The 72,089-nt window shown below is 48.2% G+C and overlaps 7 non-coding genes across 7 annotated transcripts; 2 read left to right on the top strand and 5 right to left on the bottom strand.

The window, feature by feature from the left end:
* Positions 1-30,782: 30,782 nt before the first annotated feature.
* Positions 30,783-30,945, bottom strand: LOC146189230 (U1 spliceosomal RNA). The gene has a single exon (XR_014707735.1). It is a non-coding gene; the product is annotated as a U1 spliceosomal RNA (small nuclear RNA).
* A 4,235-nt stretch (positions 30,946-35,180) lies between these two features.
* LOC146189229 (U1 spliceosomal RNA) lies at positions 35,181-35,343 on the bottom strand. Its single transcript, XR_014707760.1, has one exon. It is a non-coding gene; the product is annotated as a U1 spliceosomal RNA (small nuclear RNA).
* A 6,594-nt stretch (positions 35,344-41,937) lies between these two features.
* Positions 41,938-42,100, bottom strand: LOC146189228 (U1 spliceosomal RNA). Its single transcript, XR_014707738.1, has one exon. It is a non-coding gene; the product is annotated as a U1 spliceosomal RNA (small nuclear RNA).
* A 3,845-nt stretch (positions 42,101-45,945) lies between these two features.
* Positions 45,946-46,108, bottom strand: LOC146189227 (U1 spliceosomal RNA). Its single transcript, XR_014707733.1, has one exon. It is a non-coding gene; the product is annotated as a U1 spliceosomal RNA (small nuclear RNA).
* A 13,549-nt stretch (positions 46,109-59,657) lies between these two features.
* Positions 59,658-59,820, bottom strand: LOC146189226 (U1 spliceosomal RNA). Its single transcript, XR_014707732.1, has one exon. It is a non-coding gene; the product is annotated as a U1 spliceosomal RNA (small nuclear RNA).
* Positions 59,821-64,667: 4,847 nt separating this feature from the next.
* LOC146189225 (U1 spliceosomal RNA) lies at positions 64,668-64,830 on the top strand. The gene has a single exon (XR_014707750.1). It is a non-coding gene; the product is annotated as a U1 spliceosomal RNA (small nuclear RNA).
* A 4,626-nt stretch (positions 64,831-69,456) lies between these two features.
* LOC146189224 (U1 spliceosomal RNA) lies at positions 69,457-69,619 on the top strand. Its single transcript, XR_014707739.1, has one exon. It is a non-coding gene; the product is annotated as a U1 spliceosomal RNA (small nuclear RNA).
* Positions 69,620-72,089: the final 2,470 nt, after the last annotated feature.

The raw sequence follows: 72,089 nt of genomic DNA, 5'->3' as shown, positions 1-72,089 counted from the left end.
GTACAAGACAAGGTTCACGAGAGCTTGCACATAGTGGCTGAGTTCAAGACCACTGCAGTCCGAAGTTCAAAAGGTTGATGCATTGTTCACTTACAAATAAGCGCAGTGACAAATAAATTGGTTCACGTATGATTTGAACACCCGATGTTTCTTGAAGCTAATGAAATGAAGCTTGCAAGCACTTACTTCAGTTCGGTGAACTTTTACTTTAACAAACGTTTTCCTAAGGTTCCTAGAAGTTCGTTCATGTGAAGTCTTTTCAAAGCAGTTTTCTGATTTCACGTAGTGCCGATGAGGTCGTTTTTAAGTACAGAGCTACCATTGTCATCCCGTAATAGCTTTTGAAAATATGAAACGCCATATCAAGGACGCAGTATTATTTAAAACACCGCAAAACATATCGCGATGAGACGTGGGAGGGCGACACGTAGGAAGACATGTAAACATAGTTTGCCGCATACGTTTTTCTCATTTCGCTGAGTGCAAGTAGAGGCTGTTGGTCATTAAAATCTGGCGAGAGCTCTGATTAACTACTTGACAAAGTATGCTACGTCATTCCAGAGGCAATTTCGTTTTAAAACACCGCTAAATATATGTATTGTGAAGCCTATACATACCGCCGACCGGCTCGTTTTCCACTGGCTTTTTCTCCTAAAATGCCCGAGCTTCTCACGTAGCCTGATGTGATGCCGACCGTACTAAATCCGCTTACTAATACTGATCGTTCAAAATATCAAAGTATGAAGTCTGCTACCTTCACAAATCACTTCTCAAACATCATGGCAAGGGAACGAAAGAGAACGGCTCTTGCAGCACACGGCGGGGCAGACGACGCTGTATTCGAATGCAGAAGACATCAGCGTCTGCAAACACGACTTGTTTAAGGAGACAGAGGGCTTTGCGCATGGTTCGTTTGTCGCGCTGAGTGAGAACTGTATGCAACGTGAATTCACAAGAGATAATGAATGGCAGCCTGCGAAACAGCCTGACGGACGTACACCACGAGAAGCTGTCGGGACAGAGAGTATCATTCTGCGGATAATGAGCATTTCAGGGGTGTGCCGGTCTTTCAATACAAATGTAGCGGAACATTTTAAAATACATTGACTTCATGATGATCAATCATATTGTGTCACATTATTTCTTCAACTACCTATTCCTGAACAATTTCTGTCGGCGCTCTGCGAAACTGGAAAGTTATTCTGGTAAATTTCCCTTGTATGTGTTTGGGTCGTGGTTCGGACTTCCACCCACTGCGTTACGCGGTGCATTAAATATACTCTGTCTCTGCAATAAGATTTCATATCTTGACAATCTGTTCTAAGATGTTCATGGTCACTTTACACTGAATGACGATATCACATGCGCACAGTGAAATCAGAAAACTACATTAAAATCTTTTGGTTGCATCTATTTCTATTGGCGCTCGGTGTTGGTCTGTACGCACGAATGTATGTATGTATGTACGTACGTACGTACGTATGTATGTATGTATGTATGTATGTATGTATGTATGTATGTATGTATGTATGTATGTATGTATGTATGTATGTATGTATGTATGTATGTATGTATGTATGTATGTATGTATGTATGTATGTATGTATGTATGTATGTATGTATGTATGTATGTGTATGTACGTATGTACGTATGTATGTATGTATGTATGTATGTATGTATGTATGTATGTATGTATGTATGTATGTATGTATGTATGTATGTATGTATGTATGTATGTATGTATGTATGTATGTATGTATGTATGTATGTATGTATGTATGTATGTATGTACGTACGCACGTATGTTAGGAGCGCCCCCTTTGAAATAGTATGGTGACCGTCACCTTCACACTTGGACGCTACTACATCAAGCTATAATTTGCCCTTTCCACTGTAACATCGCTGATGTGTGTGGTACTGTCTTAGGATGCCGGAGTGGTCTACAATAGAGGTCGAACGTATACGGTGGTCCTTAATTGTGCAGAACAGGGTTGATCGGTTATACAGTGTCCTAGGCTATGTTTCGCCGGACAAAAAATTACGAGGACGTTTTATCTTTGCCTCAACCGTAGACGCGACAGCGCCCTGAACATCACCTTCTCATTCAGCAAATACTTTTATATTCTTTTGTGTAAGTCGGGCTCACCGTCGCAATATGGTCCGCGCCTCGCGCGCTGGCCTAGCGCTGCTTCGCTGTCACGTAGAGGGTAAACGGTAAAGCCGCGCAGCTCATGATCCTTGAACTGCATGCGCCCTACAAGTTGATTTAAATGATGTCTTCTCTAAGATGACAGCCTTATTTGGCTCTTGGGACGAAATCTCGTGTAAAAGAGTTGTGCGCGGGATCTGTGTGTCGGATCTGTGCATCAGGTCTGTGCAGTGATGTGTCACTTGCCAATAAAGGATGTATGAGGAGAAAAATTAACAGTGATTACAATTGACGATGATTGGTAATGAATAGAAGTTATACTGCGAGACAGGACGAAACACTGGCATGTTAATTTTTCAATTGCCAGCTGAACCGACGCAGCAGCTACCAAACAAGCAGCTTACAACAGTGTCTACAATACGACAGAAATTGATACAGTTAATGAATAACAATAATGACTAAGAAAATGATCATGAAATGACTACGGAATGATCAATAGGTCAAAACGACAAATTCTAATGACCGCAACTGACTGGAAATGAGTAAACGTGCTTAGCTATGAGTGGTAATGACTACAATGACTAGGCATGACTCACCATGACTACGAAACGACCAGGATGCCAAACAATAACTTGTAATGACTGCAACTGATTGGAAATTAGCAAATATGTTTAACGATAAGTGGAAATCACTACAATTACTAGGCATGACTCAGCATGACTCATCATCACTACGAAACGGCGAATATGTCAAACGACGACTTGAAATTACCACAACTAACTGGAAAGGAAGGGCTGGGTTTGCAATAGAAGAGATATCTGGGCGAGTTGGCACGGTGACGTGATGAAAAAAACAGCGCTACAGACGTGGACGGAGGTGAAGAACAATCAGGACAGGACAGCGCCTCTCCCGTTTGTTCTTCACCTCCGTCCACGTCTGTAGCGCTGTTTTTTTTTCATCAGGCTGGGTTTCACCGTTCTCCTCTTAAGAGACGTCAAAGAGAGGCTGTAACACTAAATGCGCCGCTCGCGAAAAGTCAATGAAGTGCACGTAAACTTCACGAACATACCCCTAGTTAAAGTACCCCTAGTTAATGGTAGTTCGTTATTTTATTTTATTTTTTCAAATCAATTGGTAACCTCTCTGACTGACACTTTTTTTGCAATCGGAGCAGACCAGGACCTTATGAAATGAGAGGTATTAGGAGATGACATACTATGAGCCAACCCAATCGATAGCTATTCAATAAAAAGGTGGAAGAAACAAAGAAATGAGCGAGTGAAAAATCCTGTTCGCGTTCGTCCTTTGAAAAGATAGGCAGAGGGATCGGGTCTTTTCTTGCTTGCGCCTCCCGTACGCGAAGCCCTGGCGATGACAAACTGCCGGGCTTCTTGCCGGCTGCTCTCCCACTGGTTTTGAGCCGAACGCGAAAACACGATCAAATCTTTCGAAGACCTGTTACAAACAAGCGAGAACGAAGCGTACAAAACAACGATAGAACTCTCTTCGAAAGGCAGAGACGTTTAAAAAAAAAAACATGACAGACTGGCAAACTGCGTATAGCACAGAAACCTAAGTGAAGAAACGACTCCTGTTTGCAGAACATCTATATTACTCTTTCTGAGAAAGCTAACCGAAATAGACGCATTCCTCGGCCTAGGAAGACGCGAAATTGTCATGTGTTTACTGACGAAATATCCGCAGTGTTAGATGCACTGTGCCTGTGCATAAGAATGATGTTGAAGAAAGAACAACACAGGAGAGCGACGTATTCGAGTCTTTCCCTTCTTTGTGATCGTCGTTAGCACGAAAAAACCTTCGCACTTAGCAAGGCCAGGCAACCCGTTGTCATCACTGTTAACGATCCCCGTATTGTATCCATACTTAATTGCATGCACTGGAAATATGAAACGGGAGAACGCCTTATCAGCACCCAACCTGTAAATGTGAAAGTGAGACTTTTTAAGGCGAAAGCCTTTAATGGCTCATGTTGTCGTGGACAAAATGTGTCCCTGTTCTGATTGGCCAAGGCGGAATGACGTCATAGAGGTCTCGACCAATCACAGAGCACAACCACAGTATGCGCGAATGCGTGCCTTATATGGGCATATTTCAAACAATGATCAATTGCTAATTAAATAATGGAATTAATTGACAATTGATGACTAATAGAGGAATTCGTTATTTAACTATTCGAAGATTAATAATTGCTTAAGTAATTATTTACCTACTTAATTACTAATTAGTTGAATAACTAATCAATTAATTATTATTAGTTAGTGCCAGTTGCGTAGCAGAATGTGGCACTCAGGCTTTCGCCTTTCACTACTTTAGTCGTTAAAGTCGCTCGTAATGTTTTTGCTTCATTCTAATGGCCTTCCCTTAGACCACCAGCACAAACGACACTTTCTACCTGAATGCAGAAATAACCAGGAAACTCGCTGCGTCAAAATTGGACCATTCTTTCACGTCGCTTCAGAACACCCAGGCATGTTTACGGACATGTGGGTTGTGTTATGCCGATCCACCTGCACGCATGCATAAAGCGCTACGGCTGAGTGGCTATGCATGTTCTCCTCTGCAGACGACGGCGTTCGTACATCAACACCTGCTCTCCGGACGCTTTCGACAGGGGGTGCGAAGAACAAAAACCTTTCTCCCGTGCGAGAATGCAGATGCACACGAATCTACCTCAGGTAATAGAGAAAATTTACCGCATGCCTCCCCGATTACCGTTATCTCAAAACCCCGACCAAACAAACGCGCTCAGGCACGAACGCATGCATAGCGTCTAGCTTTTCTTCCTTGAGGGTGTCACAGCTTCCAGCTTGTGTTTTTGTCGCCCAGCTGGCTTTCTACGCGACACTCAATTTCTTATTATTATCTGTCTCAAGAGGGGCTTCCTTCGTTCCTTTCTACTTAAGTTGTCTCTTTTTTACGCTCTCGATATGAAGCGGCCGAAGCACACAAAATAACGTCCGAGATCCCGTTTCACGTGGTCCTTCCTGCTTCCAGGATCCTGTTACCCGGTAGAGAAATTTTTTGGTTTGCTTTTAGCTTTCAGCCTGGCCTCTTTCCCGACGCATGCCCGGCGGTGTTTGTTTGCCCTGGAGTTTGCGAGCAGCTTCCAAAGTCTGGGCGGAAGGAACTACCGCGTTTCGTCGTACGTAAGTCGCACAGCACTTTGGACTCAGTTGACGGGGAATCGCGGACACTTAACACGGCACTACGTTTTAGTGCTGATGGTTGTCGATGCGTGGTTGAAAACATGACATGTGCTTACGATGCGGAATTGATGGCATAATTCTCTGAAAGCCTAACGTAACATAGCAATCTTAGATGGACACCGCAAAGAAACTGCGCATAACTCAAAGCATTAAAATAGAAATGAATAGAAGAGGAATGAATATAATGAAGCATAAATCCAATATGAACAAAAGTGAACAGCGCTTCTGTCATACTTTTCCTTACAGAAGCTACTGTTTCAATTTTGTTTTCTGCACTCGCATTTCATGAGCAAACCTGTCTTTGTTATAATACCTTCATTTGTCCAAAAAACTTGCGGCTGGTATAAGAGATCTGTTTCTGAACCTAAAGACCCTGGCATACCTTTAAACAATTAGGGCCTTTATTGAGGGTGGTGATGGGCATACTGTGCCACAGCATAAAAAAAAAGGGCATTTGCCCTTGAAAAGTTCAAGTCTCTATTGAACGGGGCAGCTTTGAAACCAAAATTATTATTTTGTTAGTTTAGCAGCGTCCATTAGAGAAGCCTCAATGGGCCTTGAAGCCATAGTGATGAGGAACTTTCTTCTGTAAAGAGGGGTTTTACAAAGCAATGACCTATTATTTTGAAACCCCAGAGAAGCAATGCTCTCTACAGTGTCGAGGTCAATGACCTAGTGCTAAAATACGCGCTTGTTCAGACTCCGGCGTTTGCGAAACGATGGAAATCACGTTTAGCTCCATTAGGGCGTCTTTCCTGAAAACTGCTGCTTCAAAAATAAAAAAAAAAAATGCTTACCCGCTGCTGCACAACTTTAGCTGATGTCAAAAGAAATTAAAAAAAACAATATCTAGATATGCTCATTACAAACATCTCACTTAGCTTACCGGCGCGTCATGCATTAACAATCACTTATTTCGACGTAGACAGGCTCCTGGTAATCTTCAAAATGTGCGTCAGTTGTTAAACTCATTAGCTACGCACTTCGCGTGCGCGGCTGCGAGCTCGACATCGCAGCGATTAAAGAGAGCTAAATGCTTAATTACGCGCCCTCGCAACGTAGCGAATTGCGCAAAAAAAGCCTGATCGACGCGACGTCATGTAGCAATCGCTCTGTCTCAAACGAGATAAAAACCACCACCAACAACAACATAGTTTTAAAGTTGTCGCGACAGGCTTCTTGTTTTGTCTACCCGTTTTTGCCGTAACCGCCGTGGCGCGTGGCTTTCGGAAGCAGGTGCTCAATTATCGTTCTCAATCACTCACCGCACAAAGACCTCCGTCCGGTGACGAAACGCACACGCAGAGATGGAGCGAGACACAGCAAATGATTGAAACCGAAAAAAGTTTCGCGCACCTGCCCGTGTCATGGCGGCGGCTGCTGCGCCAGATGTTCGTCTGCTCCTCGTCGTGTGCCGGACGTCGTCTGCTACGTATCGGCGCGCCGAGCGCGCTCTCCCAGAGGGCCCGGCCCAGCCCGGACTCCTTCGTCTGCTTCTGTTCGTCTGCTTTGCCCCTTTGTGCTTTGCTCTTATTGTCTCGTCTTCGCTTTCGGCTTTGGATTTGTCTTGCTTCAATTCTCTTCTTCCGAGACCGCCGCTAGGGGTGTGGCTCGGAGCACGGCTGACACATCGTTCGTGACGTCACCGAAAGGGGAAAGCGGGGCTGATGTTCTGCCTTTTATGACCGCGCTCTTCTTTTTTTCCCTTTCTGACTGATAAATTAAAAGACGCGAGGGAGGAGTCTTGGTCCGACAAATTGCCGAGACTCACACGAGCTCTCTTGCTATGAAGCCGGTGCGGCGGGAGGTTATATATTTGGCTCCTCGTTTCCGTCGCTATAATCCTACCAGGATGGATAATTCAGCCCCGCGCGATATAATGCAGTGATAATTTTTGTTCTTCACGCAGCTTTCCCTCTTCATCATTCCACTAATACGTGAACTTGAGGCATCCAAAGTTACTCTTTCCTCTACTAAACATGTTTTGTTTTTTTCGAAATCTTATGATATTTGTTCAAAATGCGCTTCTAAAGTGCGTATGACTCACGAAACTCCTTCAAGTCACACGATCGTTCGTATTATAACAAGAAGAAAAGCATCCGCAATGAACGCTTGTTATGACCATAACGGGGAGAGATAGTTTATTTTCCCATTATGTCTTAATTTGGTCTTGCCGATCCTGTACAGGTTGACCGCTGAATTTTAATGGTGTCTCAGGGGTTAAAAATAGCCAGTGTATATTATGGTGCGTGTTTACTTGAAAAACGACTTTACAGGGTGGGTCGATCAATATTTAATTAGGTGTTTGCGTTTACTGAATAATTGGCTTGTTTTGGCGATAATACCAAACAAAGTAAATCCCATTATAACAGGTCATGTGTACCTCAATTTCTTAGAACTGTACAACATAAAAAAAGAGCTCCATTTTTTTGCAAACTGTTGAGTCTCGCATTGTTTTTCCCCTAAACATAGAGAAGTTTTGTGTACATAGCCAAAAAAAGCAAAAACCAAAAACTATTCACTTAAGAAAATGGAGTCTCCTGCGATTGCAGCACTTAAAGAAGATGAAGAGATTGATTTGCTTTTTCTCTCTGTTTTGTGTTCCAACCTGATGAAGACTGCAGACCTCGTGAAACTTGTGATAATAATAACAGCGAAAACATTTATTCGGTTGCTTTACATTTGGAAAAGCCATAGCCAGAGTCCTATCCAGTTAGCGAATGGTGCATTCAGGGGCGTTGATAGTTATGGGCGCATATTATCCCGTGGAAAACGTGGCGCCCGCTTAACGACGCGCGCATCCTCTCCTCTTCTGGTTGGCCGAAGAACTTTGTTCGTTCGCTTGGTAGTCTCCTTTTCGTCTTCGTGCTTGGAGCGTGAGCAAAGTTTGATCCGCTAATCGATACGTCTGGCTTCTTCTCTCCCCGGACCCTTTTTGTTTTCTTTCAAATCCTCTTTAGAGTCACTCCCCTTGCTCCCCCTCGTCCCCCCGCTGTTTTCACTTCTCTTTCTCTTTATCCTTCTCCGATATTTGTTGACTTTTCCCTCGTCGCGGACAAGGAGCACACAAACGCTCGGCACACACTCATGAATAATTGCCGAAGGGGGAGATACGCGAACGAGATTTGTCGTTGCTCCTTTCCTTCAGAGCGGTGTCCGCAGCAATGTCGTCGTTCGCGTGACAGATTTTGAAAGTCGCCTTCCACGGCAAAGCCCCTGGAATGCGGAGTACGCGACGAATTCGCATTCACTGTCACTCTAGAGCATCCTGGCCCGAGGGACGGGGCAGGGAAGAAGGTATGCGTACATAAACTAACCGAGCGTGGCGGAGTCACGTTCTCTACGTGATTATGCTCGTCGCCATGACGACAGCCGGAAAGCAAGGAACAAAGATTGAAAATGAAGCTGCATTTGCTTGAATGCGATTCGGGACGGCACTGTAAAGGTAACTATTGGGTAGTTGTGAAACTGGGGTCAATTGTTTTATCTTTTTTTGCGACCAACGGGTGATGCTTGATATAGCCGAGTGATGTCACAATGCGGAGAATTTTGTCAAAAATCGATCCTTTATTTATTGAATGCCCATGCCGTACGAGGGGGTATGGTTCGCGTCTTCTCGTACGGTTACGGCGCATATATGCAGATGCCACGCATTAATTCACCGGCGGGGATCTGAGTTATTCCCGCAAGTAAGCTGCTTGTGTTTGCCTTTTCTATATATTTTTCAAATCAACTGTCTACGTTTGTTTGACATCCTCCTCAACCTTTTTTTAATTTTCTTTTGAACAACGACAGCGAAAGGGCAGTTTTCAAACACCAGTTTTATTGTTCGGCCTTCCGTCAAATGGCTTTTGAGGAGACTGCACTGGAGTTGGTCAGGTTTAGAAGCTACATTCAGGATCGATTTTGTCGTAAGCTATTCAGCGAGAGAAATGCTCTTCGACGATGTATAAATATTGCCATCGTACCCTGTACGCTTCATCGAATGCAAGGAGTTTTGTCAATCTGTAGTTGTGTTTGTTAACTCATGAAGACCGGTTTATTGTACGTGTTATTCACGTAGCAAATTCTAACCACATTTCTGAGCCACAAAATGGAAATTGGCTTTCGTAAAAGTTAGCTAAGGAGTGAAGAAACCATTAAAACTGAGCCCATAGTCGAAGCCAGCGCTTGTGAATAGTTGACTCATGATTAACTTTTCGATACGCTAACAATAACTATACCTCCGAATGAATTATTGAATGATTGATTGGCTTAAAAAGTGAGTGAGCGAGTGAGTTGAGTTAAGTTGTGTGAGTGAGTGAGTGAGTGAATGAGTGAAAGTGTCTCTCACATTCAATTATCATTTTTGCACTACAGGCTCTAGCTTCGTGATGACGAGGCTGTTCTTCCACATCCCCTCGGCAGCCGTGAGCCGTAATGACCGTTACGTACAAAAACATTGCCACAGAAGCGCAAACGTCTCTCAAAGACATAAGAATGCGTCATCACACCGCTGCTCCAATCTCCAACCTCCTCTCTCACCTACACATTTTACCCTTTCTCGTAAATGGGGATAGGGATAGGCTCGGTCCTCATCAGAGTCGTCGCTCGTCTACTCGAACTTTCTTACTTTTTAACCCTTGCAACAATACCAGAGAGACATCAAGAAGTCGAAAGCAAAGAGCAAACACAGACGCTCGCAATAACGGGACGATTGAGCCGTCCGCTCTGCTGACGCGTATAGCCAGCGGAGTCCATCGCTGGCCCATAAGGCAGTGAGGGGCTAGTCTGTTCTCGGTGAAAAATATATGAACAGCCACCGACGCCGTTGCGGAGAAACTCGCCGTCGTAGCCAATCTTATTTAGTGGTTAGGGGAACCCATGCGCTGTATAGGCGCAGCAAAAGCGCGTTCCAACGTGATAGGTAAGTAGAGGGACCATTCCGCTCGATTTGTTAAATTTGTGTCCGAGCCACGAAGTCATGAAAAGGAAAGTGCATGGTGCTTCGTTCTTCCGCATTGCGGAGACGTAAGTGGCATCGACTGAGGCAAAGTGAAATCTCAACGAGGGCTACATCTGGCTTCGGCGGCAAAAAGTTGGCGTACCACCGCTTCGCTTCGTAAGCGATAGACTTCACCGAATTGATTCATCATTGAATGCCGCCTATAAACCAGTAAGCTAACCAATGACTTGCGTGCCTTGTAATTCCTGCCACTACTGACGCTACTTCTCACAAAAACCTTATTTTATTTGACAGCCTTTTACAATGCTCCTAAATATTCCCGCGAAACCTACGGTACATTTGTGTCAACAATGTCATATTCCGCGTCCCTCTTCTTTATAATCTATTTTTTTATTGAGCAAGTTTGCCCTTCGGCATAACGGTTTAAATATATTGGTACAGGCCTGTGGCAGCAATGAATGCCAGCAGCTCTCGGTGGTGTGGGCCATGTGTCCATACCCCTGTGTCGGGCGGTCTGGTAGGGTGGTAAGAGTGGCTTCTAAGGTGTGTTTTGCGGGCCACGCGAAGACCAGGACAAGTTGTTAGGAAGTGGTCTAGTGTGGCCTCCATAGCAGGGGCTGAGCAGAGAGTGCAGTTCATGGGAGCAGTCTGGCTGGTCCAGGCAACAGGCGTTAACGCAGCACCCACGCGTTACTTTTTATACACTTACACCCAGCTTTATACTCTTACACATGAACGTTGCCACTCCCGTTTATAATAATAGTGTAGCTGTAGTAGCAAGTAACACAATGTTCGCTCTGATCCTCCGTCTCCCATAGCCTGAGTTGCTTTGGGAAGTTAAACCCCACAAACCAAACCAAACCAAACCTCCAGTCACAACCAGTCCAGTCACAACGGGGGCGTTAACGTAGTGACGCGCGGGCCGTGGAATAACGTCAATCTAGCCTTAGCAGGAACACACGATGACAACGACTAGCATGAATGCGCTTTGATGGATCAAATGTGTAACACCGTCGACACCAATGAATTACTATAATAACGACGCGCTTGATATGCCTCACTGATTTTCACCACTGATCATCACCCGACTCTTGAAACTGTGCTATGACTGCGTGTAACTCAGTAGTGACGCGTGATCCCGCAACCCGGCCTGACGTCAAGCGACGGCAGCATACGGCCAATAGTCGCAGCGCCAGGACCTATACCTACCGGGTCTGAAATGGGTCATTAGCGTCCACACCTTCTGTTTCATCGTCATGGTTAACGTTAGCATCAAATGAAAGGTAGACCAAATGAATCTTTGCAGCTCATCCGAACTGCGTCGAATTTCTATCAGCGTTATTTTTCGGCGTTAAATTCTAGATGCATGTTTCTAAAGAAAGGGTTGGTTGGTTTGTGGAGTTTAACCTCCCAAAGCGATTGAGAAACGCCGTAGTTGAGGACTCCGGAAATTTCGACCACCTGGCTAAAGAAAGGGGGGAGGGAGGGGTGACTACCAAGGCGTTCCTGCTTACCCTACTAATTGGGACCTTTTTCTGGATTTCTCTGTCTGGGTTGAGCCCTACGTTTGCAAGGATCACCCTGCCCGTCTCGGTCATGCTTGGGCTCTATACCTGGGAGACTTGCACTGCCTCGATCAACTCTGCTGAAGTGTTGTGCACCCCGAGTTCGAGCAGTCGTTGACTCGAGGTGCCCATGGACGGTGCTAGCACCTTCTTAACTGATCTTCAGATCAGGCGGTGTAATTTCTCCTTTTCTCTGGCCTTGATGTCGAGGTAGGGCGCGGCGTAACTGATTCCGTTTATTACGTACGCTGTATTAGTTTTAGTAAGTTTCTCTCCTTGAGGCCTCTTTAGTGGCGACCCTCCTCAAGAGCCAGAGGGTTTGAATCGCGTAAATTTCTAATTTCTTCAGGACCTCTCCTTTATGGCCGTGAGATTGGATGACTATCCCCAGGATCCTCACCTGATCTATTTTGGCACTTGTTTGCCCTCTACCTGAATATGAAACGCCCCACTATTCTTGCAGCGGAGGTACTTTGGGTTATATATGAACAATTCCAATTTTATGCGGTGAGCACGAAAGTGCTCTTTCAGCCGCGTAATCGACAATGATGTCGGTCGCTGCCTGCAGGCATTCCTCCGTACTCGCATCGCTTCCCTGGGTATTCCAGAGGTTGATGTCGTCCGCATACATGCTAAAATTTAGCCTCTTGATTTGATTAAGTTTACCTGGGAGGCCCCTCATCGCCACGTTGAATAGGAAAGGCGATAGCACTGAGCCCTGCGGCGTGCCTCTGCTTGCTACCTCTATCATGGGAGATTCTAAAGTTTGATATCTCATGCAGGTTTTTCTTCCCGCTAAGAAGTTTTTTATGCAGTTGTACGTTCGCTCCCCTACTCTGAGCGCTTCAAGCCCTTCGGGGATAGCCTCATGTCTGGCATTGCCGATGGCATTGGTGAGGTCTAGGCCCAGGATCACTTTGGCATCTTTCGATCGCGAGTCTATGATATCATGTTTTAGTCGTAGTATTAAGTCGTGCGTGCACAAGTTTGGTCGGAAACCGACCATCGCGTGCAGCACAGGTTGTTTGGCTCCATGAAGCAGGTTAATCTCGTCTGAACTAAGTGCTCCAGCAACTTCTCTACGCATGAGGTTAGGGAAATTGGTCATAAATTTTCCAATTGCGGGGGTTCGCTTGGTTTGGGTATTAGTATTATGTTGGCTGTTTTCCAATGATCTGGCAACTGGCTCGTTCCCCAAACGTTTCCAATGAATTCAGTTAGAAGACTAATGGGGTCATTGTCCAGATTCTATAGCATTTTATTGGTGATCCCATCGGGGCCCGAGGCCGATTTAGTTTTCAGTCTTGCAATTTCTGCCGTTACCTCTGCCTCCGTGATGGAACGTCAAGTGCCTCTATGGGCGCCCCATCGTAGCTCGAGAGGGTGAAACGCTGGTTGTCCGCTACGTACATGTTTATTAACTTATTCATAAACGCCGCGTCGTCTCCTTCGAAGACGTATCTGACTTCTGCCAATCTTATTCCCGATTGAGTTTTTGAATTTGTGGGGTCCAGCAGATGCCGGAGCATGCCCCACGTCTTGGAGATATTCATGCCTCCCTCGATTTCGTCGCATCTTCTGAACAATTTCTGTTCGCAGAATTTGATCGGGTAACTTTCAATTTTCTTGTTATGCCTCGCGATCCGTCTTGTAAGATTTTTGTTCCACTTTTTCTTTTTCAGCCTGCATTCCAGACTTTGTTTAGCGTCCCACATGGAGAGCTGTCGGCGATCCGCTATACCAAGAGCATCGTCTCCTCCCAGCGTCTTGGTCGCCTCCACAACGTGGCGTTTGAGTGTGTTCTTCAATGTTTCCAATCCGTTTTAATTGCGCGTTTGCCTGATTTTTCTAAATTTATCCTATTCCTTCACGGCCGGTTGGCGCGCCCTGGATGTCGTAATGCCCTCTTTGAGGACCGAAATGAAGATGAAATTGTCGCAACCGAAATTTTCTTCCGAATTTCGCCGTTTTAAACCCTGTAAGTGTTTTGAAAACGTCAGGTATGGGGATGTGTCCGCGCATAGGCTGTTACCCGTCGTCGTTGAATGATCGGGATACGTATGGAGGGTGAGACCTAGCTCGTGGGTGTCCTCCCATAGTTGCCTGTCTTTGGTGTCCTGCATAGCGTTGCCCCATTCTCGATGTCTGGCGTTAAAGCCACCAACGATCATCAAGGGATTATTCCGGAGCGCCTTGATGGCTTTGCGCAACAGAGCCTTAAATCTAATTTTGTTTGGCTTGGAATTTAACGCCGAAAGGAGGACCAAACAAGCCGAAGCTCTAGAGCGGCGGTTCAAAAACATGAAAGCGAAGGAAGTAATCTATGTCAATGCAGCGAGTGGCAGAACAGGTGCGGCGGTAGCCTCGGTAGTCGATGGCCGAGCGAGGGGCGCCGGTATCCGCGGCATCCATCAGAGGCCGCAACATAGACACTGCGGAGGAAGTTGCGATAGTGACAGTTTGCGTAGGAACGGAAGCCAAGTTATAATTAGCGACAGCAAAGCTGCCATTCAAAATTTTGGAAAAGGGAGGATATCGCTGGAGGCAGCCAAAATCATCACCCAAAGAACGCCGAATAGGAAACTTCAGTTAATGTGGACACCCGCTCAAGCTGCCGTCCCTGGTAACGAGGCGGCTCACGAGCTAGCCGAGCTCTCTACTTCCGGGTAGCCGTCGAGCCCCGCGAACACTGGGCATACGACGAGTGTCTGCAAAATTACGGGAAAATCATCGACCATTATAAATTGGGACGTACGTAGACTGGTACCCCATCCCGAGGCGGCTACAAACTAATACCTTCATGAATCCGCTACCAGATCTTAGGGACAAGGATCAGTGGGATAGCACAAAATATAACAAGTAGAGAAGCCTGGGAAACCCTGCTACGAAGCGTGGACTCTGCGATCCTGCGACGCACCGTGCATCTGGCGGAAGAGGCCGCAACAAGCCAAGGGCTAGCTACCAGCCTCTAATCCGCGGGTGCACGACTCCCCGTCATCCTCGACATGCGTGCCGGGGGCGGGGAAGAGGACGCCCTTTTCCGGAGGAAATGAAAATCCAACCAACCAACCAAGCGTTGTTTTTTCGCCGAAGGTTGCTTCACCGCATGCCGACTCATAATGCGGCAAAGCCAATCTAAAGAGTGTAGCGGTGTAACTGCTGCATTAGTGTATGTTACCGCTGGTGGGCGGGCCCTTGAAGACTGCCAAAAGACTAGCAATCTGTCGGTAATAGTGAAACGAACATTTTAAAGTTACCGCACATGGTTAGTGTTAAATACAGAGAGTATTGTCATTTAGTGAGCAAGCATTACCTGTTAACTTAGATGAAAGTGGCACTTTCAGATAGACTCAACAGATACTAGAACCCCTTACCTTGCCTGAACAGCGACTCGGCGACAGTGGGCAGTGACGTATTCCTTGAGCCGATCACGATCACGGGCCGGCTGCGCTGAGAGAACAGAGATCCCCAGATGCCCGGATGGCCGCCCTGGCTACGGCGGCGACCTGTCCGGGAGCTTTGGAATACGTTGAAGCTGTCATGGAGGAACGTCATCGCCTGCACCAGCCAAGAATAGACAGACGAATGAAGGAAGCAAGGTTAGCTAATAAAGGTAACATTGATGGGTATAACAGAAGAAGAAGGAAAAGGGAATAGGAAAAATATGCAACGGAACGAAAGTTAAGAACTGAGGAAGGGAGGGAAGGACGCTTAAGAAAGAGGGGATGACATGAGCTAACGAAGGTTAAAATACAAAGTGAGGGTCCTAATAGAAAGGACAGGGAAGGAAAGAGGGAACGAAGCGAGGAGAAGAAAGGAAGGGAATTAAGGCAGGGAGGAGAGTTAATGGTTGGTTGGTTGGTTTATAGGAAGGGAAAGGCGCAGTATCTGTCACACTTGCTCTGTGGACACCTGAACCGCGCCGTAAGGGAAGGGATGAGGGTGGGACTGAAAGTGGATAGAGAGAAAGGGGGGCCGTAGTGGAGGGCTACGGAGTAATTTCGACCACCTGGGGATCTTTAACGTGCGCTGACATCGCACAGCACACGGACGCCACTTCGTTTCGCCTCCATCGAAACGCAGCCGCCGAGGCCGGGATTCGATCCCGGGAACTCCGGCACAGTAGTCGGGCGTCTTACCACTGCACCACCCCGGCGGGGCAAAGAGTTAATGCACAAATGCAAAATAGTGAACGGAAGGAGAAAGGCGCATGTTATAGCACGCATCAAACTGATGTCAGAAGCGTCGTTCTTTAGTACAGCACGCAGCTTGAACACGCAATTTGGAGGAGGTATCAGTGGGCTGTTTGTGCATGCATCGGTCTTTCGCCTTGTTCCCCGTAATTCATATATGCTGACACTTACTATGACGGCTGTGCAAGATGCGTATACTCTCTGGAAGCTTGCCCTACAATCTCGCTGGTACCATGCCGAGCACGTGGCAATGAAAAGCGTGATGTTAGCGTGCGAATGTTAGTATATTCTCGTACAGCGAGACAAAATCAGAACAGGAACGAACGCTTTAGCAGTTCACATTACGCCACGCAGGAATGGCATATTCATTATACCTGCCCGTCTCCTTACTTGGTTGCTTCCTCTGACCCTTCTCTCTCCATCCACTTCTTCAGCCTTAGAAAGTTACCGGTTGCCTGATGTGAATATCAAATGTGTACTCGTAGTGGTTACTCAGTGGTTATCCTGCTCATTTTCTGGGCACAAGAACACAGGGTGAAACGTCGGCTGGGTTAATGCCGGCCGTGGGCTGGGGTAATCATCGGCAACCTCCCGCCTGGCGAAGATGATGATGGTGATAGTCACGCTTATTGACAGGGGTACAATGACATATTCTACATTAATCCACCAACAACCTGCTGTGTCAGGTTCAGCACTAAGTTCATCCACTTTCTTAACTTTCTGCCGCCGCTACCAAGCTTCATTTCTCAGGGTATACAAGGACTTTCTCATAGAAATATCAGAAACTGAAGTGGGCGAGATGAAATGTAGAGGCCTTAATACGGCACTTAATTCCCTGTTTCTTGTTTTGCTCTGTCTTCCCCTGCTCCACACTGTACGGTTATCTGTTCACCGATAAGAAAGAGTTACTCGTCTTATCGTTTTTATAACTAATTTCTATTTCCCGTGTCCATTATTAGACCGCAAATGACCTCAGATTAGATCGGTTTTAGTCTGACGGTTTCTTCATAATGGACGGGCTAAGATTACGGACTCTTGCAATGGTTACGGAGCACTAAGGTACCATTCCTAAAATTGAATTTTAGGTTTTGGTTATAAAAGGCTGGATATGAGGAATTTATTCGGAAATAAATCTCAGCCTTTGTTGCGTAGAGTACTACGTACGTGACCCTGTCGCTGTAACGCCCTCCATTTAAATTGTTCCTCATATTTTGCGGTGAAACTTACCTTTATTATATAGTTCCCTGTCACTCTACGCCAAGTAGAAATAGGGAGATCGAGATGACAGCGTTTCAGTTGATACCACAAAACATTTTATCCATATTGATCGGCTGTGGTCAATATTTAAATGTGCGATATCCTCGTTTAGAACCCATTCCACCATGTAGGATTACTTTACTGATGCATTGTCACTAAGGTATTTTGGCACCTAACACCACCAACCCCGTTCGGGGAGCTGACATCGAAGCATTTCAATCGCCACCTTTTTCTGGTGCCACGTGTGTTACGTGCGCACTCTACACTGCACCAGTGCATCCGTATATTCACTGGATGCACCGGGGGCGCCTGTGCGTCATGCAGGGTCAGAGCGGTATTTTGTGTTAGGGAGCAAAAAATGTAGAAACATGTGGCCGTGTATATGTAATAAAAACAGTGAAGAAAAGAGCGAGAGAAAAATGGTATAGGGTAAAAAAATCCCTTCTCTAATGACTCGTTGGCAACAAAATTAAGAGTCGCAATTTCATAAGCGTCCGACGCATTTTTAGTGCACTGAATGTTGCTCCGCTGAAAACAGGAAGATTGTCTTGGTCTAACCGTTAGCGCCTTCGGCCTCACTTTGCTCGAAGTAATGACATTTAGTGGTCTTTTTAATCTTTCAACCTTTCGTTTGGCTGGAGTACATGTCTTACGTCGTCTGAACTATATTATCTAAACCGGCATCGTCTGGCATGGCCACAGATCCAAATAACAATCTACCACAGCAATGGTACCTGCCGCGCCATCTACAGCCTATTGGAGGAGAGAGCCTTTTTTTCGCGATTACTTCGATAAAGCACTCGTCCGTCTGTTTTAATATAGATGGAGCTACTTGTGCGGTGCTGTGAACGTTACCTCGTCGTTGCATCAGACGATGAGAAGTTACCGAATACTTCTACCCGTATGATCCATGTTGTACCCTACACAAGCGCAATTCAAAACAAAAATTACCAATAAATGACGCTTATTTAAAGTTCCAATCCGAAAAAGAAATCTCCAAAAGCCAGAGAATGTTTTCTGTTATGCTCTGAGCGACGTGACAAACAGTATTTTCTTTATATAATTCGAGGTTTGGATCGCTAATTTGCCGTGCTTTAGTCACCATCCTTTCATTTCAGTTTTGCATTCGTTTGGTATTCTTGCATTTGAAAAACGTGACTGTTCTCGCGGACAGCTATTCGTGGCTGTGCGGTGGAAGCTAGGCAAGAAAGGGAAGGAGACACGCCTTTGTCACCGTGCTGTGGCGTGTATATGGCGTGTATAGGGGTATGGTGAAGTGAAATGGGGAGGTCAATTTGGTAGAACTTGATTGTCTCTGGGACAGCGACAAAAGTCGTCACCTTCCCTTTCCTGCCTAGCATTCACTGTACAGCCACCAAAAGTAGTCTACGAGTACAGTACACCTCATAGGGACTTGACCCCTTGTCGGAGTAAGTCCCCTTGTCGAAACGTTTTCTTGTGAACTGAGAATCCCCGTAACCGGTTTTCGGTTTCTTTTCATGCTCGATTGGCCACATTCTTTTCCTCGTTCTACCCTTGTACACTAAATAAAACATGGGATCCACAAAGGGTCCCTTAGCCAAAATATAATGAGTTGCGTTAAGTAACAATTACCTAACACAAGTGCGCATCCTCTCCAAAGTCTGAAAACATGCTCGCAAATTAAAACAATGCTAAAAATAGAGTTAGAAGTCTGTATTGAGACAAATACACTCACGACAATCACCCTTTCATCCCTATGAAGCTGCCTTATTTTGGGCCAAAGTAACCCGCACAACTGCTGATGGTTCAACTGTCGGTAACACAGCTTTGAACTGCTCAGAATTAACCGCCCCCTGTCTTATTTTAAGAAACAAAAAAACAAAAAAGAAACAAAAGGCATGTTTGGGAAAAGAGCAGAGCAAAGAAACGTTGACAAAATTTGTTGTGCACTAACCCTTCAAATCCTGTACTTGCGTGTAGTTCAAATCGCAATCCTCGCGCAGCATCCGATGGCGACTTTGTTTCTGGCAGCGGTTATCACGAAGGGTACTACCTGGATGTCTTTCACTTGCAGGTACCGTGCAGACTTCTCTTTATTGGTGGTGCTCCAAACCTGTCTAAGGAACAACTTTCAGATGACTCTTAACAACGCACGGTCCGTTATTGTTCACATTGTGCGCACGTGAACGAGACAGCACTGCAGTACAGACCTGGCCCTACTATCGCCGAAAACACCACGACTGCTTCCAAGTCATTACGAACCAAGGAAGGATTAACGATCACCATGGCGATATTAGTGAGCTGAAAGGAAATTATTGAGTTCCGGCTCGTAGACACAACCTGCGAATTCCGATGGTAAGCGGACGACGAAGCCGTTACTGTGCCCTCCACGAACCCGCCGGCGTTCGCTGACGGCACGCACACCAGACGACACTATCGATTACATCTTCAACGGCCTTACTGAACCACTCGTCGGAAACGCGCTAAATGAGCCAGCCACGCTACTGCTTGGCTGGGAGCAAAAAAGTATTTCCGACCACTTCCGGTCGCTTGCCTTACTGCAGCCCATCGTCCGTCCGTTTGACTGTCCTCGAGAAAGTCCCCTTCCAAGCACCGTCCACAAACTGTCCCCATTCTTACGTCGCTGACTCGTTGCTACAATTGTCACTGCGTACAAAACGTCGCCGGATTCGAAGCGATCTTCTGTCTTGCCCAAAGTATCAGTACAATATCGAGGTAAAAAAGATCGCTGCAATAGTGTGCCAACCCTGATGGTACTCTCAATGTCCTCTAGAGAGCGTACGAAGGGCTGTCAAGATGAGTCTCATTTTGTGCAGCTGTTAGCGGCAGCGTTTGCACATCGTTATTCCTTCCATACGCGTGGTACGATGATGAGAGGATGGCGTCAGCGTCGACCTACGATAGCCACAGCGCGGCACTAGCGTCGAACACTGAAGTTTCCCCAAGCAAAGCGCATGCGTGGACGAGTACCAGTATCAGCCACTCGCACGAATGCGTGCAACTTCCTAGCCCGTATGGAAACATCACAGAAACTATTTGCATATCCCAATCCTCGCCAGTCACGCCAACGGGCCGGTGGGCGCAAACATTCGCGCAGGAAAGGTGGCGCGAAATGTCCCGTCTCCTGCTGTTTTTTGGCTATAGAGCTGTTTTTAGCAATGTTCTGTCTATCTAGTGTTTTTCTTGGAAGTGGGTACGTTTTGCGCGACATATTGACGTGTACGTCGTCACGTCGTTGCTATGCTCCGTTTTTTATTTTGTCACCTGCAGTTCGCGCTCAGTTGTGGTCCAGACTGTGTCAACAGGTACAGGTATCAAACGAGTGTTTCGGCAGGATCGCATGCAACGCTATGGAGTTCCATCGTACGTTCAATTGTATTGGTATAGTCATTACACAGCGCGAAACGCGGTGAAAGTGAAAGTAAAAACAGTGTCATTTAACGAATGACGTCTAATACTAAGTGACAGCAACCGTTGTCAGTTCCACGGAACTGAAGGCCCAAAATGAGGGGAAATAGGAAGCACTATAACGAAAGATGTTTTTTGTTTACATATTTCAGGTGCATGACTTGAAGTACAATACCAACTTCCATTTCGAAAGCACTTGAGAAGGGACGTTGTAGCCTTACTGGTTCATCCTGTGCAGGCATCCATGCAATTAAACTGGAACGATGTGAGCCATGAGCAGGACCGCTTCTCTCACCTTGATGAAGGTTTACAACTTCACCTACAATCTGATGTTATGCGACGTTAGGGGACTCTGCTCTATTTTGGCATCGCGTACACCAAGGGCTGCCTCCAGAAAAAAAGGAGTTGAAGCTAGCCCGAATTGCTTGATCTGCAATATTCTGGAGAAGATTGATCACATTATTTGTGAAGGCATTCACTACACTGAAGTGAGGAGGGCCTTGGAAACTACTCGCAGACAGTTCTTCAATCACCCTCCCTGCGAGTCAAGTTTCCTACGCGGTAGAGCGAAACTGCCGCTTGGCGTACGGTCGGGGGGGGGGGGGGGGGGGGCGTAGATTGTGTGCAATATGTACCACGCATGTACATATGTATTTGTGCCGGAACACGCGGTTATGTACATTTGACTTCTTCACTTCCTGGTACAGTGCGTAGTGTGCGTATATACGGGTATGTTCTGGCATATGAATGTGCAGAACTCTTCTCTGCAACCATACCTGTGTACATGCATTTACAACTAGTGTGCGTGACAACCAGTGTATGCGTGGTCCCCTCCATATCTCAGACGGTCACAAGCAATTCCGTTAAATATGGCATCATCACCCTCCATTCACACCGAAATCTCGTTTTTACTTCTTTTTCGCCCATAAGTAGCAGGCCAGAGGCACCTTACCACTAGCAGGCATCTCAACTTTTCCGTTCACTAATTACTCTATTTTTCCCCTATCATGAAATAGGTCGCTCAGTGACACTTCTTTGGGAAAAAACAGTGTTTTTACTTATCATCTGAAATATAATTTTATTTCATTATCGCCCTCCCATATCTGCAGTGGCGGTTATTCTACCAGCCGTCGACCTTGACCAACCTGTTTGGGTATAATTCTCTCGTGCATTCGTTGCGTGCGGCCGCTCGCTTTTGATCTTTTTTAACCGTTTTTGATTTCAAGATCTCGCTTTTTGGCCGCGCTGCTTCTCGCCGGCCATGTTTGGGCGCATGTTTTGTGAAGCGAAATGGTATGAGGCCAACTGAAGGCTGGAAAAACAAAAGAATTGCTGTGTCACATTTGGAGCGTGTACTTTTTTTTCGACACTTTTGGAACGGTTTCAGGTCACGGCAACGTCCAAACCTTTTCGAAAAAACCATCTGTATACACTATCGTCTACTACGCCCAGCAGAGACAAGGACAAACTCCGCAGTTAAAAGAGCCATAGTTGTTCAAGCTGGGGTGTTGGCTGCACGCGCAAACCGAAGTGCGGAGCCTACCCCCAATGCGCAAATCTACATATAGGAGATGATAAATCAAAATATTATAAAAAGATTCGATAACTATATCCGTGTTACTCAGCATTTGTGAGAGATTCGCACCGACAACGTTGTTTCCTCAAAGCCGTAATGCAAGGCAGTGGTTTTCGGAGAGCCGTGGTTGACGGATGCCACTTCGTCGCTTCGTGCTGAACACATTGGCAACCAAATTTGGGAGCTAGAAATGCATCCGGGTGTAAATAATTGCGCCCATCGGATATGACATAATGAAGGTGGGTGACGAAATGAGCTTTATTGTGGAAGCAATACTACGCCAGGTCTAACCGCTCGTCGCTGTGTGCCAGGTCCGCGTCAGTGTCCGTCTCCGTGGTCTATCATAAAAGAATCTGTCATGCCATGACGTTTGAATTCACGTTACCCCTATTCCACGGGTAGGATCTGCCAACTCGGGTCGCTCCTTTCATACGGGATGGCGGTATCAGAATCAGCCTGCCAGAACCGTTTGCATTCTCGTTACCCCTACGACACGCAGGTACGTAGGAGAATAATCGCGCAGGCAAAATAAGCTTCCGCCATTCCTTCGCAATTAAAGTAGGGTTAACCAGAGCTAAAACACAACTAATGTTTTTTATCCGCATGATCGATTGATTGATTGATTTGATTGATTTATAGGAAGGGAAAGGCGCGGTAACTGTCTCACTTGTTTTCTGTGGACACCTCAACCGATCCGTAAGGGAAGGGAGGAAGGTGGGAGTGAAAGTAGAAAGAGAGAAAGAGGGGGCCGTAATGGAGGGCTACGGAGTAATTTCGACCACCTGGGGATCTTTACCGTGCGCTGGAGGGATAGCCGAGCTGAGAGATTTATTTATATTTATAGGAAGGGCAAGGCGCGGTAACTGTCTCACTTGTTTTCTGTGGACACCGCAACCGCGCCGTAAGGGAAGGGAGAAAGATGGGAGTGAAAGTGGAAAGAGAGAAAGAGGAGCCGTAGTGGAGGGCTACGGAGTAATTTCGACCACCTGGGGTGGTGGTGGTGAAAAACTTTATTTAGTGGAGCCGCGAAATACTCGTTACAAGGGCTGGGCCGGCTCCTGATCACGGGTGGTGGCCAGCAGGCAGTGCCTGACGGCGACCGCTTCAGCCCAGGCGACCAGTCTCCTTTCTGGAGCCGGTTCTGAGCTGGAGACCGCGATCTCCCAAGCCTCGTTGTCCGTAAGGCGCCATTCGGCCGGTGGTTGAAACTCCGGGCATCTGAACATAATATGTTCGAATGTAGCTCTCTGGGCCTCGCAGAGGGAACATACGGACTGATGAGTAGAGGGGGAGAAGAGTGCCAGCAGTGCTGGGGAGGGAAAGGTGCGGGCTTGAAGGTGTCTCCATGTTATTTGTTGTGGTTTAGTTAAGGAGGGGTGTGGGGGAGGGCAGTGAAGTCCTTCAGACCGGTAGTGTAGTGTAATGTCGTTGTAGGTGATCAGCCGATCTCTGGCACTGCCTAGGTCCTCGGTATCTGTTGCTCGGTCGACGTATGCTCGAGCAAGAATTGGCCGCTTCGTTACCGGGGTTGCCGGAATGGGCTGGTACCCAGACAAGGTCTATGGGTCGGGGTGTTTGAACGTTGGTAGTTAAGATTTTGTGAGAGGCAGCATGTAGCTGGCCTCGGGCGAAATTTTGTATGGCAGTTTTAGAATCGCTGAGGATAAGGGTGGCAGTGGAAGAGACTATCGCGATGGCTATAGCGGATTCTTCCGCTTCTACGGACGTTCGGGTAATGATAGAGGCTGATGTGATGTGTTCGAAGCGGCTGGATACCGCGCATATCGCATAAGCTGAGCGGTGTGGATATTCTGCGGCGTCCACGTAGACCGTGTCGGGTTCGTTCGTATGTGCTATGTGTAGAGCCCGTGCTCTCGCTTTCCGTCTGGCCTGGTTATGAAGGGGATGCATGTTTTTCGGAAGTGGGTGGACAGTGAGGTGATCGCGGACTGTCTTTGGAACTGCATAAGTTTCTACTGGAGGGGCATCTAACGGTCTAAGTTGGAGAAAGGAAAGAATGTGGCGACCAGTTGGGGTAGTGGAGAGCCGTCCTATTTGGGTGATGCGGTGGGCTTCCACCAGTTCGCTGAGGGTGTTATGAACTCCCATGCCTAAGAGTCGATAGGTTAGGGTGCGCTTAGGTAAGCCGAGAGCTGCCTTATAAGCGTGTCTGATGAGAGCATCCACCTTGTCGGTCTCTGTTTTTGTTAGATATAAATATGGAATCGAGTAAAGAATACGGCTTATAATAAATGCCTGTACTAAGCGTCTAAGGTCATGCTCGCGCATTCCACAGTGCTTGTTGGCTATACGTTTGATTAGGCGGGTGATCTGATGTGTTGTGTTAGTCAGTCTGGAGAGTGTATCCGTGTTAAGGCCGTTGTCTTGTATGAACATACCTAGTATTCGAAGTTTGTGAACTTGTGGTACTGGCTGACCATCTACGGTGATGAGCATAGGGGGTTGGGGGTGTTTCCGCCGGCTTGGGTGGAGTATCAGGAGCTCGGATTTGGTGGAGGAACATGCAAGGCCTATTGAAGCTGCGCATCTTGACACCATGTCTGCCCCCTCCTGAAGAGTTTCTTCCATGCTACCTACATTCCCAGTGGTGGTCCACAGGGTGATATCATCTGCATATAGAGAAAGGGAGAGGTTTGGGATCTGTGACAGCTTTTTAGCCATGGGGATGAGTGTGATGTTAAATAAAAAAGGGGAAATGACTGATCCCTGCGGGGTGCCTCTATTACCGAGGGTAAAAGTGGGGGATTTTAGGGGACCGAACCGAATTTCTGCTGTGCGATCCCGGAGAAATGCTGAAATGTAGGCATGTGTTCGGTTTCCCACATTCAGAGTGGATAGTGCATCCAATATAGAGGAGTGATAGACATTGTCAAATGCCTTTTGCAAGTCTAGAGCCAGCAATGCTCTTGTGCGTTTGCAGTGTCGGGGATGGAGAATTTCTTCTGATATCTGTAGCATGACATCTTGCGTGCATAGGTGGCTGCGGAAACCCAGCATTGTGTGAGGAAAAAGGTCGCGGGTTTGCATGTGTGTATGTAGCCGATTCAAGACAACGTGTTCAAAAAGTTTACCAAGACATGAAGTTAGCGAAATGGGCCTAAGGTTTGAAAGAGTGAGCGGTTTGCCGGGTTTAGGTATAAAGGTAACCTGAGCGTGTGTCCACTCTGAGGGAAGCGCTCCCTCTTGCCAGTGTTTGTTAAAGAGTTCTGTTATTGCCTGGATGGAGTTTTCATCGAGGTTTCTAAGTGTTTTGTTCGTGACCTGATCGGCTCCTGGAGCAGACGTAGTGCGGAGTTGGAGCATGGCTGCTCTGACTTCATACTTTGTGATGTCTTCGTCTAGCTCATGGTTTTGGGTTCCAAGGTACTGTGGTAAGGGTGTCTTCGGTGTGGTTGTGAGGTATGTATCTTTTAAGGATTGAATAATGTTGTCGTTGTCCATGTCTATGCCATGGATAAGACGCGTCACATTTTTCTGCTGTACATTCTTGGCGTGATCGGGTTCAAGAAGGCATCGTAGCAACCGCCACGTGTCCTTAAGTCCTAGGTTTCCAGCAAGGCGGTCGCATACTTGACCCCATTGCTGGTGACTGAGCTGTGCCGCGTGCTTCTCCATTTCCCTTATGAGAGCGGAGATGCGGAGCTTCAGGGCGCGATTGTGTTTGTTTTTAAGCCATCGCTTCTGTAAGCTCGAGTGAGCTTCCCACATATGGAGTAATCGGCTGTCAATCACCTCCGAGGATTGTGTGCACGGCATTTCCGATGTGGCCATGTTCACGTCCTTGTTGAGGTTAGCCAGCCAATTTGTAAGGTGGTCTATCTGCTTCGGGGCCGCGGCACGAAGATCGCGAAAGCGATCCCAGTTGGTGATTTTGAGTTTCCTCTTTACACGGGGGGTTATGGAGGATAGTGAGAAAGAGGTCTCAATTATATAGTGATCGCTACCAAGAGAGGTTTGCGTGTTTGTCCAATAGCATTGTGTTGTTTTTCGTGAGTGTAAGATCGGGGGTGGTGTTGTTCTGTACACTGTTGCCGATACGCGTGTACTGCTGTGTATCATTGACAAGGGTTATGCCCTCATTTTGGAGAAGTGTCCAGAGTCGGGCGCCTTTACTGCAAGTCGTTTTGTATCCCCATGTGATATGGCGGGCATTAAAGTCTCCTGCAACTATCAATGGTTGGTTAGCGCTGATTTGAAGGGCTTTTTTCATGGCCGCCATTAGAGGAGCAGTTTTTCCTTTCGGGGGGCTGTAGATATTCAGAATGAATAGACTCGTTCCTTTCCGCTCTTTGGGAAGCAGCTCTATAAAATGGAAGTCGATATCTGCAACGTCCATGTTATGATCAGTTGCTGTGTAGTTACGGTGAACTAGCGTCGCCACTCTGTACTGAGTACAGTTTGTTGGTGTATGAGGAGTGTAATTGAGCAGTTTTACAGGGGAGTTTGTTTCCTGCAGTGCGATTACCACTGGTGTTTCATCGGCCGGAAGGGATTGAATGTAGAGCTGCAGATTACTACGCTTGGAACGAAAGCCTCTGCAGTTCCACTGCCACACCTTAATGTCCTGTCGACGTCCTGCCATCTTGGGGCTGAGATTCGGGTGGGATCATTTGAGATACTGTGGTAGAGAGTAGCTTTTCTAGAGCAGTTTGAATCTGGATCTGTTGCTGCTGCATCTGCTGCTCGAGCATCGCTATCCGCGCGTCTACTCCAGCTGCCCATGCGTTCGTGCTGGTGGTCATAGATTCAAATTTTTCCGCAAGCTTCTCTTCGAGTAAAGCTATGGAGGCGACCAGATCAGGCTTTTGGGAGTCGACCGCTGTAGGAATGTCTTGGTGAGGTGCCTTCCGTTTGGCGGGTGTGTGAGTTTTAGTAGTAGATGCTGTGTTGTTGCATGTGGGAGGAGGAGGCGGAAGTGGGGTGGAACGACCTGGGAGGGGAGTTGAAGAACTTTCCATTCCCTCTGCGGGGGAGAGCCTGTGAATTAGCGTTTGCATTTGCTGAGTGAGCTTTGCAATATGATCATTGAGTTTTTTTATTTGATCATTCTGTTGCTGAATTTGCTTGCCCTGAGTTTCTAGCTTTTCTTTAAGTTGCTTATTTTCTCGGACAAGGGAGGAAGATCGTGGGCCCCAGCTCACCTTATTTTCCGGCGGAGGCTGGTCGGTCAGGGGCGGGAAAGATGGCGAGCGGTTCCTGGCGTTGGTGGAAGCGGCGGACGCGGCGGACCGGGAGCGGACGCAGTTAGTGGAACTCGTCCGGTGCTTGCTTCGGGATTGCCGGGTTGTTTGCTCGGCATCTGCACCAGCTGTCGAGCGTGTCAGTCTCTTGTTGCCCGGTCTGTTGAATCGCTCCGAGCAATCGCGGGAGCCCGTAAAATGGGGGCCGCCGCATAGAATGCACTGGGGTGGACACGTTGGAGGGTCGGTCGGTACATGGGTCTCCCCACATCGTTGGCATAAGTCCTTTTTGGGTGCCGTGCACACGTCGCTGCGATGTCCCGGACGACGGCAGTTGAAGCAGGCTTCTGCTTTGGCGATGAATGGATGGCAGTGGTAGACCGCTCCATAGAAGCGCAGCTGTTTAGGTACTGATTTGGTATTTATGAAGGTGACCAGAATTGATTTGGTGTGGCCGAGTCGGCGTGCATCGGTGATGAGATAGGAGGGGCTTTGGTTGAACGTTTTTAGCTCTGTAAAAATTTCTTCAGATGTCTGGTCGTAGATAGCATTATAAATGATGCCTCGAATGGCGTTGTCCGGAGGAGCGATATACGTTTTCATTGGGTAGACTTGGTCGATTATCTTTATAGATTCTAGTTGTACATATCTGCGGGCACGGTCTTCGGCTGGCGTGCTGATAGTGAATGAATTGTGCCTGGGGTTGATTCGGATGGCGTCTTGTGTTCGCACTGCGTCTATCGGTAGCTGCAGAGCGCTGGTGACTAGAGACAGTATATAGCCCCCGTTGTGTTTACTTAGGTCGAGGCCTCCACCGGGGCGGAACACGATTTTAAGGTCTCGTGTCGGGAGCTTGGGCAACGGTGGCGGACGCTTTGAACGGTGGAAGACTTGCCTTGCGTGGGCTGCGTTGGTGTGGCTGTGCCGGCCGGGGGCTGATGAGTCGAGCTCGTGGGGGCTTGCTGGGCAGAGAGGACATCGGGGTGAGCCATACGTCAAGCCTCCATGGCTCGGTCCCATCTTAATGCAGTATCAGTAGTCCCATCTTCAGTGCGCACCATGCCGCTGTTGGTGGGCCGTGAAGTCGGGGGAGTGAAGGGTTAGGCCTAGGCCTAATGTGGCGGTGGCCGGCTCCCAGAGCAATCTCTAAGTTTATCCGCAAATTCGGGAAGACGGACCCGAAGAGAGGGTGGACAGGTGCTTAACACCTTCATGCGTCGATTGCGGCTATTCGAAACATGAACAGTCAAGAATTCCGCACTCACAGTCGAAAATTGGAGGAGCTGATGCGAACACCAAGCGTCCGCGTCAAGCTCCAAGCCAAGCTCCGACCACCTGGGGATCTTCAACGTGCGCTGACATCGCACAGCACACGGACGCCTCTTCGTTTCGCCTCCATCAGAACGCAGCCGCCGAGGTCGGGTTCGAACCCGGGTACTCCGGCACAGTAGTCGGGCGTCTTTAACACTGCACCACCCCGGCGGGGCCCGAGCCGAGAGAACTTAAAGCACTCAAAATTGAAGGGAGGGAGGGATGTTCCCGGCCCTACGTGGCTGGGAACCTAGAGGCCTTCGCACTTTGCGCTGGAGGCTCCTTTGCCACTGGTGTGTTGTATCTGCTGTGTACACCGTCTTTGCACACCCCGTTGCCTCGGTGGCGGACGATGGCTTTTCCGACGCGCATCTTTCTGCCTCCCTCCTGACCTTTCTCAGTTATCCTTTACCCGCACGTGGCCGCGGTGGTGGCGCAGCGATAGGGTTAGTTGGCAGGCTAGTGCAGCTTCTTTTGCTCCTCCAGAATACACTACTTTCCGAGCATCTGACGAGATTACGGAACTTTCACCAGCACCCAAGTTATACTCGGCCATAATAGAAAGCTATAGAGGCAGATGAATGCAATATTCCCCACAGCACAGCTCTCCGAAAAGAGAGAAACCTGTCATTTAGAGACAATAACAGACAGGTTCGTACCCAAACCTACACATACTAAACGAAATGCACACTACCGTATACTAGGACAGATGTTCGTGCCTGTCAAAACATAGACGTAATACCCAAAATACGAAACCCGAGTGTTGAGCAATGGGAGGCTCTGCTAAACATAGGGCTAAACCAAGTTTTTCTTCCTCTTTCCTATGCTCACGACAAAAACAACGCGTTAACACATACAGCGATAGAAGCGGGTTAGAGCCCTGGGTCGTGTAGCGCAACGATATGCTACCGAGTTGCTTCCTACGACCCGGAGTAAGGGATAGGGGACCGATAATTGATTGAAAAAACCTTTTATTCCACCAGACGAAGGCGATTATCTCCGTTCCCGCACGTAGGCCTGGAAGGCGGAGGCCGCCGCTTAAAGGCTCGCTGGCAGGACTTGGCCCATGGCAGCCTTCCCCACCAGGTGGACGATGTTCCGCTGGAGCTCAGGGTCCGAGGTTTGCAGCAGCGTCTCCCAGGTCTCTCTAGACTAAGCATATTTTTCCCACCCCGGGAGAGAGCAGGCATTCCCATATTATGTGGTCGAGGGTCCCTCTCGTCCCACAATCACTACATCTGCCATGGTCTCTCGTCTCGGGGTACGCATGGTACGCCAAGACTGGATAAATGAACGTATTAGTTTGCAATCGCCTCAATGCAGCAGCGTTTTTATTTAATTTTGGGTCTGGTGGGGGTACCAACCTACGTGCCAATCGATAATGGTTGATTACTTCCCCCTAATTTATCAACCGCTCCAAGTTACCCTAGTCGTCGGGGGGTCCCATGGCTGCCCGGAAGTAAATGGCTCGAGATAGCTCATGGGTCGCTTCGTTGTCAGGGGCAGCAGCGTGCGCGGGTGTCCAGATTAGCTGAATTTTCCTGTTCAGTGGCTGTTGGCTAAGGATCTTTGCCGCCTCCAGCGAGATCGCGCCTTTTCCAAAATTTTGAAGGGCAGTCTTATGTCGCTTATGATATATTTTGCTCTTGTTCCCGCGCAAGCTAAAGCGATCGTCACTTCATCCGCAGCCTCTATATTGCGTCCTGGATAGCCGCAGCGGAAACTGGCACTCCTCGGCCGTTTATGACCGAAGCCACCGCCGCCCCGATTTGGCCTCCAGCCGCATCAACGTACCTAGCGTGCCCGCTGTGAATACATACATCGTGTATAGCGCAGATTATTAAGTCAAGAAGTAGATCCGAAGGCCCATATGATAACTTGAGCATGCATACAAATAATAGAGTTAGGCTAATGTGGCTGAAGTCTGACTTTTGCATTCAAAAGGGTTGGGGGACGCGCGCACGCAGTCCCCCACTACCAAAAATTACATGCCCCATCTGCCTCGATTGAGGAAGTGGCAGAGGTCAGCACGGGCGCAGTGCAATGCCCGCGCCTCGCCCTGGAGGCTCCTCCATCCTGACCAAGGATGCCTCAGCACCAGGTAAGTATGCTTTGCCAATGTTCGGCCGCAACATCCCATGTACTGGAACACTAGATCTGTCGCCAGTGAGAATTACTGAAAAACAATCGATAACGGAATATATTTGGCAGGAAACTGAGGAGATAGTGGTTAATAAAATAATATGAGTCTTTTGATACGTAATTGTTATCACGTAATGGTTTGATGCAAAATCAAAACTGTCATTTAAAGGTTAGACATCTCATTTTTGAATCCCCACCTTGGTAGAGGTGGTGCCGTATGTGTATTAGTAGATTTTTGGCTATTCTATATGCGAGTGGTAATCAGTTTATATGAAGGAAAGGGCGCAGTATCTGTCACATATTTTTTTATTTACGTGAGAAATAAAGGAGAGGTTGGTTCCGCATATCAGCTCCGCGGCTAATCCTTTTAACAAATTCATAGAAACCACTTCGTCTGACGATGTGTAGTTCAACGTAACATATACGCTACTACATTATATTACACAAACAGTACACAACATATGAAACAAAGTGCAAGCATCACACATTTCTTTGTTGTTCGTCCTGATGGTCTCGCCATACCGGCACTGCTGCATTGAGTTTTATCAAGTGTCGTGCAGTTTCTCTGTGAACGTCTCCCCCTCCCTTTCTTCCCCTTTTTTTGGGGGGAGGGATGTTGAAGTCATAACATGTGCATGTTGTGTGCTTTCTAGCGTGGCATTAGTGCAATGGTCGTTGTGCAGGACAGACCTGCAGCTTGCATATCATTGTTTAATATAGTGTTGTACAGTGTGTATATATGAGCATGCATCCTCCGTCTTTGGAATTGCAATAAACTTTTCAGTGCAGGCATCACTGTTTGTTCATGGGGCTTAACGTTCAAAGGTGAAACAGGCTTTGAGAGACGCCGTAGTAGATGTGTGTAAATGTGGAAGTCTGAACAGAACAGTAAAGCCGACCGCCGGCGGCAGCGTTTCGATGGTGGTGGTAGAAAACATTTATATAGGACAAATACAGGAGGTTATGCGTGAGCTGACCCTGAAGGGGCCAACCCTCACAAACACTAGGTGGAGGCCCCTAGTTCGGGACCCCAGTGGCGTCTGCCGCCGCTCGGGCTCGCCCGACTAAGGCCCGTTGGGCCTTCAGGTCGGAGCAGCCGAGCAGGGTCGCCTCCCAGTCCTCCCGGGTTGGGTTGGGGTGAGGGGGGATAGCCGGATTTGAGGGGCAGGCTCACACCATGTGGTAGATGTCCGAAGACACCACCCCACAGTGCGGGCAGCTGCCAGAGAAAGCAGGGTCGAAGTGTTTTAGAGCTGCCGGGCACAGCAGTGTGTTTGTATAGAGGCGGAGTAAGAGCCGCTCGTCCGCCTTTGAAAGGCCTTTACATGGGCGGGGGTAAAGGCTGTGGCTAGATTGGTAGTAATTTACGATATCTTTGAATGTATAAGCCGGATTAGGATCAGCGTCCTGGTCGGAGGGGGAGGAGGAGGAGGAAACTTCCCGGAGAGAGAGCGCGCGGGCGGCGGCGTCGGCAGCCTCGTTTCCAGCCAGCCCCTGATGAGCAGGAGCCCAAATAATATATCGGGTAGCGGGGTCCCCAATGTAGGAGCTATTTTGAAGTATTCGGTAGGCTAGATAAGGGGTCCAGCCCTGTTCGACATTCCGACAGGCCCCTCGCGAGTCGGAAATTATATATTTCGAGTCAGAGTGGGAAGCAGCCAATGCTATGGCGACCTCCTCCGCATGAGTTATGTTGCGGGCCCTGAAGCTAAGACCGTTGACTGTTTTCGCCTCGTGGACGACTGCGGCCGTGTACCACCCCCCATGGTGCGGGCCAGAGGCGTCCACGGCGAAACGGAGTGGCATCTGTGGGCTGTGCGATGCCAGTGCACGTTAAAGAACCCCAGGTGGTCGAAATTGCTGGAGTCCTCCACTACGGCGTCTCTCATAAACTGATTTGCTTTAAGACGTTAAAACCTAGAATCCAACCAGCCACAACTGTACATATTACAACACACATGAAATATGAATAGGCAATGCTTGATTTTAGCTAGCAAATAAATAAGGGCCAAATAACAAAAATAAGCTTATTTGGGGTATATACAGCAAAATAAATAACCAACACCTTGAAGTAGTTGCTAGCAAAAAATAATAATAATAAGCTTGTTTGCGCAAACATACCAAAAGCCAATAGGAAAGACTTTAACGCACTCATTCAGAAAGAGGTAGGAGGTGTACCACTAACTAGACCAGATCAACAAAACTAAAAAACAATGATGTCACTGTCCTCAAGGAATGATATAAACGCCCACAGTGCTGGTTTCTGCTGTGTACGTTGGCCACCGGCGACGCTTAAAAGCTTACACTGCTTTTCGATGGAGGCGAAAAGCAATGCGCCCGTGTGCTGTGCGATGTCAGTGCACGTTAAAGAACCCCAGGTGGTCGAAATTTCCGGAGTCCTCCACTACGGCGTCTCTCATAGCCTGAGTCGCTTTGGGACGTTAAACCCCACAAACCAAACCAAACCACCATATTTGCATCTCACGCTCACGGAGAAGCGCCACCTGTATTGCATTGTCCACAGCGGCGTCAGAGCAGCCCTTGGGCTTCCTCTCTCTACTCCCAACGACAAGCTCCTCGCCCTTGGTGTCTCCAACACTGTTGTGGTGGTTAAAGCGTTTATATGCATAGAGAGGTATATACACTAGGTGAGATGCCTAGACAGGCACTCCATTGGGGTTTGCCGCAGCCCGGGCGCGCTGCGTTAAGACCTTTTGGGCCTCTAGGGTGCAGCAACCGGACAGGGTTGCCTCCCAGTTCTCTCGGGTGGGGTTGGAGATAGGGGGCAAAGATGGTTCTTTCTGGCAAGCCCATACCATGTGGTAGGTGTCAGACACCTCCTCACAGTGCGAGCACAGCCCGCAAATTGTGGATCAAAACGTTTTAGAGTAGCCGGGCGCAACATTGTATTGGTGAGCAGGCGCAGGAGTATCCGCTCGTTAGCCTTCCCCAGCCCTTTGCACTGGGTGGCAAAAGTTTAGTGCGTGAATCTGTAATATTCACATATTTCTTTAAACTTGTAAACAGGGCCAAAATCACAATCCTGGTCCGCATCGGGTCCCGTGGGAAATGCCCGGAGAGAGAGCGCGCGGGCTGCGGCGTCGGCTGCCTCATTCCCTTGGAGATCTTAGTGACCTGGAGCCCAAACGAGAGATCGGTACGCGGGATCCGAATCTCGACTACAATTTTGGTAGATGCGGTAAGCTAGGGGAGCAGTCCACCTTTGCTGGAAGTTCCGACAAGCCCCTCGCGAGTTGGTTATTATGTATTTGAAGGAGGAGTCTCATTGAGGTGGCCCTCCCAGCCTATCGCCAACGGCTCTCACTAACTTCCGCATGCCGCTCTATTCTCCAACAACTTCGCATCGCTCCCCTCCGTCCGCATTCCTCGGTGGTCCATCTCCTACCTGCCATCAGGACCAGCATCAAGACTCTCCCTCTCCCCCACAACATACATCCAATTCATCATCAAAATGCCAGAGAAGCTCGGGTCGCTTCACTCCAGCAGCGATATGCTGGTCGACTTGACGCACTTTGCACAGACGTGGCAGACGATCCAACTCAGACCGCTACAACAGTGGTTGCCACAGATGAGAACATGACTCTTCATGCCTCCTGCTCCGTACGCACTTAACATATCACTACAGCGGAGGAAGTAGCTATTACTCTCGCGCTCTCCACTTCTAAAGATAAAGTGGCCATAAGTGACTCACAGTGCCCCATTCTTAATATTACTCATGGCCGTATTTCAGTCGAAGCGTTTCGCGTACACAATCCAGAGGCATTCACCCTATGCGCTGGAGGCTCCTTTGTCACCGGTGTGTTGTATCTGCTGTGCATGCCATCGTTGCACCCATCATTGCTGCGGTGGCGTACGGCGGCTTTTACGACACGCGTCTTTCTCCCTCCCTCTCGACCTCTCCCCTATCTGAATTATCCCTGACACGCACTTGGCAACGGTGCTGGCTCAACTATAGAGTCGGTTGGTAGGCCCGTGCAGTTTCTTTCCATTTTACTACAGTCGAAACAAAAACAACAACGCGTTCACACATGCGTTGCATGACGTGGGGGGAAGGGGGGGGGCGGGGGGGGGGGAAGTGCTCGATGATTCTCTGCAATGGAGGGCGTATTCGCAACGCTTATAAGTGGAACACTGAAGCAGTTACGGAAGAATCGGAAGTCTGACTTTTGTATTTGAAAGAGTGGGGGGACGCGCGCACGCAGTCCCCCACTACCAAAAATTACATGCCCCATCTGCCTCGATTGAGGAAGTGGCAGAGGTCAGCACGGGCGCAGTGCAATGCCCGCGCCTCGCCCTGGAGGCTCCTCCATCCTGACCAAGGATGCCTCAGCACCAGGTAAGTATGCCTTGATAATGCTCGGCCGCAACATCCCATGCACTGGGGCACTAGTTCAGTCACCAGTGAGAGTCACTAAACAACAATCAATAACGAAATATATTAGGCAGATAAGTGAAGATACTTTATTTACTAAAGTATTTTGAGTATTTTGCTGCCGAATTGTTATCACTAAACGGCTTGATGTCAAATCAAAAATTTTATTTAAAGGGCTAACACTCATCTTTGAATAACCACCTTGGTACTGGCGGGGCCGTATGTACATTAGTAGAATTCTGTTGTTTTTGTTCTATATGCAAGTGTCGATCAGTAAGTACCTGTAATACATTTTTGATTTACATGAACAATAAAGGAGAGGTTGGTTCCGGATAGCCGCTCCGGCTACTTTTTTTCACCAGTTGATAGGATCCACTTGTTCTGATCATATGTAGTTCAACATAACACAACATTTCCACTGCTATATAACATTACACAAACAATACACAACATGTGAAACAGAGTTCAAGCGTCAGGAGAAGTAGCATTCTGTTGCTCCCAAAGAAGGGTATGACCGCAGCAAGTCATAGACCATAAACGCGGACCTACCCTAGGTGGGTAACAAACTGGATTCCAAGGGAAGGAAAGCGTAGCAGGGGGCGGCAGAAAGTTAGGTGGGCGGATGAGATTAAGAAGTTCGCGGGGGTGAAGTGAATGCAGCTAGCACAGAACCGGGTTAAGTGGAGAAATATGGGAGAGGCCTTCGCCCTGCAGTGGGTATAGTCAGGCTGATGATGATGATAATGATGACCCGAGGTGAACATAGATGCGATTCCGCCGTCGGTAGTTAATTAGATGGTGGCCGACTTGCGACTTAGCCCGGAGGGTCAGCGGCGCACTTCAAATGATACATTGAGGCCTTGGGCAGCCAGCCGCCTCCCCCCGAGGTCGAAGACTTTGAGTGGCGGCGGCGCTGGAGAATTCTGTCCACGCGTCGGCGCCTAGCTTCATGGGGCGTCGTGCCTAAGGACAGCTGTCCTAACTGCAGCGCCACGGAAACAATTTACCATGTAGTATTTGACTGCTCAGTGGCGCGAGTCATGTGGCGCTTCGTGAGACGTATGTTTTCTGTACACTACGGGCCAGGCGTTCATCGCCCGCGTGGAGTGTTTGCGCGCCTGGTTGTGTGTTGTGTCAAGTTTATTTTGTAGCGTGGCCGCTGCCTAGCGGAAGCCCGCAAGCAACCAGCACGGGCAATGTATCCAGCGCTGCGAATTCTCCGTCTCCTCCACTGGAAGTACCTGTCCGAGCATCTGGACACATATGGGGAGGCACTGTTCCTGTACAGCTGGCATACACGTTTCTTTGTTCTTCGTCTGGAGGTTCTGGAGGGTCTGGCCATGCCGGCACCGCTCTATTGAGTGTTATCGAGCGTCGTGTGGTGCTTGTTGTAATGACGTTCTGACTTGTGCGAAGTGTGAACATCCTCCTTCTATTTTTTTTCGGGGGGGGGGGGAGAGTTCTTGAAGTCTTAACACGTGCGTGTGGTGTGCTTTCTAGTTTGACATTAGTGCGATGTTGTTGTGCAGGACAGACCTGCAATTGTATATCATTGTTTGATATAGTGTTGGACAGTGTGTATATCAGCATGTATCCTCAGTTTTGGAGTTACAATAAACTTCTCTTCAGCTTTTGTTTATGGGCTTTAACGTCATAATAGGTTCACTCTGCATGTGCGGTTTGAAAATTCACAACTACAGCAGCGAAGCCTATAGGAGAGGCAGAGAACACACAATTGCAGCCGAAGGCGGCACACAATCACCCATCACTTTGACTGGGGCACATGCTAGCCGGCTACCGAAGCGCCAACTGACGCCGGTTCCAGTGTAGTACGATACACGCAAACTGGGAGGGACAATACAGAGACTTTCGGGATCGGTGAGAGTGTAGGTGGGGGGGGGGGTAGCATTAGATGGCGCAGAACGCAGTTTTTCCATGTGCTTCGACACCCGCAATATTGCGATCGCGACAGTACATAAGTGGTCGGTTCGACTTCCTATCGTAAACTGGCCTCTAGTTAACATATAGAGGCTAAGGAGGAGGAGGAAGATGAGGAGCAAAGGCAGGAAGGTTACTCAGTTTTTCGATTAGGCATGTGCTTTTCATAAAGCGGAGCAATGCCTGGGAGGCCTTCACCGCAGACGATCGCCGTGGCCAGGGACCTAAAATCTTAATTTCAGTCAATGGGCGTCCATCTAGATGCTCCAGCGTACGGTACAGACACTATATTTCCTCACTCTATATGGAGCACTTATAAAGAATGTGGCCTATAGACTCGTCACAACCATAGTTTGTACATGCGGGGCTGTTTGCCATGCCTGTCATAAAAGAATACGAGTTTGTGAATGCTATACCAATCCACAGGCAACACAGCAAATTTTATTCGCGTCGGGGTAGACCAGGTGGAAGTCGGAGCTTCAGGTCAGGGTCCAGGGATTTTAAGCGCCAGTTCGCAAACTGGCCAGAGCTCCACAACGAGATCGTGTGTTCCCGCGCATGCGCGCGGAGCCTGCCCGCTGCGTCCGCCCTGCAAAAGGGAATCAACACACAATCGCCGTCTTGACGGGCTGTTCGTGCGACCTCGTCCGCCCGACGCTGTGTCCTGGAAGCCATTGGAAGATGATGTCATATTCTCCAGTAATTGCGCAGTGATGAATTTGTCGTATTTCCGCAACGAGTTGTTCATGGGCTCCACGGCGAAGAGCCGCTTTTAAGGCTTGCAGGGCTGCTTTTAAATCTGTGAAAATAGACCACCGCTGAGGGCTCTGCTGACTGATATGCCTAATTGTGACACGAAGAGCGGTTAGCTCTGCAGCTGTTGAAGAAGTACGGTGAATTGTCCTAACTTTTATTTCTGTAGCAATTGCGGGTATGACCACAGAGCCTGAAGAACTCGTGGCATTCACTGAACCATCGGTGTAGACGTGCAAACAATTTGCATGGGGCTCACGGAAGCATTCAGGAGTGATTTGTTTTAGTTCTGTCGGCGATAGCTCGACCTTCTCCCTGATGCCGGGTATTGAAAGAAGCACGTGTGGTTTATGCCTGCTCCATAGTGGAGAGGACGGTCTAGATGCGGGTGTAAACTGGGAAGGCAAAGTAGCGCGATACGCATCGACGGTCTCTTCAAACGATGTACGCCGCCTGGTAATAGGAAGACTGGCCAAATCATGACAGGGAACCCGAGAGATGTGTCGGAAGTGTGCTCTCAGGACGTCAACTGTTAGGTAGGTAGATATGGGATGCTCCTGTGCCATTAAAATGGTAGCAGCCGTAGAGGCACAATAAGGCAATCCCAAGCAGGTTCGCAGAGCTTGAGCTTGAACGCTCTGTAGAATTCCTAAGTTGGTTTTCCTGATATTTCCAAGTGCAGGAAAACTGTACTGAAGAAATCCCATAAATAATGCCCGGTATAGTTGGAGCATCGATCGCACTGCCACTCCCCATGACTTTCCCCCAATAAAGGCAAGTGCGTGAGCAATTCCTGTCAGCCTCTTTTTCCTGAATGAAATATGGAGAGTCCACGAAAGATTTCTGTCGATGATCACTCCCAGATAGCGATGGCTGCTTTCGTAGGGTATGGCTTTACCATCAATGCGCACGGTGTAAGGTGACATGTTCTTGCATGTAAATGCAACTATAGAACATTTTTCAGTTGATATCTGCAGACCTTGCAGGTGAAGGTAGGTCGCAACTATACTTGCCACCTTTTGAAGCCTCGGTCTGACCTGTGGGAGCGTAACTCCTGATGCCCAGATACATATGTCGTCTGCATATATTGAAAGTTGCACCGACCGTGGTATTAAGTCGACAATCCCGACAAGAGTAAGATTGAAATGCGTTTGGCTTAGTACTCCGCCCTGTGGGACTCCACGGGAAGTGAAATGAGATAATGTTGGGCCACCCTCAGTTTGCATGAAGTGAGATCTGTTGGATAAATAACAACTTATCCAGAAAAAAACATGACCGCTAAGCTCGGCAGCTTCCAGAGTGTCCCAAATGGCGTGGTGAGTGACGTTGTCATATGCGCTCTTTATATCCAGGAACAACGCCGCAGGTAAGCGCTTCAAAATTTTTTGGCGTTGTACAGATGATACCAGGTCCACCACGTTGTCAATTGAAGAGCGTCCACGTCGAAACCCTGACATTATATCTAGATATATGCGGTAGCGCTCCAGGTACCACACAATACTTGTAAGCAGCATACTTTCCAGTGCTTTACCAACGCAACTAGCCAGTGCAGTTGGACGGTATGATGTCAAGTCCAGAGGCGATTTGCCATGTTTCAGCAGCGAAACTAAACGGCTGCACTTCCACTCGTCTGGAACTGTACCCTCACTCCGTGATTTGTTGTAATATTCCAAAAGGGCGTGCCTAGCTTCTTGTCCAAGATTTCCAAGCGCAGTGTATGTTACACCATCGGGACCCGGCTGGAACATCGTTGAAATGTAGCGTTGCCGTTGGAGTCGATTGGCCTGCTACCCTAGCACAGAAATCTGCTACCTCGACCTTACCATGTCTTCGGTAGAGTGCGAGACATTTGAATGGGTAGAGCTGTTTAGGGGATGTTCGGAGACCACGAACGACATTCCAGATGCGTGATAAAGGCTTGCGGGGATCAAGCGTTTCACAGAATGACCGCCAACGTTTTGCCTGGAGGGCTTGAATTCGGCGCTGAATTTTCTTTTGCAGGCGCCTCGCATCTCTGAGGTCGAGGCGCGCCTTCGTGCGTCGGTATCTACGCTCTGCCCTCCGTCGCAATGATCGCAGGCGCTGTGATTCCGTATCAAATTCTGTGTAGGTAGGCATTGGGGTGAAGGAAGACGTCCCGTTTATCATCTTCTCCTTAATTTTCTCTTCAATACCTGCAGAGAGGCCTGCTGTGCAAGCATATTCCATAAGTGCTTGAAATGCCGACCAATCGATATGGCGCATTCGTGGGACAGACGTGGATGTAGAAAGGCCAATAATGATCACATATGTAAGAATGTGGTCACTTCCGTATGTTTCTATATCTGCAAACCATTGGACGTTGCTGGTAAGGCATCGAGACACAAAGGCTAAATCAAGACAGCTGCAGTAAGTTGCCCCTCGAATAAAGGTCGGTGCACCGTCATTAAGACACCGCAGGTCATGATCAGAGGCGAAGGACACAAGCTTTCTTCCCTTGAGGTTCATTCGAACACTTCCCCACATAATGTGATGAGCGTTAAATTATCCTATGATGATTCAAGGTCTAGGTGTAATCGCCATCAAGTCGCTCAATCGTGTGGCGTCAAAACGACTTGCTGGCGACATATACGCACCCGCGAGTGTAAACGTGAGATTCCGCTTCTTCAATGTCAAGCAAACGTACAGGATATCGTTGCTGGGAGAAACCGATGAGAAGCAGAAATGAGCAAACGTACAGGTTATCGTTGCTGGGAGAAACCGATGAGAAGCAGAAATGTATGACGTTCACCTGAATGTTGCAAAGGAGTTGTATGCGCTATCGTCTACTATGCCTAGCGGAGACAAGGTCAAGCCCCGTAGTTAAAACAGTCATGCTTGTTCAAGCTGGGGCGTTGGCTGCACGCGGAAACCTAAGTGTGGAGCCTACCCCGAATGTGCAAATATGCATTAAAGGAGATCATAAATCAAAATATTACAAAATGATTGGACAACTATATCTGTGTTTCGAGTTTGAGTACTTATCTAAACTTCCACTATCTCCGCGGCCTCGAGTCGTCTTACAGGCGGAAACTCTCCGATGGAACCAGAAGAGGTAGTGACATACGGTTCCGAAGATTCAAACAACCAGATGACTCAAGGTCACGTGAAACAGCACAGTTCTCCCAAAAGAGAGGCAGATGTCATTTAGAGACAGTAACTGACAGGTTCATACCCAAACCTACACATACTAAACGAAAGGCATCCTACCATATACTCGGACAGATGTCTGTAGTTAGCCGAAACACCTAGGATATATCACATCACATGGGTCTGTCAAAACATAGACGTGATTCCCCAAATACTAAACCTGAGTGCGGAGCAATGGAAGGCTTTGCTGTTCAGCGACCCCTGCGAAGACCAGCAGGGTCTGGTACAGCGAGGTGAACGGGCGGCAGTGGCCAGCGGAGCCCTACTGAGGCAACCGACCATTTTTTAGAAGTGGATGAGAACGACGGAGAAGCCTCCTGGCTATCCAACAAGGAGACACCTCTGAAGGCGCCCCAAAAACTAGAAAAATTACCGCAGGGCAAAACATTTTTCTTCCTTCCTCTTTTTCATACTCACGACAAAACCAACAACGCGTTCAGGCACACAGCAATACACGCGGGGTGAGGGGGGGGTTTGCCGTGAAGCGCGACGATATGCCGCCGAGCTTCTTCCGACGACCCGGTGCAACGGAGAAAGGACCGGGAAACCGAGCGGACCCGCTGTGAATACATGCATCGTGTATAGCGCAGATCATTGTTCATTGACAATAGTAGTGCAAAGCCAATGAAGTAGGACTGAAGGTCCGTATCATTAATTTGGCACCCTAGGCTAGTGTGACTGATGTCTGACTTTTGCATTTGAAACAGCTGGGGGATGCGCGCACACATTCCCCCACTACCAAAAATTACATGCCCCATCTGCCTCGATTGAGGAAGTGGCAGAGGTCAGCACGGGCGCAGTGCAATGCCCGCGCCTCACCCTGGAGGCTCCTCCCTCCTGACCAAGAATGCCTCGGCACCAGGTAAGTATGCCTACCTAATGCTGCGCTGCAGCATCCCATGCACTGGGGCACTAGCTAAGTCACCAGTGAGCATTACTAAAGAACAATCAATAACCGGCTATATTTGGCAGCAAACTGAAGAGGTATTGGTTAATAAAATACCGTGAGCCTTTTGATATTAATTGTTATCACGTAACGGCTTGATGCGAAATCAACTGTTATTTGAGGTTAGACATCTCATTTTTGAATCTCCACCGTGACGGTGCGCTCTCTTTTCTATATGGAGGGTTATTCAGTTTATATGAAAGGAAGGGTGCAGTATCGGTCACACATTTTTGTTTACATGTTTTGTTTACAGTGGACGAGGTCGATGGAAAAAGACTCTTGTAGATTCATCAAGCAGACATCTCTGAAGACGCCCCAAAAACCGCCAAAATAATATAGGGCTAAATAAAGTCTTTCCTTCCTGTCTTCCTTGTTTACATGAGAAATAAAGAAGAGGTTGGTTCTGCATATCGGCTCCGGTTACTCCTCTTCACGAATTCATAGGAACCACTTGGTCTGACGATGTGTAGTTCAAAGTAAAATATCCACTACTACAGTATATTACACAAACAGTACGCAAGATATCAAAACAAATGGCAAGCATCAGGAGGAGTAACACTGTTTGTTTGTTAATGGGGCTTAACACTGAAAAGTGAAACAGGATTTGAGAGATGCCATAGTAGATGTGTGTAAATGTGGAAGTCTGCACAGAACAGTACAGCCGACCGCAGGCAGCTGCGTTTCGATGAAGGCGAAACGGAGTGACATCCGTGGGCTGTGCGATGTCAGCGCACGTTAAAGAACCCCAGGTGGTCGAAATTTCCGGAGTCCTCCGCTACTGCGTCTCTCGTAGCCTGAGTTGCTTTGAGGTGTTAAAACATAGAAACCAACCCACCAGAACAGTAGTACCTAATACAATAAACACATGATATGAATAAACACTGCTTGCTTTCCGCTATCAAATAAACAAGGACCAAATAACAAAAATAAGCTTATTTGTGGTATACACAGCAAGCTACATAACAAACACGCTGAAGTAGTTGCTAGCAGAAAAAAATAATAAACTTGTTTGCGCGAACACAGCAAATGCCAATAGGAAAGACTTTAACGCACTCATTCAGAGAGAGGTAGGAGGTGTATCACTGACTAGACCAGATCAACATAACTAGTAAACAAGGATGCCACTAATATAAACGCCCAGAGTGTTGGTTTCTGCAGTGTACGTTGGGCAAGGGCGAGACTTAAAGTTCTTAGGTAAGAGCGATCACTGACTCTTCAATCGCAACCTGATGCTATGAACCCGGCAATTCAATAATAGATGAGCCACATCCTAATTTTCACGTCACACATACACATCGTGGGGTCTCTGCGCGGTCACTTTTATGAAGAAATTGCTGCTTGTAAGCCTCTTCCAAATGCTGTGAAGGAGCGTTTCTAATCTTCTGCTGTTAGACACTTTTTGGCTTTGGTAAAACAATTATTGAGGGAACCAGGGTATATTAGAAGGGTGGGATGATTCCTGATCCCGGCTGGTGTATGTCAGGCCGTGCCTGACAGCGACCACTCCAGCTTCTCGACGAAAAAATATTCTCTAACCTGGGCATAAACAACACAATGCAAGAGCACATCAAGGTTCACCTTCTAGCGCACAAACTAAGACTCATGCAGACTCAAACGGGATGGAACGCGCTGAATATACTGGGCATGAGAGATGCTTGCACAGAAATAAATAGCACAGGGAGCATACCTAAGGAGATAAGAGAGATCATTAAGGTCAACCCGATTCCCAAAAGCTTGCATCCGAAAATACACAAGGCCAAAAAAAAGGCAAGATCGGAGGCACAAGAAAGAAGCTTCGCAGGGAAAAAATATATTGTACGTCGATGCGACCACATACAAAAAAAAAAAAAAACAATACGGAGCAGTAGTCAGCGTGCTTGATCATCAGCTTAAGAAAATCAACTGCGCCTGGATCAAGAGCAACAACATTCTTGAATCTCAGGAAGAGGCAATCGCTCTCGCTATCACCCACCAAGGCGAGGAGGCTACTACACAAATAATTACGGACTCACAAGAAGCATGCAGAAGGTATTGCAGAGGACGCATATCCGCTGTGGCCATCCGCATACTCAAGGCAAAAAAATGACCTTTTAGAGATGCTTCATAATGTGGACACCCGGACATGAGACTGTCAAAGGTAGCCAACGTGCCGACGCTATCATACGCCAAACGGGAGGAGCACAACGACGGGGAACAGGACAGTGTCACCAACCAATCATTGCCTAGTTATGTAATCTGCCACCTACCACCTGCCACGGGGATACTTTTGTTTTTCGAGGCTGCGAAGCATAGAACGTCCACAGGTAGCGATATGCTCAATTCACTCTCACCATCTCATATGCATGGAGTTGCCACAATAGTTATCTCCTTCCGATTGGAATACGCCATCTGGTTCCTTGACGTCACCCATCCGTGCCAGCCAGATCACTTGCCACTTACCGCCTGTATGAGACGGATTCGTAGTTTCTCGGACCTAGAAGGCTTCAAGCTACCGACGCCACCGACACCGCCGGAGAATTATGAGGTGATAGTGCTAAAACCTGTTTTTCCAGTAACTCCGCCGTCGTCGTATCTTGTGCCGAAGTTGCAAGCGAGAAATGAAGGGCATGTTTCAGGAAGGTGATATCTGACAGGTGTCGGGGCCGTACACTGACTGGTCATCGGTTTGTGAGAACTAACGGGACTACATAGAATTTCTATCAACATTGTAGGCCACTTGTTTGACAGACTGGGTTCTGAGCAGTGACGAACAATTCCGCATGACATGGAGCATAGAATTACGTGTCGAGTTGTGACTCAAAATCTGTCAGATATTCGCACCGACGACCTTTCTTCCTCAAAGCCGTAATGAAAGGCGGCAATTTTCGGAGGGTTGTGGTGGCCGAACAAGTGGTCTCAGAGGGGTACCGCTCGTCGCTTCGTGCTGGACACGTTGGCAACCAAATTGAGGAGCTAGGAACGTAGTTCGGGTGTAACGAATTAAGCCCATCGGGTCTAATTAAGGTGGTTACCGAAATGAGCTTGTACTCTGTACGACGAGTAGCGTTGGAGGGATAGCCGAGATTATGAAGCGAGTGTGAGGACCGAAAGGGTTCAGGGAGGTGGGTCTGTTCCAGGCCCTGCGGGGCTGTGAACCTAAAGGCCGTCGCCCTTTTGAAGCTGGAGGCTCCTTTGCCACCGGTGTGTTGTATCTGCTGTGCATGCCGTTGTTTCACCCGTCATTAATTGCTTCGATGGCGTACGACGGCTTTTGCGACAGGCGTCTTTCTCCCTCCCTCTTGACCTCTCCCCTATCTGAATTATCCGCTACTCTCACGTGGGAGCCGTAGTGGCTCAGCTATAAGAGTCAGTTGGCAGGCCCGTGCAGTTTCTTTTCCACTTTGTAGCAAAGTGGAAAATGGCAGTGGAAATCGCGACAAAAGCATCGCGTTCACACACACGGGGATGGTCGCGGGAGGGGGGGGGGGGTGGAGCCCTGCCACCGAGCTGCTTACGACCACCCAGAGTAACGGAGGTTCCACGAGAATTGAGCGAGGACTGAGAAGCCAAGCGCGCTAGCCGCAAATAATATTTCGCAATAGCAGCGCAAAATCAATTAACTAGATGGCGGTGTATGAAGACCCCTTGCTTGCCAGTCGAACACTGAAGCAGTATTAACCGACTTTATCCGGTAATTGTGGTCGGAAGCCACAAGCTATCGCCTTAGTACCCATACAAATAAAATAGCTGGGCTAACATGTTGGAAGTCTGACTTTTGTATTTGCAACAGTTGGGGGACGCGCGCACGCAGTCCCCCACTACCAAAAATTACATGCCCCATCTGCCTCTATTGAGGAAGTGGCAGAGGTCAGCACGGGCGCAGTGCAATGCCCGCGCCTCGCCCTGGAGGCTCCTCCATCCTGACCAAGGATGCCTCAGCACCAGGTAAGTATGCCTAGCCAATGCTCGGCCGCAGCATCCCATGCACTGGGACGCAAGTAAAGCCACCAGTGAGTATTACTAAGGAACAATCAATCATCGAGTGTATTACGCAAAAAAAACTGAAGAAAGTTTGGTTAATAAAATGTTGTGAGTCTTTTGCAACCACATTGTTATCGCAAAATGGCTGGATGCGAACTCAAAACTGTTATTTAAAAGTTCAACATCTCATTTTTGAATCCCCAGCTTCGTAGTAGAGGTGCCGTATGTACAATAACAGATTTTTGGCTCCTCTTTCCTTATGTCAGTGTTAATCAGTTTATATGAAAGCAAAGGCGGAGTATCTGTCACACATTTTTATTTACATGTACAATAAAGGAAATGTATCTGCATTGTGGCTCCGGCTTCTTCATTTCACCCATTTATAGTAACCACTTGTTCTAACATGTACTTCGACATACCTTATCATTAATGCTACTATATAACATTACACAAACAGTACACAACATATGAAGCAGAGTTGAGCGCCGATTACCCTCCTTAAAACCGACTGTAATCTCGTAGCCACACTGCTAGTCCGTAGGGTAGCCTACCTGCAGGATTTGGTTAGCCCATACCGATCCTGCGCGGTACACCTGGAAGATCGGTGTTCACTTCGCTGATACTGACGAGAGACGTCTTCGAATACGCCTGTGCCAAAGGGATCACTGGAGCTTTTGTTTCCTGGGACCAGGCAAAGGCCTTCGACTGCGTAGAACATGGTTACTTGTTCGCCGTGCTCCGCTCATTTGGTTTTCCTGACGAATTCGTTCAGCTCCTACGCGGCCTTTACACAGACCTCAGCAGTGAACTAGTACTGAATGACCAAATTGCTGGCATCTTTTCAAACACGCGGGGAGTGCGTCAGGGGTGCCTGCTCTTGCCGGTATTCCTCATACTTTCGCTTGACCCGCTGCTGAGTAGGGTCACCGCGGACAGGCGTAATCGAGGTTTCCCATCAGTAGGACAGGAGACTGTCGTTGTAGCTGCATACGCGGATGACATTTCTCTCTTCGTACGTGACAATGATAGTTTCATTCTTTTTTTAGGCATCTTTTCGGAATACGCAGCTTTATCTGGAGCTCAGCTCAACACAAACAAAACTAGCGCTCTCCGCTTCGCTCAGTTCAGGGGCCCTTTAGCCGCCGCCGTATCGTTTGTGGACGCAGTGCGTGTACTTGGCTTGCTGTTTGAGCCAAGCGGGGTTTCTCCCCATACCTGGGACGTAGTTTTCTCGCGAGCCACGCACGCGCTTTCTGACGCAGCGCGTTTCAACCTCACGCTCGATGATAAAGTTAGTGTCGTCAAGACACGAGCGTGCGCTTTCACCCTTTATGTGGCGCGTGTCGCGACAATCCCGTGCCATGTGATGAACAGACTCGCGTTCCTTATAGGGACTTTTGTTGGGATGGCAGGACAGCGCTAGTCACCCGTCACATCCTACACCTTCCGAGGAGCAGGGGAGGCCTTGGCCTGCCGTGCATCCCGACAATGGCTCGAGTACTCGCGTTAAGGCTGGTGGAGGGGCTATTGTCTCACGAGTCTTACCCTGGTTGCTCACTCATCCTGTACTGGATGAGCCCGGCGCGTCGTGTGCTTACACCCGAATATTATCTCGGTCCACAGGCAAACAGACCTCTGCCTTTTTTACGCGAGGTTGCCGAGGCAAAGTCTACTCTTGACGCAGACCTGTCAGATGTTAACGTAGACGACCTACCAGCCATACGCATCAGCGAACTAGTCGCCGTTCGCAGGCTTTCAGCTGATGGGCAATGAGAGACCGCTGTCCCCAAATGGCGAGAAGTGGGCAACTTGTCGGCAGTCAAATGAAGTGCGAGATTTTGACTGGTTTTGGCGCTGGGGCATCCTTCCCACGGGACAACGCCTTACCAGATGGAGTATTGAACCCACTGACCAGTGTGCCAACTGCGGAGCTCCCGAGAGACTCTCCCATGATTTTTTTGAATGTGTAGTTGCGAGAACAATGTGGCGGCTCGCATATAGGATGTTTAACGTCCGCATGAACCTCGGCGTCAGGCGCCGGCGCAACCCTTTTGAACACCTTGTGTTCACTGTGGTCCTGTTCGTGTTGTGGCGTCGCAGGCGCCTCGCTGAGGCGCGCCGAAATCTCGCCCGAGCAATGTACCCAGCCTTGCAGAGGCTGCGCTTCGTCGTCTGGAAGTATCTGCCTGGACAGTTAGAAACGGACGACGAGACGCGGTTTCTGCGACGCTGGCATACGCGCTTCTATGTTGTACGGGGGAGCAGACTTGAGATGCCGGTCGTCCCTTATTAGAACCCCCCCCCCCCTCTTCAATTGTTTTCCCCTCTCTGGGGAATCACGTTTTTCAGTTTATTATGTATATATGCCACAGAGTGGTTTGTATAGTGCTTTGGTCTGTGAGTAATGTGCGTTTCTGTGTGTATGTATGTACCCAATAAATTCTCTTTACAAGCGTAAGGAGAAGTAGCGTTGTTTGTTTGTTTGTTTGTTTGTTTGTTTGTTTGTTTGTTTGTTTGTTTGTGGGTTTAACTAAGCGACACAGGCTATGAGAGATGCCGTAGCATATGTGTGCAAATGTGAAAGTCTGCAGAACAGTACAGCCGAGCTCCGCCGGCTGCATTTCGAAGGAAGCGAAACGGAGTGGCATCCGTGTGCTGTGCGATCTGCACGTTGAAGAACCACAGGTGGTCGAAACTTGCGGAGTCGTACACTACAGCGCTTCTAATAGCCAGACTTGCCTTGAGACGTTAACCTAAAAACCAACCAACTAGAGCAGTAGATAATACAATATACATGGGATACGTAAACAATGCTTGCTTGTTGCTAGCAAGTAAACAACGACCAAAGAACAAAAATAAGCGTATTATGATATACACAACATGAACTATTTGCAAGGGGAAATGTTAATAATAATCTTGTTTGCAGAAACACAGCAAAAGCAAATAGCAGATATTTTAACGCACTCATTCATAAAAGATATAGGTAGTGTAACACTGATAGACCAGAACAACCAATCTAGCAAACAATGATTCCACTTTACTCAAGGAATGATATAAACGCCCCAATAGCTCGCTTCTGCAGTGTACGTCGGACACGAGCTTAATAGCTTTTGTAGACTTGAAAGTCTTCATTCAAGAAGCTCAAGTGACTATTCAATCGCGCCTTGAAGTTATTGACCCGGCATTTCAATAACAAATGGCCACAACTTCATTTTCTTGGTCACACACACCGTGGGCTATCTGAACGGGCAATTCTGTGAAAAAATTGCTTCGTGTGAGCCTTTCCAAAACGCTAACGCTAAAGGGCCATTTCTAAACTGCTGGTGATTGACATTTCTTTGCGCACACCTGGACCGCGCCGCAAGTAAAAGGAGGAAGGTGGGAGTACTGAGCTATAGAGAGGAAAGGGGTAGTGGAGGGCGGCGGTATAATTTCGACCACCTAGGAATCTTTAGCATACTCAACGCCTCCTAGGTGGCCTTAACACAACCCGCCGCTTTGGTGGTTAAGACGCTTGGCTATACTGAACACGAGAACCCGGCCGAGTTTGAAACCGACTGGGGTGACCACGTTTCCATGGAGCGAAATGCTGCTCCGCTGCGCTGGCACAGTGCTTAAGATGCGCCACTGCTGTGCCTGAGTATCCGGGTTCGAAACGACCGCCGGCGACTGCGCTTCGATGGAGGTGAAACGGAGAGGCATCCATGTGCTGTGCGATGTCAGTGTACGTTAAGGATCCCCAGGGCGGTCGAAATTTCACTATCCCTCCACCCATCCGCTACGGCTTTCTCGTTCTCTCTCGCTCTCTGTTTATATATAAATAATATATGTGCGCGCGCGCGTGTGTGTGTGTGTGTGTGTGTGTGTGTGTGTGTGTGTGTGTGTGTGTGTGTGTGTGTGTGTGTGTGTGTGTGTGTGTGTGTGTGTGTGTGTGTGTGTGTGTGTGTGTGTGTGTGTGTGTGTGTGTGTGTGTGTGTGTGTGTGTGTGTGTGTGTGTGTGTGTGTGTGTGTGTGTGTGTGTGTGTGTGTGTGTGTGCGTGCGTGTGTGTGTGTGTGTGTGTGTGTGTGTGTGTGTGTGTGTGTGTGTGTGTGTGTGTGTGTGTGTGTGTGTGTGTGTGTGTGTGTGTGTGTGTGTGTGTGTGTGTGTGTGTGTGTGTGTGTGTGTGTGTGTGTGTGTGTGTGTGTGTGTGTGTGTGTGTGTGTGTGTGTGTGTGTGTGTGTGTGTAATTGGTTCACAGGAAATCAAAGCCGCAATATCTGCCACGCGTGCTCTTTGATTGATTGATTTATAGGAAGGGAAAGGTGCGGTAACTGTCTCACTTGTTTTCTGTGGACACCTCAACAGCGCCGTAAGGGAAGGGAGGAAGGTGGGAGTGAAAGTGGATAGAGAGAAAGGAGAGCCGTAGTGGAGGGCTACGGAGTAATTTCGACCAGCTAGGGATCTTTAACGTGCGCTGACATCGCACAGCACATGGACGCCACTTCGTTTCGCCTCCATCACATCTTAACCGCGCCGTAAGGGAAGGGAGGAAGTTAGGACTGAAAGTGGAAAGAGAGAAAGAGGTGCCGTAGTGGAGGACTGCAGAGTAACTTCGATCACCAGGGGGATCTTTAACGTTCACTGACATCGCGCAGCAAACGGACGCATTCGCATTTTGCCTCCATCGCTACGTGAGCACCTTAATCGGATTCGACCTGCCGCACTCCACATCAGTAGCCGGCCGTATTAGGCACTGAGCCATTGCGGACGTAAGACTGCTCTCGATGGAGTTAAATTCTGGATAGGACGTGGACTACAGCGAAGGCATTAAAAAAAGTATGCGGACGAGTGGACCGCGCCGAGGAATCACCGCAAATAGGCGGTCATCTCCTACACTTCTGGGAGACCCGCATAAGTCTAAGAAAAAGGGACTTCATGAAATGCGGACAGTGCAGCTACCCCAAGAAGCACAGACATACGCTGATAACGTATCCTAATCCTAGGCTAATTTTGAGACTCTTTCACGGACACACTAGGCCTTTCCAACACGGGTGATTATAAGGCGTATTATCGACCCACAGTTGCGACATACGAAAGTAACAGAACCCTAAACTGATCTGCCTACACGCTAAAATGCTGTGCCCAGGAGCTAGTTGACAAAACTATTAATTAAAGCCTTTATTTGAGCGGAAAAAACTACTATAGGTTGGTTGCTGTTAAGAAAATTAGGGAATTCGGATTGTTTGGCTTACAGCTTCTCGCTTCTTCTTGATCCTTCCTTTCGGTTTTGTTTTCCTCTGGCGTTTTCCCATACTGCTGACCTGCGCATTGTCAGTTGACTCTCTCTCTCACACTACTCGAAGCAGACTGTGTTGGCACTAAAAGCCACTTGCAACATCATCGCGGATGTAGCATATCGTGGAAAAGAACGTATTGAGTATCTGCATGATGGCCACCTCTCGCCGTCTGTTTGAAATGACGCGTGCATAGGCGCAGAGGCTGAGAGACCAACAATGGTTTACATCTACATTGTGAAGTCACTGAACCTACTGCAAAAAAAAAATACCAAACTGCGAAATCAAGAAAAGGACCCCTACAGACGTATGTGAATGCGTGGGAGGACGATCAGTGCTGGAAGTCTTATAGCAGAAAACGGAAGCCGATGATTGCTGCTTCTCTCCCTGCTGATGTAGGCGATTTCATTTGGTTAAAACAATGGCAGGCTCTACCAACAGCCGACCTCCTTGCTTCGTGGTGCGTAGCGCCCTCCGCTGCATGCCCCCAGTGCGGTCAGACAGAAACTTTAAATCATGTTTTGCTTGAACGTTGTGTAGCACGCACGTTACGGAACCGGGTGACCCTTAATTTTTATGCCAGAATGCAGTGGCAGGGTCGCCACAGGGATAGTTTCATTGATCTTATTATGTGTATAAGCATGTATATATTGCCACGAAACCTTCAAAACTGTATTTGTTGTTTTTTAACAGCCGCCGGCATACAGGCTTATCACTCTGATTCTGCACCGCGTATCAGTTCCGTAATCTTTGTTTGTTAATGCTCGATATCGCGAGTCACACCTTTATCAGTTTCGTTGTAGCGCAAGATGCACCGAGATCTATCTCGAAGATTCCGGCCACTCGTGTGTCTTTCCACAATGTTCCAGCCCGTGCTGGTAGCTGTTTGCGACGTTATCTAGATTGTTCTGTGCAGCCTTTAAATTGAGCGTTGACGAGTGTGATGGGCATTCTTTGTTCGACGATCGACCAGCACGTTTGTTTCTATCGCCGCCGCCGAGTTGCTTAGTTCGTTTGCGGGCGCAAATCAGCCCAAATAAATAGTTTCTTTAGTGCAATCATCGACCATTCATTTGTGTCGTCGACCTCGTCACCACTACGTGACATCTGGTGGAGGTGCTGCCCTTGATCCTTCAAGCGAAGACCTCAGCCGTATTCCTGTCGCCCTGGAAGACCAACCTACAGGTCACCGAGCCAGCCGCCGACTCCAAGGCCTACAACCCGAACACGGTCTGCTGCCTGACCCCATTCGATCTCGGAAGGCATCGACGCTGACAATGGCCCAGCCTACAGCACCCGTTGTTTTCGTCCAGCCCCGTGAGCCCCCCTGCTTCCATGGACGACCGGATGAAGATGCGGGAGACCGGATGGACCTTTTCGATCGTGTGGCAGAATTCAACCACTGGAACGACGCCGCGAAACTTATACAAGTCTGCTTTGTTCTTCAAGGACCAGCCCGACTTTGGTTCGAAAATCATGAGGCAACTATGAAGGATAGGGAGACTTTCAAGGAAGCGTTTCTGACTGCCTTTTCAAGCGTCGTCCGAAAAGAATAAACCCAGGCCCTCCTTCAGTCAAGACTTCAACTCCCTAACGAGCCTATCCTGGCGTACGTTGAGGAGATGAAGCGCCTCTTTCGCCGCGCCGGCGCTAATATGGCCGAAGGTGAGCGAGTCAAACTTTTAATGCGAGCCGTTAAAGAGTCGCTTTTTGCAAGTATTGTCCGAAATCCGCCAAAAACCGTGCGGAATTTGAAACGGAGGCGTCTAATATCGAGAAGGCGTTGGCCACCCGGATGCGCCACTACGAGCGACCATTTCAGCCGGACTGCTCAACCCACTACCCCAACGCATCTGCAAGCGGAGAGAACCTTCGGGACCTCATCCGGGATATCGTGCGAGAGGAGCTCCGCCGAATGCTACCATCATCGCAACAATCCCAGCTGGCGACGCTCGCGGACGTCGTCCGTGAAGAAGTTCAGCAGGCGCTGGGCTTTCCTAAAGCGATGACTCCGACGGTTCCAGAGCATGAATCAGCAGCGATGGACTATGCAGCTGCATTATGTCGTCCTGCACCCCGACGCGACCTCTCAAGCCGACACGACCTCCCAAGTCCTCGTCGCTACCATCCTGCTTCCGAAAGCCGCCCCTTGGTCCCCGCCCGCCAAGCCTACCAATGACCCCCAAGCCCCAGAAAGTGCGACGCCTGGATGACAGCAAGCAACCGAACGCTCTGCTTTCATTGTGGTGAGGCAGGACACATCCTCCGTCACTGCCCGTACAGGCGGATCGGCCTCCGTGGTTTCGCTGTCGACGCCCCACGACCCCTTCCTGGCGAGCGACCACAGGAAATCAACGACTTCCTGTGCAGCGGAGAGCACTCGTCGCCAAGGCGTCTGTCACGCTCCCCATCACCGTACAATGCCCGATTTGCGTCGCCGGGCCGCGGTTACGTGCAAGGACGGTCTCCTAGCCTCCGTAGGGGAAACTAAAGGCAGCAACCTTTGGAGGTGAGGTTGCTCAACGGCGAAAAGACGAAGATCCTCCACCGCCGACGACCACTAACGACGACGCAACCATTTCACCGCCGCTCCACACATCGACGACAACACGACCAGAGTGCAAGCCGACACCGCCGCCCACCGAAGTAACAACAGTATGCCCCGGCCATGACCTGGAGAAACGACGGAGCCGAGATCGGACACCAAGGCCCACGTGCAATACGAGGACGCGAACAAGTGACCTTGAAGTTGATATCGACGGTCAAAAAGTCACTGCCCTAGTAGACACTAGAGCTGACTATTCAGTCATTAGTGGACTGTTGGCCTCTCAGCCCAGGAAAGTTACCACCGCTTGTGCTGGAACGTCAGCAGCCCAACGGCGACGCGCACGCCCAGAAATTGTACATGTTGCACGACTGAAGCCATATTACGCGCGTTAAAGAATGTGTGGTGTTTAAACTTTGCAGTGTTTATGTTTAAGTTTCTTTGTTTTATAACATCGAGGCGACGTTTTTTGTTTTTTGAGTTGGGAGTAATGCCACGAAACCTTCAAAACTGTATTTGTTGTTTTTTAACAGCCGCCGGCATACAGGCTTATCACTCTGATTCTGCACCGCGTATCAGTTCCGTAATATTTGTTTGTTAACGCTCGATATCGCGAGTCACACCTTTATCAGTTTCGTTGTAGCGCAAGATGCACCGAGATCTATCTCGAAGGTTCCGGCCACTCGGGTGTCTTTCCACAATGTTCCAGCCCGTGCTGGTAGCTGTTTGCGACGTTATCTAGATTGTTCTGTGCAGCCTTTAAATTGAGCGTGGACGAGTGTGATGGGCATTCTTTGTTCGACGATCGACGAGCACGTTTGTTTCTATCGCCGCCGCCGAGTTGCTTAGTTCGTTTGCGGGCGCAAATCAGCCCAAATAAAGAGTTTCTTTAGTGCAATCATCGACCATTCATTTGTGTCGTCGACCTCGTCACCACTACGTGACAATATGCACTTTGGAAGAGGAGGGGTCTGACTATTTTGCGGGGACAACCGCAGAAAGCCATGTTTCTAATTCTGTTGAAGGCCTCGCCTGCAGAAAAGTGGTCCGCGAGCCATGGTCTCGCCCGACGAGTGACAATTAGTTGCAGTATTTTTAAAACACCGGTTTATTTCCGGATAACGCAAAAGCATTCAATAAAAGAAACAAACAAAAGAAGCGCCACTGCGCTGGAGACATGATGTCGTCGAGCACGACAATACACTGCCAAGGATAAAACCGAACGAGGGTCAGCGCTTTATCGCCCCAAACAAAACACACTGCGGCGCAAACAGAGCGAGCGATGGCGCCAAAGCCCTAACTGCGGAACAAGTGGCATCGCTCCTCGCGAGGCAACAAGTGATGAAAATACGCCTAGGTCATTGCTGGAGACACTCCTTCCATCTTCGTGTCGCCGGTCTTCTTTCCGTCGTCCGTGACGCTCGCTGACCTCCCCGCCGGGGCAAAAGCCTCGCGCCTTGCTTCCGACGCCCTTATTTCAAGGCCGATCGCTTATCTACCCTCATCTTTTCGCCGCTAACAACCCGTCCCCAAGATTGGCTGCTCGCTGATGCGCACTCGCGCTGCCCGCGCGAACACCAATACAAATAGGTAAACGCGCGCGCGGTTTAAAACACTTAAATGGTCTGCGGAGCCCCAAACTCTCCTCCCCCCCCCCTCCCTCCTCTCAAAACAGGACACCTCCGGAGGCGTATAGGATAAGAACAATGCTATACACACATTTAAATGAACTGTAAACACTGGGGGAGGAAGAATTCCTCCGAAGTTTTTCAACAAGATTTATCTTTGTTGTGAACAGCAGAGTGACCGCGCCAATCTTTCTATTCTAGGAAGGGAAGCAAGGGTTCTTGACTGGCATGATGTCCGAATCCATAGAGTAAGAACGGTACACAAGTGTTATTGTTGCAAAGAACCTGTATGAGATATATATTAAGTGCATGCACATGTCTTGGTGCTTGCCAGACCAATATGTGTCCCGGAAAAAAATGTACTTTACTTTTGTAGAAGAGTATGGAAATTATAATTATCTTAAACAGCTGTACTTACTGTCATATGTTGCAATGGCATGTTGTATTGCGAAGCTTGATCGCATCTGGTGTACACACAGATACAATCTAGTGTATCTGATGTACACGCTGTACGCAGTTCTTGACAGTGGGCGCATCTGTTCTCTTTCAGTGCTTCCTGTCTGCCGTGCAAACCCTTCTAAAGTATATGTGGGTCTAGGCTTCATTTGCTATAACTGTGTTTACAAATATCTCTTACGAAGCAGAATGCGCACTGTTATCCAAAACCGGTGTTGGTGTTGCTTGAGATTTTCTAAACATTCTGATGTGCTTTATTAGGCTACGTTGAAACGAAACGTGTCCGCACAAGTGCAAGCAAAATGTAACGCGTGATATGCGTCATCAGATGGTGGAATCAGTTGTCATGTCTGAATGTGTGCGAAATGTGGTACAAAAATGCTATGTCATGTCACTGTCATAGTGTGCGACGCATTTTAGTTGTAGGAGTTATTGTAGGAGTCATGACAATAGACAGAGTTAAAGGTTTGTGGAGTCATACAAATCAGGAGTCCTAGTCATGACTTGTGGGTCACAAAAAGTTTTGAGTCATAGGTCGCATATTCGGTCACAAAGTGCCTAGTCACGGGTTACAAAACTGGATCACAGAAAGTGGTGACCAATGAGTCCCAAAATTCCTCACAAAAAAATAAAAATAAAAAATTAAGGTATAATGCACTTTGATACAGAAAACCTGTAGGTTGTTAGAGGTAATATTACAACTATCTTAGTACATTGAAGCGCTCTCGACTTCGGGCGGGCCTCCACAATTATCGAGACGCTGATACCTTTTGCCGCGACAATTATTCAACAATCGGTTCAACGCGGCTGGGACTATGATTGTGAAAATATGGCCAGGGAAGCAAGAATTGTTCGAATATAATAACACCCCTTATTAATAACACCCCGTTGTAAGCTAGAAATGACCGGCGTGTCTCAGGAAGGTGGTAGTTGACAGGCGTCGGGGCCGTACACTGACTGGTCATCGGTTTGTGGGAACTAACAAGGCTTCATTACAAGGCTGAGTTGGCAAGTGATGCCAACTGGCACTTCGCCTTTAAGATGGGAAGGAGAGCTCAGAATTTCGCCTTCCAGAATCCTTGGACCAGCTTTAGACCCCTTCGCGGATAAATAGCTCTTTTCAGTCAAGGACAGCACAAGAGTGAACAGAGTGAACACCCCCTTTAGCTTTAGCTTTAGCTTCAGATCCAGCTTAGCTGCCCCTACGCCGCTCAGACACAGTCATAAGGCTGCAATGGAAAAAGATTAGCACAAGTGACTCGAGACTGGAGAAGATAATTTAAGATACGTGGTGCTATTGTCGTGCTCGCCGATAGCGAGAGTGCCCGGAACATTCCATTTTCAAAAGTGGGGGTGGCGGGTAGAAAGAAGCCCGAGCGAAAGTTTGTGCGTTTCTTATCGACATAATTGTGCGCCAACATTGCTGCGCACGTGAATCGATTTCATTCTTCTGTTCCTTGAACTGCTGTTGCGAGCAGCGGTATATTTTTGTCGCAGTCTCCCTCCACCCAAAGCCTACAGTTTGCTAGATTTCAGTTTTGCTATCATCTTACGTAAGAACTGCCGCGCGTTGCTTTGGAAAGGCATCACTCAGCAATTCCTTAAAAAGGAAAACAGCGATAAAGATACCACTGCTCTCAACACCGGCACAAAACAAAAAACATTCAACAAAGTGCATGGCCACGTTGCACAAGTCGGCGCACACGACCTTTATTTCAGATGCAGTTTTTCGGATAGGTGGTCGTCGGAATGGGCTGCTTTCTGCCGGCCACCCCTTGTTTAGAAAATGGAACGTGCTTGGTACTCTCGCTATCGGCGCTTATGACATCAATAGCGCCACGTATCGCAATATTTCTGCTTGTGTCACAAGCCACTTGTGCTAACCTTTTTTCCGTTGCAGCTGTATGGCTCGGTTAAAGGTAGGATTCATATTTATGTGAATAGGTAACGACCTTGATGAATGACCTTGGGAGACATGCCATAGCAGAGCTTGTGCTCTAAAATCTTGGGAAGCACTTAGGCAGCGTCAAGTTGACGCGATAGCGTTCGTGTATTTCCGCCGCGTAGAGCTAAGTGACTGTTGGCTGGATGCCAGGTCAGGACAACGAATCCCTTTCGGCGGAAAGAGGTGTGCGTGAATCTACCGGCATTTAACTCTTCTTAAACTGGTTTAGACGGGCGAAGGCACTGTGTGGCACAGTTCGGCATGCTTTTGCTCGCAATTGGTAGGCAGGTTGAAGTGCATACGTTGTCGGTTCGAATCCCTGTCGTAAACTGGCCTCCATCTGAACTAACAGATGAGCGCTAAATCAGAAGCGAAATAAAAGAAACGTTGAGTTGTATACGCTATAGTCTAGTATGCCCAGCGGAGGCAAGGACAACCCCCGCTGGTAACAGAGCCATGCTTTTTCAAGCTGAGTCGATGCCTGCACGCGTACGCCGGAGTGACGAGCATACCCCGAATTAGAAAATCGGCATAAAGTAGACTATAAATCAAAATATTACAAAACAAAAATTCTATAACAATATCCGTGTTCTCGGTTTGCGTCGTTATCGGAAGTTTCACAATCTTCGCGACCTCGAGTCATCTGATTGGTGGAAACGCTCCGGAGGAAAAAGAAGTGACATACGGTTCCGGTGTTTCCTCGAGGAAGGGGAGATAGCGAAACTTATAGATAATAAGTTAAGATAATAAGCGAAGATAGATAATAATGCAAACTCGGAATACTAACCCTGGTTCTCCCTCTTGATCAATGTTAGCTGTGGCAATGCGATAGTGTTGTGACCGCATTGTGAACACCTAATATCACGCCTCATGCGATCTCACACGCCCCATTCAACCAATGCGCGCCACGCAACGTCACCACGTGTCAAGATGTGGCCTGTATTATTATGGCGCCATTCTGACCTGACGTTAGTACTAACATTGGTACAGTACGCTCCACTGTTAAATAGAACGCGCGATGACGTGGCCTAAACACTTTACAAGCGCTGCCACCGACTAGGGGCGAGAATGGCGGCACTATGGGCATGCTCGCGAAGAGCAGTCGGCCGTGCTTACTGCAAATGCAGTTTGTGCGATCATTTGTCCCGGTTCTCTGGCAATGCTTTGTAAACGCTGCACCACGCGGCCTCACGTTCGATTAAGCACTGTACCATACTGTACATTTCGTGGCGATCCTATATTCAAGATGGCGGCCGAGTATGTGATCAGCTGCCGGAGCATGGCATTCTAATGTTAAGTCATTGACCAAGTCACCTAGCTCATGTAAGCTAAGGCTATGACCAAGGTGCGTCCACAATGATCGCGCATAGCTAGGCCGCGGGCGACGGGACAGCAGTTGCGCCTTGTACTGTGTACCCTAGCTGGGCCGTGTAGGACAACGATATGCCGCTGCTGAGCTGCATCCGACGACCCAGAGCAATGCAGGGCCTCCGCGAATTGTGCGTGGACCGAGAATCCAAACGTACCTACAGTGAATACATCGTATACGGCGCAAGCGCTTGCAGTTCGCAATATTAGTGCGAATTAAATTGCGAACTGCAGGCGCAATAGTAGCGCGCAATCGATGAAATCATACCTTGTTCACACAAATCTCACTTTTGTATTTGAAAAAGTAGGGGGACGCGCGCACGCAGTCCCCCACTACCAAAAATTACATGCCCCATCTGCCTCGATTGAGGAAGTGGCAGAGGTCAGCACGGGCGCAGTGCAATGCCCGCGCCTCGCCCTGGAGGCTCCTCCATCCTGACCAAGGATGCCTCAGCACCAGGTAAGTATGCCTTGATAATGCTCGGCCGCAACATCCCATGCACTGGGGCACTAGTTCAGTCACCAGTGAGATTTGCTAAATAACAATTAATAATGGAGTGTATTACGCAGAGAACGGAAGAGAGTTTAGTTAATAAAATATTGTGAGTCTTTTCCAACCAAGTTGTTATCGCAACACGGCTTGATGCGAAATTAAAAAACTCTTATTTAAAGATTCAACATCTTATGTTTGAATCCCCACCGTGGTAGTGGTGGTGCAATATGTATATTAGTAGCTATTTCGCTATTTTCTTCTATTTGCAAGCATTAGTCAGTTCATATGAAAACGAAAGGCCCAGTATCTGTGCATAACGGCTCCGGCTACTAGTTTTCTCCAATTCAGAGTAACCACTTGGTCTAACGATATGTAGCTCAACATAACATACACTGCTATATAATATTGATGCCAGTGTGATGAAGATAAGGAAAAGAAGCAGAAGACGACGAAGTTCCCCTCTCGCGCTCGGACCGTACGTTCCTGAACTTCGCCAACACCGGGCTCTGTGTTGCCGGCTCTGCGGTCTTCACACGCCTTCTTGACAACGTGACAATATTACAAACACAGGACACAGCATATGAAACAAAGTGCAAGCGTCAGGACAAGTAACATTGTTTGTTTGTTTGTTTGTTCATGGGGTTTAACGCCCAAAAGCGAAACAGGCTATGAGAAACGCTACATTAGAAGTGTGCAAATGTAAAAGTCCAGTCCAGTGAAAGTACAGCCGACCGCTGGCAGCTGCGTTTCGAAGGCGGCGAAATGGAGTGGCGTCCGTGTTCTGTGCGATATGCACGTTAAAGAACCGCAGGAAGTGGAAATTTCCGGAGTCCTCCACTACGGTGTCTCTCGCAGCTTGAGTTGCTTTGGGACGTTAAAACCTAAAAACCAGACAACCAGAACAGTACATAATACAATATACACGGGATATGAATAAATAATGCTTGCTTTTTTTAGCAAATAAACAATGACAAAAAATAAGCTTATTTGGGGTATACACAGCAGAGTAAATAGTAAAGTTGTTGAAGTAATTACTTGCAGAAAAAAGAACAATAGCAATAATAATTATACCTTTATTAACAAATCTGAATGTACATTTACAGAAATCAGGTTCCCCTAAGCCATCTCAGTGGCTTGTCACGCGAAACCCGACAGTCGGTAGCAAGTCTAAGCCACAAAACTGCCTATTTTATCTAGAGAAATAAAGAGAGGGAAAATGCCCTCAATTCTATGCTCTGCCAGAATAATAACAAATAGAGTACAAAATGTAAGAAACTAAAACAGATATTACACAACGGCACAAAATTGAAACAAAAAGTTCTTAATTGTTCTATGTATAATATTTTGAGCCTTCTGCAAATGTCATGAGCATTAGTTTCCGAAGGAAGAGCACTAAATACGCCTGGCACATAATTATTTTCAGGTATATCTGCCAAATCGTGTGCGCAAGTGCGGAACTGAAAAAGGGGTACATGGCGCGAAGGACGATACGACTTTAAATGCATCGCTCCAGCAGTAGTATTATCAGAAGACTTTATTGAGGTGCAACTCTTATGCGCCTAATACATCGATGGCCTGCTGGACGAGCAGGCGCTGTTCTTCTTCATCCTCAGCACCAAGCCAGTCCACCCAGGTCCAGATAGCATGGGAGGAGTTGGGAAAGAATCCCGATTGCAATGCAACCGGACATGAAAATAGGCAGTAGGAAAGGTTGGTATGGGGGGAAGGGCAGCTGGGCATGATGGATCACGACGGAATTTCTACAGATATAGCCGTGCAGGGTTCATGGGTGTATTCAGCTGTATCTGCCGAAGGTCATGAGCTTCCCCAAAGGAGAGATTAAGATGAGGGTCGGGGTAGAGCTTGCGGTCTAAGCGAGCAGCATTGTAATATTCGCTGACGGTGTTGAGAAGAGACAGTCTCAACCCGCTCTTCAAAGATCTTGGCCAGGGGATGAATGGGGCCCAGTTACGAGTTTCACGAGCGAGCTTGATCGCCAGCTCATTGTCGTCAATCCCCGAGTGTCCAGGGATCCATTGGAGGAAGACGGGGCAGGGCCGCTGAGCAACAAGTGCAGCCTCGAGCTCCGTGGACAGATGATGTGTGAAACTTTTAGATTGAATGGCAACCATAGCAGCCTGGGAGTCAGTGTATTTAATATACTGAGGCACAGGTGGGAGAGAATGGAAACTTTGAATGGCATGAATGAAGGAGAGGATCTCAAACGAAATAACCGGAAAGTGGAGAAAGGGGCCGCTGGTATGTGTGACAGGAGTAGATAGACGAGGATGAAAAAGGACCTGGCTTCTGGACCCGCGAGGAGCCGCATAATGGGCATCCGTGTAAGCGACTCCATGGGTACTGAGGAGGAGGAGGAAGATGAGGAGGAAAGGCAGGGAAGTTAACCGGTAAAGGAACTGGTTTGCTACCCTGCACTGGGGGAGAGGGGTGGATGGGTATAAAAGTTGTGGGTGAGAGAGGGATGGGTGATGACAGTACAGTTACATCACAGACATGTCACATCACATCACTTCACAGTCATATCACGTAACATAAAAAATCATAGCCTTTCGATCAGTCCTGTGCTTTTCATAAAGCGGAGAAGTGCCTGGGAGGCATTCACCGGAGACGATCGCCGTCGCCAGAGACCTGGGATCTTAATTTCAGTCAGTGGGCGTCCATCTAGACGCTCCAGCGCACGACATAGACACTGTCTTTCCTCGCTGTATATAGGGCACTCACACAGAATGTAGCCTATAGTATCGTCGCAAGTTTTGAGGAAAGGCAGTACAGGGTAGCAAACCAGTTCCTTTTCCGGTTAACCTCCCTGCCTTTCCTCCTCATCTTCATCCTCCTCCTCATCCGGGACTGGAGGAAGGTGCCCATAGCCAGACCAAAGAGTCTGGACGGTAAGCAGGAGGAAGTGCAGATTGATCTCGGTGGTATTCTTCTGGTGCTGGGCGTGAGAAGTGAAAGACCGATCAAACTGGCGGCATTCTTCAGCATAAGTTGCACCTTGGTAAACAGCCGTGAATTCCGAAGAATCCGGTTGGTACGGGAAAATGGTGTCCATAGTACAAGAGTGCTCACGGTGAGGAAGTATGGCGAGAATCTGGTGGTTACTTCAGCGGCAGAGTTTAAGCAAAGGTGACGAATGGAAGAACGCGTTCTCAGTTCGAGTGGTCGAAAGTAATATACACCGTGAGCATGTCGCCCATGGAGCGGTTGAAATGTTTAATCATTCCATTTGTTGGAGAATGGTACGTACAGGTGGCGTGGTGAATGATTTTGCATTCTCGAAGGACACCTTCTACAACTTCGGAGAGGAAGGCGCGACCTCTGCCACCCAGCAATGATTTGGGAGCCCCGAGGCGAAGAAAAATATAATGGAGGATGAAAGAGGCACTGCCGTGAGCTGTAGCAGATGGCAAAGCCGATTTTCGGTGAAATACAAAATGTGTGACAAATACTGCGCCTTTCCTTTCGTATAAACTGATTAACTCTTTCGTAAGCAAAATTCCAATAATCTACTAATGTACATACGGCACCGCCCCTAACACGGTGGGGATTCAATAATCAAATCAAATCAAATTTTGATTTCCATCAACTGCTACGGATGAAGGGCTACGTTACAAAAGCTGCCACTTGGCGGCTAGCTCAGACGCGGATACAATCTTCTCCGATTCTAAATTTGCCGTCTGTAGCATTGCGGGGGGGCAGACTTTCGACTGCGGCACAGCAGATACTGAACCTGACCATGCAACCATACAGAGAAAATGAGGTGATATGGGTGCCAGCTCACTCAGGGAATCCTGGAAATGAGCCGGTCCACAACATGGCTCGAGGTTTCGTCAACCGAGCCGGTGGGTCATTCGCATCCATGGGTTACTATAAAGAGAAGCTCGCATCTTTTCACGATATCACAAGTCCTTACAGATTGGAACGACACAAATTTCCACCACCTGACAAAACGTTGGATAAGGCACAGGAGACCGCTTGGAGGAGACTCCAGACGAGATCCTTTCTTAACCCCTATATTTATCGAAAACGTACCCGGATGACTTTAACCCCGCGTGCAGGTTCTGTGCCGAAAGAGCCATGTATGGCCACATACTATGACAATGTAAAGACGAATCTCCACCGGAGGATCTAATACAAATTCCTTCTTTTGAGTGATGGGAGGCCGTTTTGGTCAGCTCGGACCCGGGCTTTCAAGTCTTGGCCACCGAGTGGACAGCTAAGGTCGCTGCTAACCATGGACTGGAAGCATTCTAAAACAGACTATCTGCATCTGCATTTGGACGAAATGAATGTTTTCCAATCCAAATGACGAGTCTGCAGCCCCATATATTAGGCAGAGTCTAGACAGCACCACAGAATGAACAAGCGATAAACAGATCAAAACAATTGATCAGTGTAAAATAAAAGATAAGGTCCGGAACCAGATAAAGGAAACACCGTCCGCACCAAATAATGAACAAGCGATAAGCATATTAAGACACTTGATCAATTCAGAAGAAAGAAATAGTCCTGTGCTAGATAAAACAAGCACCAGAATAGATGAAATCAGGCTAGTCAATCATGAAACAGGTAGTTTAACTGTTTAATCAGGCGCTTAACCTTTAAATAACAGTTTTGCTTTCGCGTCAAGTCGTTTCGTGAAAACAATTCGGCAGCAAAAGACTCACAATATTCTAGTAAATAAAGTATCTTCAGTTATCTGCCTAATATATTTCGTTATTGATTGTTGTTTAGTGACTCTCACTGGAGACATTATTAGCGCCCCTGTGCATGGGAGGGTGCGGCCGAGCATTGGCAAAGCATACTTACCTGGTGCCGAGGCATCCTTGGTCAGGATGGAGGAGCCTCCAGGGCGAGGCGCGGGCATTGCACTGCGCCCGTGCTGACCTCTGCCACTTCCTCAATCGAGGCAGATGGGGCATGTAATTTTTGGTAGTGGGGGACTGCGTCCGCGCGTCCCCCTACTTTTTCAAATACAAAAGTCAGATTATCAACCTACTAGCCCCAATTACACTTCCGCGATATTAGGCCAGTTGTATTGTTTGGGTAGGTGCTGATTACATATTACCAAGATTGTTTCAGTTTTCGGCTTACAAGCGTTAGTTAAGGGACCTACAAGCAGCGCCATCAACTTCATTCAATTTGCACTATTGCGAATTACAGCTACCTGCGCTATACATGACGTATTCATAGCGAAAACGTTTGGCTTCTCGGTCCACGCACAGTTCTCGTGTTCCTTCCGTCACTTCTGGTCGTCGGAAGCAGCTCGGCGGCGGCAAGTCTCCCAACATGGCCCGGGCAGGGTTATTCCGCCGCCGCCCGTATTCTTCGTCGTTTGTGTGAACGCGTTGTTCTTGCTTCTTAGTGACTACAGGAAAAAAGGCATGGGCCGGCCAGCTGTCTCTATTGCTGAGCCATCACAGCTAGGCGATAACTGACAGGGGACAGGTCAAGGGAGAGAGAATGAGGCGCGTTGCTAAAGCCCTCGACCGCCACTGAAGAAATGGCAGGTCCAATGGCTGCATGCACAAGTTCCCGAACGAAGCTACATCCAAGACATACCCGCCCGAACTTAGAAGTGCTCTGCAAAGTACAGACAAGGACATTAAACTATGGGCCGTCCAGCAGGCTCGGGGAGCGCTCGAAAAGCACAAGCCTCATGGCCCACTCCAAATGGGCCAAAATGAGGTAGGGCAGAGTAGGGCACAACCGGGGTTAACGCTTGGCCAGCTTCACGACGCATTAAACCTTCGTTTGCCGGCATCTCAATAAAGTTGATACATACATACATACATACATACATACATACATACATACATACATACATACATACATACATACATACATACATACATACATACATACATACATACATACATACATACATACATACATACATACATACATACATACATACATACATACATACATACATACATACATACATACATACATACATACATACATACATACATACATACATACATACATACATACATACATACATACATACATACATACATACATACATACATACATACATACATACATACATACATACATACATACATACATACAGCAGATAAATCACAGTGGTGGCAAAGAAACCTCCAGCGCGAAGGCCGAAGCCCCTAGGTTCCCAGCCCCAGAGCCGGGAGAAGCTCTCCACCACCCCCTTCCCCTTACCCCAGAGCGTTTTCGATCCTGATATATGCCTGAGACTAACGTTAAAAGTATCTAGTAACGTTGCCTGAAACCCCCTTCATATGTTTCGGCTTACAGCCCCTGAATAAACTATAGAGTAGCCGAATCCCCTCCTTTGAACTCGCCGGCTCCTCCCTTCTCCTTGCACACCGCTGAAGCAGCGAGCCTCTCATTGACTGCGGCGCCCTGGTCACGTGTTAGCGCGTGCTTTTTTTTTTGCCTCGCAGTCGACGCAGCCGCCATTATTGAGTCACCTGCTTTGCTGACTCGCGGAAACATCTTAGCGAGAAGCGTGTCCGTGTCACGATGATGACAAGCTTCCGCTGTGCTTTAGCCGCGACAATCGGGGAGGCGGGGAGTAATATCTTTGTAGTTCTTGCCTAAAGACAAAACAAAGAACTCTGCCCACCAATATGTTAGGGGTCACAGGATATGCCCGGCAGACTTGCGGCAAACTGCATGATCTGCGCCTCTGTGAGGCGAGTGGCCCTTCTTCAGTTCTTAAACGTGTTTTCTTTTTTATTTTGTTTTCCCGGTACCGAACGCGGCGACGGCGGGGAGGTGGTGAAGGGTGGCTGTTCCTGACCTTACGGGGCTGAGACTGGTAGGTCAACGCGGCATGCGGCGGGGGCTAGCCTGCCACCGAATTTTTATCTTTTGTAGGCCGTCATTGCACCCGCAATCGCTAAGGTGGTGAACGACGGCTGTTGAGGCGTGCGTCTTTCTCTCTCTCTTCTTTTTCTTTCTTCTCTACTCTTTCTCTTTTGTCCGCACAAGGCCGGAGTACCCGGGTTCGAACCCGACCAGGCGGCTGCGTTTCGATGGAGGCGAAACGAAGAGGCGTCCGTGTGCGGTGCGGTCAGCGCACGTTAAAGATCCCCAGGTGGTCGAAACTACTCCGTAGCCCTCCACTATGGCTCTTCTTTCTCTCTTTCCACTTTCACTCTCACCTTCCTCCCTTCCCTCACGACGCGGTTGCGGTGTCCACAGAAAACAAGTGAGATAGTTACCGCGCCTTTCCCTTCCTATAAATCGATCAGGAGGCAGCGGAGGTGGCTCAGCTACAGAGCCAGTAGCAGGCCCGTGCATTTTCGTTTCCTTCTTCCTACTGCAATTACAACAACAACAACAGTGGCGGCAGCTGAGAGGTTTTGAAGAAATGCCTCCTCCTCCCAGGACTGGAGGAAGGTACCCATAGCCAGACCAAAGAGTCTGGACGGTAAGCAGGAAGAAGTGCAGATTGATCTCGGGTGGTATTCTGCTGCTGCTGGGCTTGAAAAGTGAAGGACCGATCAATCTGGCGGCATTCTTCAGTATACGTTGCAGCTTGGTAAACAGCCGTGAATTCCGAAGAATCTGGTTGGTATGGTAAAATGGTGTCCATAGTACAAGAGTGCTCACGGTGAGGAAGTATGGCGAGAATCTGGTGGTTTTACTTTAGCGGCAGAGATTAAGCAAAGATGACGAATGGAAGAACGCGGTCCTATTTCGAGTGGGCGGAAATAATACCCACTGAGAGCATGCCGCCCATGGTGCGGTTGAAATGCTCAGTCATTCAATTTGCTGGCGGATGGTACACGGAGGTGGCGTGGTGAATGATTCTGCATTCTCGAAGGACAGCTTCGAGCACTTAACAGGAAGGCGCGACATCTGCCACTCAGCAATTATTTGAGAGCTCCGTGGCGAAGAATGATACGATGGAGCATGAAGGAGGCAATGTCGTGGGCTGAGCAGATAGCAAAGGCGACATTCCTGTGCAATACAAGATGTGTGACAAATACTCCACCTTTCCTTTCATATAAACTGATCAACTCTTCTGTAAGAAAAAATCCAAAACTCTACTAATGAACATACGGCAATGCCACTAACACGGTGGGGATTCTATAATGAAATCAAACCAATTTTTTATTTCCATCATGTGCTACAGATGGAGGGCTACGGAAAAAAAGCTTCCACTTGGCGGCTAGCACAGACGCGGATACAATCTTCTCTGATTCTAAATTTGCCGTCCGTAGCTTTGCGGGGGGCAGAATCTCAACTGCGGCACAGCAGATACTGAACCTGACCATGCAACCGCACAAAGAAATTAAAGTGATATGGGTACCAGCTCACTTGGGGAATCAGGGAAATGAGGCGGCCCACAACGTGGCTCGAGGTTTCGTCAACCAGGTCGGTGGGTCGTTCGTATCCATGGGTTACTCCAAGGAGATTCTGGCATTTTTTCACGATATCACAAGTCATTACAGATTGGAACGGCACTAATTTCCACCACCTCACAAAACGTTGGGTAAGGCACAGGAGACCGCTTGGAGGAGACTCCAGACGAGATCCTTTCTTAACTTCTATCTTTAGCGAAAATGTACCCGGATGACTATAACCCCGCATGCAGGTTCTGTGGCGAAAGAGCTATGTAAGATCACATACCATGGCAATGTAAAGAAGAACATCCACCGGAGGATTTAGTACAAATTCCTTCCCTTGAGCGATGGGAGTCCGTTCTGGTCAGCTCGGACCCGGGAATTCAAGCCTTGGCCACCGAGTGGACTGCTAAGGTCGCCGCTAGAAACGGACTGGAGGCCAGCAGAACGGACCGTCTGCATCTTTGGTTTTGTGGGGTTTAACGTCCCAAAGCGACTCAGGCTATGAGAGACGCCGTAGTGGAGGACTCCGGAAATTTCGACCACCTGGGGTTCTTTAACGTGCACTGACATCGCACAGCACACGGGCGCCTTGCTTTTCGCCTCCACCGAAAAGCGGCCGCCGAGGCCGGGATTCGATCCCGCGTCCTTGGGAACAGTAGTCGAGCGCCGTAACCACTGCGCCACCCCGGCGGGGGACGGTCTGCATCTGCATTTTGTCGAAATAAATGTTTTCCAAACCAAATGACCAGTTTGCAGCCCCATATATTAGGCAGCGCCTAGACAGCACCACAAATGAACAAGCGATAAACAGATCAAAAAAATTGATCAGTGTATAATAAAAGATAAAGTCCGGAGCCAGATAAAACAAACACCGCCCACACTAAATAATGAACAAGCGATAAGCATATTAAGACACTTGATCAATTCAGGAGAAAAGAAAAGACTTTGTGCTAGATAAAACAAACACCAGAATAGTTGAAATCAGGTTAGTCAGTCATTAAACAGGTATCTAAGTTTAACAGTTTAATCAAGGGGCTTAACCTTTAAATAACAGTTTTGATTTCGCATCAAGCCGTTTTGAGAAAACAATTCGGAAGCTCAAAAGACTCACAATATTCTAGCAAATAAAATATCTTCAGTTTTCTGCCAAATATATTCCGTTATCGATTGTTTTTCAGTAACTCTCACTGGCGACAGATCTAGTGTTCCAGTACATGGGATGTTGCGGCCGAACATTGGCAAAGCATACTTACCTGGTGCTGAGGCATCCTTGGTCAGGATGGAGGAGCCTCCAGGGCGAGGCGCGGGCATTGCACTGCACCCGTGCTGACCTCTGCCACTTCCTCAATCGAGGCAGATGGGGCATGTAATTTTTGGTAGTGGGGGACTGCGTGCGCGCGTCCCCCTACTTCTTCAAATACAAAAGTCATATTTTCAACATACTAGCCCCGTCACACTTCCGCGTTATTAGTCCAGCTGTATTGTTTGGATAGGTCCACAATATATGCCAACATTGCTTCAGTGTTCGACTTACAAGCGTTAGGTAAGGAACCTTCATGCAGCGCCATCTATTGCGAAGCACAGCTACCTGCGCTATACATGACATATTCGTAACGAAAACGTTTGGCTGCTCGGTCCACGCACAATTGTCTTGTTCCTTTTGTCGCTGCGGGTCGTCGGAAGCAGCTCGGCGGTTGCATATCATATCATCTGCCTACATGGCCCAGTCATGGTTATCTCGCCGCCGCCCGCGTTCTTCGCCGTTTGTGTGAACGTGTTCTTCTTGCTTTTCTTGATTTGGCAGGAAAGAGGCACGGTCCGGCCAGCTGACTCTATAGCTGAGCCATCACAGCTAAGACCGGGGACAGGTTTATTTGAAACCTACGCCAGTCTATTTGTCCATTCTCCACTGCAATTCCACTATGTGACATTGTGCGTAGTGAATATATTATTTCACTCTACGCAGAATATCTGGAAACGTTTTTTTTTCTTTTTTAACAATAAATGATTCACGTAACACCTCGAAAAGAAAAAAGTGCTCACCACTAAAAGCGGCGAGGCAGTCGATGACGCACAGTGTAAGGTGGAGATTGTTCTGATCTTCGAAGTTTCTCGAGAGCGTTCATTTTCCAACCCCGGTATTCATAAGCGGGCAGTATGGAGACCAAGAAGTGGAGAAAGAAATGGTAAAGTATTTTTTCTCTGACGTGTCACAGATCGTACTTTCGTATTGTGAGCGTGCTGATAGCGGTTACCAATCGGCAGCTTGGAGTATGCGAATGTTTACCCGATTTTTTGCGTGCAGTACGCGTGTATATGCGAAAACTCCGTCACTATGGCGGCGCGGTTCTTCGTCGGGACCGAAGTTGGGTGCAACACCTTAATGTAGTTACGTCGTGCACGAACCCTGCGAGCAGCATTCCTTGGTGATCGCACAGCGGGAGGCTGAATAGCACCTGCGAACCCATGGCTTGGCAGAAGCGGCTTGATCTCTTAGTAGCGACAGCAGCACAAAGCAGAGTCTTGTTAGCATTGACGAGGCGATTATTCACTCCATAGATAAGGCCTACCCTGCAACCTATTTCTGCCTTATTATATTCAAAGCAGGTTTGACCGTCATAGTGAAGGAGGTTTCGCTGTGTAGAGAATCTGACTTCCAGATTTTTGCGAAGGGCTGAAGAGGATGAGTTTAGGACGGTTACGTAAGCTTTTTTTATGTTTAGATGCCAGTTCAGAAAATATTTTTTAACATTTTAGGTTTAACACTGGTTAACCCTAGCTGAATTGCGATAGCAACGGCGGAAACTTATTTTGCCTACTACATTATTCCCCTATCACGCCCTATCAGCGTAAGGTGCTACATTATTGGGGGCACTTAAGCTCATCCTTTAAAATTATGACGCGAGAGCGTAAGTTACGAGTCTTCTTCTTTTGTTGCTTCTCCTCCTCCTCGGCTGTTCAAGGTCAAGCGTGGCCTCCGCCGGGACCACGCGACGGCTCAAAACCTGGCGCAGTATTGCTATCACAATAAAAGTGCGTGCTGCGATAATCATGCTTGCTTCTTTTATTTTGAGTACAGCGCCGCCTTATGATCTCTTGCCATGTGGGCGTGTAGTAATCAGGGTCTATTTTTATTGCAAAAAGCAACACTACGCCAGCCAGCTCGGCTCGTCGCGTATGTTCTTATGCGGTAGCCACAAAGGGCCCGCGCGACGAAACTGTGGCTGTAGCTGCCAAATTGGGTCTCTCGTTTCACATGGGACGGTTATGTCAGAATCAGCCTGCCAGGACCCTGGTATACACGTTACGCTTATAGGCCACTAAGGCACGTTCAAACGGTTTGCTTAAAGCGGAGTTTTATATGTGGGCTGGTAGCCTATACGCTTCCGCCTCATATCCTTAAAGGCGTTCCCCCACATTTAGATGCAATAAATGCCTTTACCACTACCAATTAAAACGCCGACAAACTTTGATGCGTTCAACGGTACGCGCTTCAACTGATGGCGCCGCCGTCGACGCCGCTTCCGTCTATGTGTAAATCTGTGCGAGACGGGGGTCGCATTAAACGCAGTGTATATATCTCCCCAGGCCAGCGTTGAAACTGCGTTGGACGTCCTGGCTACCGGAATGCCTAGCCGAGCTGAAACGAAGTTGGTTGTCGGGACGGGGGACTTTGATACCATCGTTGAAGCTGAGGAGGAGCGGTTTCTACTCGAGTTGAGCCAGCACCAACCTGAAACCACCATACATTGGGGAAGCAGTTTAGACTTGGTCATCAGGCATGCTTGCTACATAGACTTCGCTTAAACGTGGCTTTCACGCGCAAGTACTTACGTTTAATTAGACAGGTGGACTCGCCGGAATGTTCAACTTGTGGC

The sequence above is a fragment of the Amblyomma maculatum genome, chromosome 5 (assembly GCF_055883805.1).
Source record: "Amblyomma maculatum isolate TAMU_Amacu chromosome 5, ASM5588380v1, whole genome shotgun sequence".
Taxonomy (NCBI): domain Eukaryota; kingdom Metazoa; phylum Arthropoda; class Arachnida; order Ixodida; family Ixodidae; genus Amblyomma; species Amblyomma maculatum.
The sequence above is the reverse complement of the archived record's forward strand: the minus strand, read 5'-3'. Positions and strand labels throughout refer to the sequence as shown.